Source organism: Dioscorea cayenensis, chromosome 14 (assembly GCF_009730915.1).
Source record: "Dioscorea cayenensis subsp. rotundata cultivar TDr96_F1 chromosome 14, TDr96_F1_v2_PseudoChromosome.rev07_lg8_w22 25.fasta, whole genome shotgun sequence".
Taxonomy (NCBI): domain Eukaryota; kingdom Viridiplantae; phylum Streptophyta; class Magnoliopsida; order Dioscoreales; family Dioscoreaceae; genus Dioscorea; species Dioscorea cayenensis.
The window spans coordinates 4,089,044-4,161,132 of NC_052484.1; the positions used below are offsets into that span (position 1 = coordinate 4,089,044).

A 72,089-nucleotide genomic window follows, 5' to 3' on the forward strand; every position below is an offset into this window, starting at 1 on the left:
TAAAACTTATTTATGAAAGCAATTACTTTATGCAAATCTATTTCGCCATCATATTTCTACTTTGGAAATTTCTCCAAGTCATTCTCACTCTAATTTAATAAATCAAAAACGAGTGTTGCAAAAATTACACATAAGATATTATTAAATTGACTAATTGGTAAAATAGTGGTCCTCCTATAATATTTATTATATTAGCATATCTTTGCATAGGAAAGATATTATCGGTATGTGCATCATAGTAAAATAAATTGGTTTTTCACATAATTATTCTTAGAGTTGGTTATCTCATTATATGAGAAACAAATTACTCAAATGTATTACCTTTCTCGTAACTTTTTTTTTTTTTTACACTATTGTAACTAAATCTAATACTTTTTTCATAAATCTAAGTTTCAAGTGTTAAACATACAAACACAATGTTTAGAGGAATCAATAATTATTTGACCTCTTGGTATTAGGTCTCTTATATATAAGCTCGCTCCATATTTATATCCATCTTTGACTTAACCTTTAAATGGTGTGTTTGTAACCTAGTGTATATATATATTTATATATATTTAGAAAATTTCTGTATGCGTTTAAGACCAAGCCTTTCTAACAAACACCTAAAATGATGTTTGGAAGTATCCCAACAGCTTTCTTAGTCTTTAATTAAGTAAATAAATGTTAATATTGATCATTAACATTAACAAACACTCATCATTAATTAAAAAAAATACAATATTTATTTTAAAATATTTATTTTAATTAAAATTAAACAAATAAAATATAATCAATTTCACAATGTGTTTTCTTAGAATAAGTGTAAATAATGGATAAGAGTGAAATAATTCAATACTGTTTTTAAGTGTTTAATGTTGAATTTAGCTTTAACATTACTCAAAATAAATTTATTTAATGAAACAAGAAATAAAAAGTATATATTTTATATATATAACAACTGCCCAATACCATAAGCATTTTATAAATTATTCTGACACCAGTAACCATCAGATATACATCACAAAGTGAAAGCATGTATTGAAGTCAAATAACAAGAAGTTTCAGAGGGTAGATCAGACTAAGAACTAACCTACTTGTTAAGTCTTTTGCTTACACAGGTGAATTTTACCGAACCTTTGGAAAAAAAAACACCACATGCAAATTAAAATGCAGGTGCATTTATGTCAAAACATGGGAGTGTATGCATGCATTATTTAATCATGAAAGCTGTGAGAATCACTGCAGTAAACCACTCTTCTTGCCCCATACAATGGCCAAAATATAAACAATGATGCAGCTTCCAACAGTACCCAATGCCACCTCCAAGAACTTGGGGTAAGGAGCAGTGAAGATGTCAATATGTATATTAATTCCGAAAACCCCGACGACCACGACCCCTGCCGTGATCACAAGAGTTGCTGTGCTGAGCATGACTCCCATTTGAAGAAGCTGGTTCTGTTTCTCATCAAGCATGATGTTGATGTAATCTTCAGTGTCATCGACATACTCTCGCAACTTCAAAAAAATTTCACAAGAAAAAAAGGTAAATTTTATCAGTCATTTTGTCCTGAAACAAATTTCTAACCAGAATTAAAAAAAAAAAAATGTTTCACATGATAAAAGTTTACAGTTTTTCAAGTCCATGGCTTTTGTTATAATGTAACTAGAATCATCACTCTGACTTCAGAAATTTTAAAGGCATTAAACTAATTACTAACTCCAGATAGTTTGTTCAAAAGCATCAGCAGCAGACTTTATACTTCATCTCTGATTTCAATGCAGAAAAACTTCCTCAATAATCCTATCTAAGAATTAAGTTACAGTGTTTTTTGCAGTTTATTTGAATCAGTATTGCATGAGTCAAGGTGTTACAGCCAGTTCATTTAATTAAGCTTCAGATCTTTCAAAATATTGACCTTGGATTCATAAATGATATGAAAAAACCAGAACTGACTATGTTACAATGCCTCCACTGTGCATTAGCCTGTAAGAACTGAGATTAGATAATGCACTGGAAGAACTCAACAATCCTAATCAACTGGTATGTTTGATGGAAAGATGAATTCCTCAAAACCTTGAAATTAGAAGTTGTCAAACATAATCTAAAAGCATGAGCAACGTTACAAGTTTCTAAAATTGTGTAAACAATAGGAAAAATGGTAAAAGAACAAGCATGCTACTGCTGCGAATGTCGTATGTTCTTCAAAATTAAATATACACTGTTTATACAAGATGTGAATCATAAAATCATTCACAAAACAAGCACACATGCTCAAGGCCATGAAGAAATCACATGACAATCTAAAAATCTTTTAATAAATTAAAAGGAAGAGGTTGCAGCAAACATACAGTTGATAGCTTATTTAAGGTTCCATCTATCTGAACAAAGTAAGCTTCTAATAGCATCTCCAGATCCTCAATGTTAGGCTTGTAACCACATAAGCTCTCATGGCTGCTCTCTGTGTCATCTTTGATATCTTCATCCCTATATATATATTCAAATATTGCAATCTAAGAAATTTTACAGCATGATATCAATTGCTCACAAGAACCAAAGCAACAAAATTTAAAGGAAGAGATGCAGATCCATAAAGCATATATGATCCTTTTTTTTAATCATATTTATCTCAGCAATTGAGTGATATGGCAAGAACAGCAGGCTTAAGAGCACTATATTGACTAAATAACATGAACTATGCTGGAAAAGAGCAGTTATAGAAGTACAAGATTTGCAATACTAAAGTGTAGTGGCATAACAAAAACTGAATATTGCAACAAGATATATACCTTTACTTACCCTGAACCATCTTCCTCATTAGATAATTGAAAAGTGCAGTTTAATTATTTTATTAAAAAAAAAGTCAAGGAAAAGCATTGACACCTCTGTAAAGGGAAATGTGAACATAAGTTACATAACTGCAATTACTTGAAATCACTTTCATGTTTGTACATTGCTGTGCAGAAAAAAGAATATGACTCCATCACAAACAAATAAATCATTTTATGCTGATCATGATATTCAGTTATTATAACATGGGAAAAAACATACATCAGACATGCCATCTTTTGTGCAATAAAAAAGAAAGAACTTCATATAACTTAACCCTCATTACTGAAAAAATTTTCCACAAGAGCCAAGGCCAATATGGCATTATATAAGGAGAAAAAACTCATGCAAGAAAACCTTTTAAGAAGCGCCAATAAAAAGTGAAATGACATTTGCCTTTTGTTTGTTAAATTGTTACTCACCTATCCTCGCTCACTTCGAGCACATCATTGTCTAACTCAACTCTTGATGAGGTTTCACCAACTGGTTGGGGAACAAGCTTGTCTGTCAAGTACATGTCATCCATATCCATGTCATCGTCTAGTAAATGTTCAAGTTCATCTCTCACCTATCACATATAAAAAGAACAACTAAGAGACATTAAATAAAACTAAATTTCAAACATAAAACCAGCGAATTGCAAGTTCATTTCCATTCAATTACAAAAAAAAAATGCAGTGAAGCCAGTAAGAACTCCCATTGACCAAATATGATGCAAGAAAATTGGAGTCTTTGCACAAATCCATTGATGTAAGCTCAATACTCATCTAGTTGAAATTATATAATTTATATAAAATTTTAAAGGAAAAGGCAGTAGTAAATTTATCACATCACAGTGTTGCAGCCGTCAAAACAAATGATCGATCACCTTCTGTACACGGCCTGAAATTGCAACCAAACGACTCTTTATTTGTCTAACACGCTCAAGGTTCAGTGTGCTGATTTTAGAAGTTAACTCATCTAAAGCTGGATATGCCTCTTGTTCTAATGTTAATGTCTGCAACAAGAACAAGTTGTAAGCTAAACTGAAACATAAAATTGTACCAACCATAATCTAATTGTAAAAAATCACATATTGTAATTTCAAAATGAAACATAAACATGCAACAGAGTGAGGCTTAATATAGTTCAGTTGCAAATGAGAGTATATATAGTTTAAAAGGGTTAAAAGGGTGGTAGATCATACTTCAAGATAAATTAATACTATATGAAATTGTAAGAAATTATAGTATCCATTTAAAATGTCCATGAAGAAAATATTAATATATCATACAACTACTTGAGGCTAATTTTGGTAGAATCAGAAAAAAGGAAAATGATATTTGGTTACCATTTTTATTCATCCCAGTTATATATGATAACCTAAAATTAGTGTTGGCAAAGCAGTTCCACTACAAAGATGGAGCAGTATTAATAAAACTAACAGGAATAACTAACTCATGTGGGTAAAAATTTTGTCAAAAAACTTATTCTGGCTTTAATCTCCAACCAAACAACTTAAGAAGGTTATAAAACCAAAGCCACAAAACTCACAAACTGAAAAGCAAAGTCACAAATTGAAGTATTCTACTTTACAATAAATTGTGTATCATGAAAATGATAAAAACATTTTAGATAACATGCAAACTATCAAAAGAAGGAATCCAATAATAATATGAAAGGTAAAGGTCATGGTAAAAAAAAATTAAAAAAATCTACCTCAGATTCAAGGCATCTGCAAGCAGATTCAAGACAGACTTCAAGTGCTCTGAACTCAAAAGGCAGTACTTTAGTGACACCATTTTTGCATAAGTCCAATGGAGGACTTGAGCTACCTTCTGCCATTTCAACATTTCCAGTTGTTGATGCTAGATACTGTTTAGGACTTCCACTTTGTTGTCCCCCCACACCACTCTGATTAGGAGATGAAACAATAGCCTTCATCCAATTCTCTCCATCCATATCACTGGACCCTGCAGCCTAGTAGAACATAGAAACTAAAAATTATCTATATATTTACTATATCAATACTTGTAAAAAAAAATAATTAAATGCTTTTATCATCAGTTTGGTGGAGATTGATCAAATTAACCCCATAGTGGTTTACTCAGGCCAAATGTAATCTGGTAGAAAATCTGAGTTAGTAATGAATCAGTTGTAAGCAAATTAGTTCACTGGAAGTTCAAATGAAGGCACATAACTTATATAATTTATATGTCAGTTCTCTAGGAGTAAGGCAAACATGTATCATGATCAAGGGCTAAATGATGGTCACCCACATTTGGATCTTTATCAATTGTTTCTTTCATAATACCTTATTAATCTTATTGAACAATCAAGTAAGTACTTTTGTCCCTCTGATCCATCATGAACGTTATTTAAACTTGCAAATTGTTGCAAGCTTAATTAAACATCAAAGATATAATTGTTTCTTTTGTAAGAACTGGAACATTGTCAACCCAAAACTCCCACACAAACTAGATTTTAGTAAAAAAGAATTGAAGCAGTTTAATGAAACCATCATGATAACACTGGGTAAATTTTTTTGATAGGGTACCAAAGCATGGGCCATTTTCATTTTGGTGTCTAGACTTCAATTTGAATAAAAATAGTTACTTAACTTTAATTTTGTTTCATTGGATGGCATCTAAAAGATTTTGGTTTATTTTTGATGATATAATGTTAGAAATTTCTGTCAGCATGTGAAATGAAATTACCAATTGGGTGAACAATGTGTTATACATATGTTGACAGAGAATTTCCGGCATTTATATCATAAAAAATAGGTTAGAATCTCTCTGATAACCACCCTCTAAAGCACAATTGAAGTTGAGTAACTATTTTAATTAAAATTAAAGTTTAGATCCCCATAATAAAAAAGGACCATAATTTGGAACCCTCCTAAAAAATCAACGCTGATAACACTTATACCTGAACTAGTACTCACAAAAATTATAATAAACTTTGCTGGTAAAATCACAAGATCCATGTACCAAATTTAAATTCTCGAGAATATTCATGAAATAAATAAAATAATAATATTGAATGATTATTAGTTCACATATAGATAAAAATGTTCATAATGCTAGTAAGTAGTAAAGAACAAAAGCTGGTTGGAACATGTAATCTTGGGTCCTTCCTAGTAAGTTCACATCTTATAGTTTTGGATCAAACATGGCTTACATAGCATGAAAACCAATGCAATTAGCAAAGGTGTCTAATTAGTGTACCACTTAACTAATTAGTGTGTTGAAAACTAACTAAAAGATTAGCATTTATTATTTTATTTTTTTATAAATATTAACACATATCAAATAAAAATCTTAGAGAGTAGAGGTTGGCCCTATTTTAAATTTAAAAATTTGAGTCTATTTTTCTATAATCTTGAGCCTCTGTGTTGGTTAGCCAACTAAAAACAACCCCAATAAACAAAGAGGGAGAATTAATTTTGTTCCTAAAAATCTCAAGCTTCAGGCTCCAAATTAAAAATTTTCAATCAAATTCTTTAAAAGAAAAAATAAAGAAAAAAACATTAAAATACTACTAGCACATATCAAATGAACATATTAGAGAGTAGAAGTTGACTGTATTTTAAAAGTTTCAGTCCATTTTTCTATAAGTTTGATCTTTTGTGTTGGTCAGCCGACTTAGCCAACTAAAAACAAACCCAATAAACAAAGAGGAAAAATTAATTTTGTCCTAAAAATCTGAAGCTTCACTTCCCCAGTTAATAATTTTCAACAAAATTGCTTTAAGGAAAATAAATAAAATAAAATAAAATAAAATTCATAAAAAAAAAATGTTATCTTACTCATTCAATAATAGAAAGATAGAGATGCAATTCATTGATAAAAGCACACTGTTCATGAAAATTACAGGTTGCACGTCCCAAATTAAAATTTTCATGCAGAACAATGACAAGAATAGAAGATTTCCAAACCTAGAAACATCTAATTTCATCTCATGTTGAACGCTAAACATTACAAAATAGAAAAAGCTAATTTCTTAAAAAAAAACATTATCTATTTCAAAACATAAATTCATAAATTAAAAAAATTAGGAAAAATGAACAAACAGTGTGTGTTCAAATTTGGGAAAAAAGAATTAAAAGATAAAAGGAAAATATACGCCAAACACAAAAAGAAAAATTTTTACAGATGTGTTTCATTTCTTCACTTTGAATTCTCAAAAATTGAACACAATTCTCTCAATGTTTTCTTCATCTTTTCCACTATTTCCCTTTGATCCAAACACACAGGCACAAAGAAAACAACATAAGAGAAATAAACAGGATTCATAGAGAGGGGCATGGACTGGTTAACTGGGCCCATCAGATCCGATTAATCCAAAGCTGGACCTAAAATCGGCCCGTGTTACAATGAGAAACCGCTGAGCAGGTCTGACCCGGTGGACTTGCTGAGTCCCGGCTAAGCCGGTCTAACATGACATGTTTTAATTTTTTTAAATTATTATTTAAATAAAATTTTATTCTAAAATTAAAATCTTCTTTTAAAAGTTGAAGTTTATGTTATTGATGGGATTCCAACCTAGCCATTGTGCATAACAAACCATCACATTTACCAATTAACCTACAATGTTTTAAATGCTTCTTCGGTAATATTGCCGTAGCTTTAGCCCAAATAAAACTTGTTGATCCCCATCCTACAACTATCTCTATAACATGTATTTTTATAATAATAATAATAAAAAAAATTTAATAATAAAATTTAAAAAAAAAAAAATCAACCCGTTTGGTCACAGGTTGGGAGGCTCCCTTGTAACCGAGCTGGTTATAGTGCGGACTGGTTACAAGTTACCATCCCGGTCCACCAGATCAGCTGAGCTGGCGGGTTATCCCGGATAGGTTTTAGTCCGGGCCGGGCCAAACCTAGCCCGTGCCCAATTTAGATAGAAATTCCACAATACCTGCTCCAACGGACGCTGGTGAGGACTGGAGGTCCGGGCCTGAAGTTCCTGAACGAAAGGAACCACCGAAGGTTCCTTGGAATTCGGTACCAAAACCTCATTAGCAGTGATAATAGCCTTGATATGCTCCAGATTGATCACGCCCTCTCTCTTCCCAGAATCGTTGACGGATACGAGAGCAGCGGATCAAGGACTCTGAGATCACGCGCTGGGAGCCCAGTCCGCCGCATGATCGAGTGCTTCCCGACCTCCTCCAGGTACGAGCCTCCGCTAGCCGCTACCACCAGCCACTCCCTGCTCGCCGTTCCCTTCCTCCTTGCCCCCAGCGCCGATATCCGGGGGTGCCCATCGTCCTCCACTGCCGCCGGCCCCCGGTTCGATGATCGCTTCATCGCGAGATCTCCGATTGGGTTTCTAGGGTTTCTGAGCTCCTCGCATTCCGAGGACTTGAACGAGATATGGAAACTCAAAAGAGACGATTGTTAACTGTTAGTACTTCGATGGTGCCCGGGTTTTTCATGAGTTTTTCTATGTAAACCATTTGAATCGACCTTGAAACCGACCAAACAAATAATTAAGAGACACGTCATACTACACTGGTTTGTTTTACAATGACTTACGTGGGTTAGATAGGATTGGTGAAATTATAAGTGGAGTTGTATATTTGGAAAGCGAGAGGTCAACTGATTGTGGGATAGTCTACGTGGCATTGACATCAGATAAACAAAGAACAGTTATATTTTAATTAATTTATTTGTTACGTAAAATTCCTTAAATACCCTTTGTAAACTTTTTTGAAAAATTAAAAAATTTTATTAGCCAAACCCATTGACATGAGCCCTTTGTTTGCAGGGTTCAACTCCCCTGTCACATAGATAAAATCATTTGGTATATATATATATATATATATATATTTTTTTGACACAGGACGATAAACGTCACGGTCCCCCCACTGGGAGAAGTCAAGGACAGGCGCCAGAGCATCGCTCCACAGCACCTTCACCCAAGCACAAAGCATCGCGTGGAGCAAGGCTCGAATACGCGACCTCCATGAAACTCTTGGGGACCCGGTACCACTAGGCCATTAGGCCGGTGGTCATTTGGTATATTTAAAAACCCACACACCCATTATTTGTCTATTTTATCAATATATATATATATATATATATGAGGCTGTGTTTTTCGTCTCAGCAGTTATATTTAAATTTAATAGTTACAAATCTCTGGTGAGATAAAAACCAACATATACCCCTAGCTACCCATTCTCTATAATTTTTTTATTTTTAGTTCATGAATTCTCTGTATATATTATTATTTAAAATTATATTTTTGTTTAATTTTAAAATAAATTAATTCTATGTCCCTATAATAGTGGGCAATTGGTCAATTGTTAATAGATGGTATTTTTAAAATCATTTTTTTATGTACTCGGGAAAATACATTTATTTATTTTTATGTTTTAATTTTTAAAACTATTTATAGAATAAAAAAAATAATGTACGAATTTGTTTAGAAAAATAATTAAATTCTAAATATAAATAATTAATATGGAGCAAGTCAAAGTTAAGGCCATTTGCGGAAATTCAGGGAGCAAAGTTAGATGTGTAATGATAATGACAGTAAAGCTTATTTATGAAAGCAATTACTTTAAGCAACTCTATTTTGCCGTCGTATATATATATGGGAAATGTCTCCATAGTCATTCTCACTCTAATCTAAATCTAAAACAAGTGTTTTAGAGTTATTTTTGTTATTTGGAAAAAAATTACACAAAAAATATTATTAAATTAACTAATTGGTAAAATAGTTGTCCACCTAAAATATTTATTAAATTAACATATCTATATTAACCACTGTAACCTTAAACTTTATTAGTATTCTTCTATATATATATATATATATATATAGTTAGTTAGTTAGTTATTGGTATTTTTGTTTTGAGTTTTTAAAAACCTAGAAATGTTTGATGACAATAGTTAAAGAATAAGCTAATGATTGCTATGTATAGGCAGTGGCGGAACCAAGGGGCGCAAGCGGGGGCTTCAGCCTCCCCCCGGCTCCGGTGAGGTTGCTTTCTGGCACAATGAAGTTAGGTTTTTTTAATATATATTAATGTTATATAATATTTTTTTTGTAAACAATTGTCATATAATGTCAATGTGTTTCGGTGGTTGGTGTGAATTTGATGACTAGAGTCCACCATGGGTTGCAATGTTGAGTTTTTATACTTTTATTAAAAACAAGTTTTTTATTTTCAAAAAATTTAACAAAAAAATTAAATTGATAATGAGACATTGAAATTTCATTTATTAATATTATTTATAACTTTTCAAATTTAAAAATTTATAAATAATATTAATAAAATTTATAAAAATAAATTAATAATTAAAAAATTAAGTTGATAATGGGTTGTAATGTTAAGGTTTTGATACTTTTACTAATTAAAAACAAGTTTTTTTTTATTTTCAAAAAGTTGCTAAAATTTAAAATTTTAATAAATTTAAGGGAAAAATTAAATTGATAATGAGGCATTGAAATTTTCAATAAAAATTTATGAATAATATGAATAAAATTTATAAAAATAATTTAATAATTTTAAAAAATTAAATTGATAATGGGTTGTAGTGTTAAGTTTTTAATACTTTTACTAATTAACAAGTTTTCTTATTTTCAAAAAATTGCCGAAATTTTAAATATTTTAAAAATTTAAGAAAAAATTAAGTTGATATTGTGGCATTCAAATTTCAAATTTTCAATAAAAGTTTCTAAATAATATTAATAAAATTTATAAAAATAATTTAATAATTTTAAAAAATTAAATCGATAATGTGGCATGGCAAATATAAATTAGTTGTTCAAATATAATAATATACATATTAAAGTGAATGACTGATTGTATAGTTGTTTGGTTGGAAATAGTTTTTTTTTAGTTAGATACATCATGACAACAATAACAGTTCAAATTATAGTTAATGTTCTTTTTTTACTATATGTATATTCAAATTGTAGTTATATTATTGAACTATTTTTACTGTAGATAATTATTTTATTTGATAATTTTTTTTACATTCTGGTTTTAGCCCCCCTACCGGTAAGTTCTGGTTTCGCCACTGTGTATAGGGGTGATGAGTACATTTTAATGTTATCACTACTGCACCATTAATTATTATTAAACATTGTTAATCACTGTTAACTAGTATTAAGGGGCCGTTTGGATCGCGGAATAAGAATAGAAATGAAAAGAATAGTAATGGTAATGGTAATGAATGGTAATGGGAATGAAAACTGTGTTTGATTAGTAAAAAATTTCATTGGGAATGGAAAAAAGAAAAATAAAGTATGTTTTAAAGTTACCATTTTGCCCTTAATTCAAATGAATGATATCGAAACATTACTCATTTTAAATTTTTTATTAGTGAAATATTTGAATATTATATATTTGTATTATTATCTTATATTAATTAAATAATTTATTTTTATTATGATTTAAATTACTTACTACAAATAACTATTATAAATATTTAGATATTATTGCCCATTTTAATAATTATAATTAAATATATACGTTAAATATTTTGTATTATTATTATTATTATTATTGTTGTTGTTTATTTTAAAAATTAGAATTAAATATATTTGTTAAATATGTTGTAATTAAATATTATAGGAGAAAGGCATTAATGTCTTTTCCCTTTAATTCCCATCCATTACCATCCTTTACTCCCAAATTTGGGGGTAATGGAGATTAGCCATCCATTAAGGTAGTGTTTGGTGCCCTGGATATCCCAGGATAGGGATGGGATATCAAGGGCTATAGCCCCATCCGGGTGTTTGGTTTTCGGGATAGGACTGGATGGGGATGTCCCCCATCCCTGAAAATGGGATGAGTGGCATCCCACCAATTAGTGACTGTAAGAGGTGCAAGTGTTGAATTTCGAGCCAATGTTCCTAAGAAACTGTTGAACTCATTCAAAGCCTTATCATCTGGTTCTATTGGCTGATTTAATTCATTCAAAAATATTGGCTTTTGGTTTTCCTCAGATCGTGTGTGAACTGCTTTCATTGCTGTTTGATCTCTCTTTTTCAGTGTAGAAGGACCTGCATTATATATAAAAGCATTATAATTGCATTGTATATACATAAACATGATTATATATTGAATTTAATAATTAACCCTACTAAGCTTGTAATTACATTCTCAGTTGCCACTGTTGCAACTATTGGTGGAGGTACCCCAATTTCCATGGTTGAATTTTGATTTATTTCTTGTTGATTTTCAGAATCTATATGATCTAGATCTTGTTGCTCAAGCCCAATCCTCATTTCTTGCTCCATTTGTACTTCATGTTCTTGATCATGATTTGTTTGTGTAGCTTCCTCTAATGCATGATCATGATTTTGTCATTGCAAATATGAAGCAATAGTCCCTGGTTTCAGAAATTTCTTTGTTTCCTTCATTGTAAATATTCAGAATTTCTTACTCACAAGATTTTTCTGCATCCATACATGTCAAAATCAAGTCAATCATGACAAAATATATATACTATAGCAAGTAATGTGTCAAAGAGTACTTAAAAAAATTTCCTGCACTAGTAAACATACCAAACCATATGACATATAATGTTGGTTGCATTCAAGACATTTGCTCTAAAAATTATCAACTCATCCCTAGTCACATGAAATTATTTTGGAAAAAAAAAATCACAAATATTATTAGCTTGAAAAGAACAAAATAAACTAAATATGCATTAGAATAAAAATGGAGACATGCAAGATAATAAAACAAAAAATTCCCAACATCATTTAATATCAACCATTACATTTACAAAAACTAGATATATGATAGAAATAAAAAAGCTTTTCTACTCATTATTATCCATCCAATCCCAATCAGTATCATCAATATCTGAATCCACTTCTATCTCTTCATTTTCTTGGACTTGTAACAAATGTGAAGTTATATCCATAGTTTCAACAGCTTGATCATCTCTTGCCCAATTTATAGATTCTGTATCATCATGTGATTCACCAATATCATGTGAATAGTCATCAATCTCACTCCAAAAAACTTGCTCAATATTTGGACAATTTTCCTCTTCAAGGCCATATAAATCTCTACGAACTTTTTTCATAACATAATGTAGCCCAACTTCAATAGGATCTTCAATATAGAACACTTGTTGCACTTGTGAAGCAATGACAAAAGGATCATCCAAGTAGCATAACTTGTTAAAATCTACACAAGTGAGCCCATAATCACCTTTCACAACCTGAAACCAAGCACATCTAAATAGCACAACATTGAACTTGCCCAATAATCAATTGCAATTATTTCATCTATTGCTCCATAGTAAGTAACATCTCCAACAATTGGATTTTGATCCCTAGAACTTGAAAAACTTGGAGTTAAAGCTTGCAAAGTGACTCCACTATTTTGAGTTTTGCATCTTGCATCACGTTTTTTAGTGTGAAAACGAAATCCATTGATGTAATACCCTTTTCTAATGATCCCAATTTTCGAAAAACATAGATATGTTTTCTAATATGTAATGCAATACAAGTACTAAGCAGAATTGTCTGCTTATAGTGAAACCACAAAAAAAGAAAAGCCAATAAGTATGGACTATGCACAAAACAATGAAAAAAATATGACATCAATGATCCAACACGAGATCAGTTCTATTATATAAAAAGAGCCTCATGCAAAAGAATGCCACATCATAGTAGAACTATAACTTTATGAAAGAAACATGAGTAAATTCTAGTTTACATCTAGGTCCATGCCACAAGGAAAACTAAAGAGAATGCATATTGAATTATAAATGCATCTACAGAGTGTCAAAGTTACCAATTAGGCCGTGGACAAGGAATGGAAAGAAGGCACATGGCTAAGCAACAGTAAATATGCGAGAACAGTAATGAAAAGTAAGTCAGTCCAAAGCAGCTTCCTAATGATATTTAAAGCTAAAAAACTATATAACACAGTTTAAAGGTGAAATGCATGAGATGAGAGTACTAAAAATATCAATCCTAATGGCCAAATGAACCATTCAGCATATTCTCAGTAAGCATCTGTGTGTAACTCCTCTGATAACATAATGCCCTCTAAATCAAATACTGAACTTTGCCAGAGTGCAGTTCAAATCCGGTCCAAATACAGCACACAAAGCAGCATGCCTGACAAAAATTTTCAGCCTTTTGGTCCTTCAGATATCAACTACTAATGTTCAATATGCATCATTTTGTCAATAAAGATTTTAAGAGATGATGGGTATTCTACAAGCCATTCCAAAGGCTAAGGTTATGCATTTGAATTATAGGAAATTGAGGAAATTGAGCCCACTGCAAGTTGGCATATCAGAGGTTTATTGACAAACAGCAAGGGATTAAATAATACAATTCTCTATATATATGGAAGTATACGCATGTTACTGAAACATTTTAAGTATTTGTATAAGTATATAAGACCATAAAATCAATCAATATAGAGAATCTATTATGATATCCTTTTCACCTATCATGTGTTCTTTTGCCTATATATATTGAGTTGATATATATGTAAAGTAGAGGTTCTATATATATGCTAGTGTGAATTGTGAAAGGTTGATCCTATGATTTGGTAACTAGCTAAGAAATGAATGCAGGGTGCTTCTTCACTACATCTGGGGGATTGCAGAGCTTTAAGCATCCATTGAACCTAGTGAAACCAATGCCTAGGGTTGATAGCAAAGGGTAAGTATGTGGTGCTAATTTCAAAGTTGATGCCTAAGCTAAGAAGGAATCCCCCATGCCCAGAGTTGGAAGTGCAGCAGATTGGTCCTCACAGTACTAGCATTTTATTCCCAATTATACCCTTGTCTCATCTATCTACTATTTATTTTATTTTATTTTATTTTATCAGACAATATATGTTGCAATCTGGCTATGTTTCCTTTCTAATCCTACAAAATGTTTGGTTGGAGGCTGTAGATGATAACCAAATCAGTTATCTTTGTTTGTAATAGAGACAAGAGAAATTATTAATAGCATGGTACTATATATGTATGAAATTACTGAAATAAAGCAAAAGAACATACGTATATAGATCATGATCATCATAATCAGCCCATTGCAAGTTGGCATATCAAAGATTAAACCAAGAGAGTAAAATAAAAAAGAAAGAAAAATATTTTCCATGTTCTTACAAACAAAACACATATAATGATAAAGCATGTTGCTCACGTTTATTAACTAGGGTGGTAACAGGAATGCGTTCACCCTCTCCTGCATTTTTACTGTCATGGACTAATGCAAGAACTATGTCATCCTCCACTTGTTTTTCACCAGGATAGACACAAGGCTTCTCCATGATACAAGAAATAAAATGATTAACAGTCATGTACATCAGATTGAATATAAAAAACACACACATATACCTCATCAGCTCCAAGGGATGCAAGTAGTTGTAGAGGAACAAATGATGCAATTAAAGAACTATAATTCACCTCCAATTCTGTACAAAGAACATTAAATTCAACACATCTCACAACTATTCAGCAATAAAAACATTAACAAAAGGAAAATTTTAATGCACAAGAAAACTAAACATCTCAAATAAAACAACCAAACAATCTCAATTTCACGAAAACCAATCTAACAATAAATCCTGAAAAGAAAAATCCCAGAAAAGAAGAGAAAAGCACACCAAATAGATGCCATACCAAAAGATAGAGAGCACGATCAACAACAAGAACCCCAGAATTGAAGCAAGGGATCAAATTTCACAGTGCAAGTCAAAGGGATGAATGCGATGGCCTCGGATCTGAGAAGAAGTTGATGATTTAAGCAACGAAAGAGAAGGAAATAGAGAGAGTGTAAGATTAGGGTTTGAAAAGAATGAATGAGTAATAGTACCTTTAGGAATTTCACGGATCTCTCCTTCGTTTGAATTACAAACATTCAAATCAGGATGGATTTGAGGATACAGAGAAGGGGACCGAGAATGCCCTTGTTGAAGACGGCGCGACAGGAGGAATCGGAGGCGGTGGAAAGGATGGAGATGACGATGTTGGTGAGATTGGGGAAAAGGGAATGCGTGGATGGTGGAGGAGGCGGATCGGGAAGAGAACATAAAATAAATTAATATAATTGCGTTATATTTCATTTATTAGAAAACTTAAAAGAAGCTTCCAATCAAATTAATATATAGATTTCATTTAAATAGATCACTAAATTTGAGAGTGATTTGTTTAATCTAATTTATTGTTGCGTGGATGATTTGGTTATTTTATCACTGATTTTCATCTTTTTATTTGCAAAAATACCCATGTAAAGCATCACAATTGTATATATGCCCATAGTTCTCTAATCTTTTTCTTTGTATATCACTACATATTTTTTTTAGCAGTTAACCTTGAGGTATTGTTTTGATCATTAAATAATTTTATACAAGTAACCCATTCCCCCTTATTCAAGTGTTTTTATTTTATTTTATTTTATTTTATGGTTAACTTTCATGTATATTATGAATCCACGATGATAATAATAATAATAATAATAATAATAATAATAATAATAATAATAAGTATTATAAAACAGGATGCTTGGGCAGAAATAACATAATTAAGCGATAAGAGATGATAATGATGGAATAAATATTAAGAGGTATGAAAAAAAATATTGACTTTGAATGGAGTCCTACAAGAGAAAAATAGATATAAATAATATTTATAAAAAAATATTTAATAATTGTAGGACTAAATTTTGTTTGGGCAAAATTTATTGAATATATATATAATATTTTTCTCCATGAATACATATGTGTACTCCATTATGTTTGATTATTAATTTTCTTAATAAACAAAAAAACCTTTTAAGAATTTTAATTATATAGTGCAACAAATAAAAATACAATTTTATTTCTAAAAATACATACATACATATATATATATATATATATTACAAAACTTATGCATTCTTGTTACATATGCAACGGTTTTTAAAACCGCTGCCTATCATAACCTATATGCAGCGGTTATAAACTGTTATGTTAGTGCAACCGCACTATTTAATTGGCATGATTTGACACATAGACCAAGTGACGTGGCAAACATGGTGACGTGGCATGGAGACTTAGAGTGCAAGGCAAACATCTTGAAGATCTTGGTGAAGATATTTTTAGTAAGTCTATAACATGGTGCTAAATATCTTGAAGATCATGATGAAGCTATCCTAAAGATCTTGGTGGAGTTATTTTTGGCAATGCATTACATTTGAAGACAAGATCATATCAAGACCATATTTAGATGATTTGATTGAAGACTAAATATGGTGGAGCTTAATTAAAGAAAGATTTATTCATGGTGTGAATGAAGATATGATTTGAAGAATCCTTAATTGAAGTCTATTGAAGGCAAGATTTGAGGACCAAACTTGGGTGAATTGAAGATCAAGTTTGGAGAATCTTTGAAGACCAAATTTAGGAGAATTTGGCAAGTTTCATGGAAGACGCACAAGGACGTGCGCCCCTTGCGAGGGGACTGTGTGATGAGGAGCTGAGGAGGTAGGCTAGTTGCCGGCAGTCGGGATCGGGAGATTTGGCTGCATCGACTCGGACTAAGCATGACCGGGAGGTTGATGGGTCATGAGGTCGTCCGCAACATAACCAGAACTCAGTCAAGTCAGCAGTCAGGGCCATGTTGCAATTCATGTTACAACAGGAGTTGCAACAGCTAATTTCGGCAGGTTTTTAAATTAGTAGCCGCGGAAATTCTAAAAGAGGTATGTGCTATATTTGGGACGTTGAGGCGTCTATATAAGCTACCTTGCTCGTAGATTGAATGGGGGACTCTTGGATAACTCTTGGAGGAGAGTTGGTGAGCACTAGACAATCTAGAGAGGGTAGTGTTATTCATTGTTGAGAGAGTGAGTGACAAGTATTTGTACTCATCTATTTTTTCTCTTTTAGTGGATTGTTTATCTCCGAGCTTGGCCCCCCAGACGTAGGCGAGTGGACGCCGAACTGGGTTACCAACGTTGTGTGTCTCCTTGTGTTTATGTGTCTCTTTCTTTGATGGTTTGTGTGAGTTTTCTTATGAGTGCTTGAATGCTATCTAATACCCACAAACCACACCGGAGGAACTAACATGTACTTTTTAAAACATTTGCAGCGGTTGTATAACCGCTGTATATCTATCTTAATATGCAGCGGTTTTTGCAACAAATTGAGTCAAATGTAATACTTATTTGGAAAATTGCTTACAACGATATAAAACCGCTGCAAAATTGCTACAATAGGTAGCCTATTGTAGCAGTTATATAACCGCTGCGAGATAACCGCTGCATAAGTGTTGTTATGTGGTAGTGTCTTTAGAACTTGAATCCTTTTTTAATTTGGGCATTTAGTATAACACTGATCTGGCTATTGTTAGATTTTATGGTAAAACTCTATTTGTTTGGTGACAATAAAAAAGCATATATTTGACATTGCTCATGGGCCGATTCTTCATTAAGGAAAAGTTGGGTGAGAACATTATAGAGTTACTTAAGATTAATTCGGAGGATTTACTAGCCAAAATTCTCACTAAAGTAGTTTTATTATATTGCATTTTTAAGGTAAGTTGAGCATGTGCAACATCGCACCAATTTGATGGGGAGTGTTGAGATGTAGAGCATTTGCTTTGATTATTTGCCTTATTGCTGAGATTACAAGATGTTTATTTCCCTTCTAAGAATTTAACAATATTAGAGTTAGGGCTGTTCAAAAAAACCGGTTAAACCGTAAACCGGACCGGACCGGTTTTTTTTGAACCGCCGGTCCGGTTCCAACCGGTTTTATTATTAACCGGTCCGGTCCGGTTTTGAAACCGGTTCCAGACCGGTCCGGTCCGGTTCCAGGTTTTGGAACCGCGGTCCAAACCGGACCGGACCGGTTTACCCTGTTTAGTTATTTTTACCTTAAACTCTCTCTCTCTATATATATATATATGTAAATTTTCTATTGCTAATGAAGCTGATTGTTTGTTTTTAACTCTATATATTAAATGACCATTCTATTAATTTAATTTTAATTCATAAAAACCGGGATCGAACCGGATTGGACCAAATTGGTCCAAAACGGTCCAAACCAGACCGGACCGGTCCAAAACGGTTTGGACCGGTCCGGTTTTCTCTGTTATTTGGTCCGGTCCGGTTCCAATAATAAAGAAACCGTTTAACCGGTCCGGTCCGGTTTTGGACCGGTCCGGTCCGGTTTTGGACCGTGCACAGCCCTAATTAGAGTTTGGTTTGTTTGCAATGTGCCTAGTTAAAATAGACTAGTAATTATAAAAGGAGTTATTAGAGTAATTAATAATGCTCTATTAGTTATTTTGGAAAACATAAATTTATATAAGTCTAGGTTTATTAATGCTCCATATAATATGTTTATTTAAAAGGAAAAAGAAGCACTCAACTGGAGTTGTTGTTGTTATTGATATTATTGTTGTTATTTGACATTGTGGACAAGCCACCCCAAACACACATTTATTATTATTATGCTTCAATCATGAATTAGGAGGGAAACAAACACTCAATGTTTGTCACGCCCCGACCCGCAGGCCCACCACGTGACAACCGCCGTGACGATCCCGAGGAGAGACACACACCACTCAACCCTCCAGTCATCACAAGGCTCACAAACTCCTGCTAAACAACACCACAATAACAAGGATACTAAGAGCAAGACTTTCACTCAAAAAGTCAATCGTAAAGTGAAAGATATACAAATTACAGTTACAGAGTTAAGAGCACTAGTGGATCCACTGCAATCATACAATGCGACCTGTTTAACAGTAAATAAACAACCTGACTTGGGATACAAATTTCCGAGCACTACGCCTCGCTATGACAACCCAAACCACTAAAACCTGGAAGGGAGGAGGGGGTGAGTAACCATAGTCACTCAGTGAATGGATTAGCACAAATCTAAAAGGATATCAAAACAAATCAATGAAATACAATAAACACATTTTACAATAACATAAATGAACCTGAACGTTTCACATTTGCCACACCATGAAAGTGCAAGATAATAAACCTTGGTATATAAAAATCAAAACATAGGTTCTCACGAGCATAGACAAAACATTAACATGTATAAAACAAATGCCTGTATAAGTTGCCAAAATGAGTAAAAGAACCAACTTAAACAAATAAAATTCTCGATCAAATAAGCAATGGCCTAAAAACACTCTCCCCAACATTAGCCGCCGTCGCGACTAAGTTGAGAGCCGTCAAGGTTTTTGTACCCTTGACGTTGGCCCACCGGCCCCGTGTGGTGACCCCGGGATCCCGATGTATCATCCAATCAGGGCTCTACGCTCCCACCTGATCTGGACAAATCAACACTCAGGTCCACCACGCCACCTCTAAAGGCTGGCCCGTGGGGACCCACTACTGCAGTAGTCGGGCCTTAGCTCGTCGTCACCATCCAAACCACCATGCAGATGTAGCAATAATATAATCTGTATAAATCATACCACAGGGTCCTTATCCAGGATAAGCATTCACATATCGGAAATAAACCATATTTCCACAAATCCAAAGCCAAAGCATAGCAATACATATAAACTTTCAAATAATATTATGATCTCGATGTGCAAATACATTCAAAAACATTGTTGTCCAAATGCCAAGAATAACACAATAACATGCGAAGCTCTTCAAGTTGATTGAAACATTGCTTTAGACAATAAAACCAGCTAATATCAAATACACTGTAATATTCACAATCCAGAAGAACATGCCATTTAGAAATAAAAACCCTTTTGTTTTCATAACTATCAATATCAAAAGCATACTTATACAAGTGAAAGGTTTTACAAACCATTACTAAAAGTAGAAGCCAATAGTGTAGAAAAGAAATATTAAGTTTTGAAATATAATAAAAAGTCGTCAGAACAAACATGGTTTTTGGTCTAGTTAAACCTCAAGTTACTTAGGATCATTCCAGCTTTCTCTTTCTTTAGCTCACTAATTTTTCCTCAAGTACAAGACTAATTCCCAAAGTCTAGTCAACCCCAACATCTAAGTCCTTTAAAAGTCATGAAAATGTGTTCATCTCATCACCTATAATCTCACGTGCCAATATATATATATATTGATAAAATCCTTCTTTACACATCATCAGTATTTACTTTAACAAGTCTTTACTATTCAACCATTTCTTATACTCAATCATATCTTAGATTCTTATCATAGTGCCATCACCTCAACTATAATAATCCCATTGTCAAAATACTCACAAGTTAACTATCTCCTCTTAGGAGTATTAAATCAAACTATTATTAGAAATTCACAAAAATATTCAGTTCTTGCAATTTAACACTTGTCATATATATATATATATACTATTCATCAACAACATTCTAAAGAAATTCCATTTAAAATAATAATCATAATCATTGACATCTACCCGATATATATATATACCACAATATGATCAACTACAATTAAGCACCCTACACTATACTCACAAGAACAAACCTCACCAATTTCAACATAAGTGTAATTATATACCTTAGCATTCAAGGTTTCATCAAGTTCCATGTACCATATTTATCACGTTATGCCTCAAAACTTTAGAAATTATACATCACTAGGGAGATTAAATCATCCATTGAACATACATAATTAATTTCACTTATAACACATAAGCTTAATGAACTCGTTGTAATAATCAACAATTTCCATTCATCCACCAAACATGTATGTCCTTAGTAAGCGTTCTCATGATTTTTCAGAGAGTAAACCACAAGTCATTCCAAATAAAACATAGTTTCTAGCGGTCATCTATACTTTCTTCTCATCCATGAAATAGTGATTTAAAACACGATAAAGCCATGGAAATCATTTCAGAAAACAATTAAAATATTTTCGATATTCAATTAGAATTGTGCATTCAACATAACCCACTCACAGAACATGTTGCCTCGTATGTAGACGAGCACACTGATTGGTGGTTTCCTTCCCCTTGGAGGGTGCTTCGCCACCTAGGTACAAGCAGGGAATCCAAATACTAATGAACATAAGAATGATATCTAAAAGAAAATGCATCCAAATACATTATACATGTCTAATACGAAACCTTAGGGTTTTAGGGCAAAACATTGTCATTTTGGATCCAAACGATCTCAGAATGGAGTAAAACTAGTTCCAATGAGTTCAGTGTAAGAAGAGCTTCAATGTGGACCAAATAAATACCAGAAAAGACTCAAAATTTTCGGTGCTACAGTAGCTCCGAAATTGCTACAGTAACTCCAAAATTGCTGCAATAACCCCAAACCTTATACTATGGTTTTCTCCCAATTTACAACTCTAAATCAAAAATTTTCTTCTACAACATTCTCATACATGCATTATAAATCATTGGCTTCAATTTAAGCCTATGAATCATCATATTCATGGAGAAATTGAAATTTTTATACATTTCTAAAAACAAGAAAATACGGGTGAAATACAAAACAAAAACATTGGATATAAGGCTTACCGGATTCGGGAGTGAGAAAGGAATAAGTTTGGTATTGAAGTTCGCCAGAAATTCTCGCCGGAAAGATTTTTTTTTTCTAGGTTTATGCTCGGCCGAACAAGAAGCAAAAGAAAGTTCCAGGCTTTTCTCATTCATTGTTGCACACAGTGGGGGACCCACAACCCCAAAAGATCGGCCTGATAGGGTGGGGTTGCCCCCCACATATATGCACATGGACTCCCCCTCAATTAGGCGATGTGGGACTAAACCAGGTTTGTAACATTGCTCCCCCGATCAGACCCGACGTCCTCGTCGGATCAGGTACGCTTAACTCAACGACACTTCACTCAGCAGCGCTTCACCTGCGGGCACTTCACTCGAGTTTGTCCCCTGGTCGAACCCTCCCTCGGTCGCCCCCCACTGGTCGAACCCTCCGCTTGTCGCCCTCACCCGGGCTCCCCACACCACCTGCTCTCAACGAAAGCACCAATGTTGCACACAGTGGGGGACCCACAACCCCAAAAGACCGGCCTGATAGGGTGGGGTTGCCCCCCACATATATGCACATGGACTCCCCCTCAATTAGGCGATGTGGGACTAAACCAGGTTTGCAACATTCATTCATTCATTTCATTTTTTTTAAATAGGAAATGACCTAATTGCCCTCTTAATAGAAAAATTATATAAAATGGATCCAAATGACGGAATTGCCCCTGATTTTTCACATAAAAGCTACTATGCAGACATGCAAAAATGCCACTACTACTAAATGACCATTTTACCCTAATGCAAGCACATAACTAAATGAAGATCCTAGGTCCAAATTTGGACCGGATACAATAATGTTCCTCATGGAAGTCAAATGCGTTAACCACTCGACTATTGCCATAGTGGCATGGGAGACTATTGCCGCGGTGACACTGGAATTAATCATATGCGCTCTTCTTAAAATTTATATTTTTCCAACTTCTAACTTGTTCTAACACTAGCAATGAATATGTTTAATAAGTTGATAACAGTTTTAAATAAAGTGGCATTATAAAATGATGTTAAGGAAAGCCTATATTTTGTATAATTTAAACTGCAGTATTTTAAAAAAAATCAGGAAAAGTCTCAAATTTAATAAATGAAGTAAATATGAAAAATAATTTAAAATTTATACTTTATAATTTTTTATAAATAAACACAATGATTTTGAACACCTCATTTTACCATTCTCTAATAAAATTGCTTAAAAACAATAAACATGTTATTAACTAAAGAGTGAGAGAATTTTTTTATTAAAAATTTGCAATTATTGATGGTGCATTATGACAAGTTTAAGAAGCAAGTGCTGCCATACATGAATTTAAGATATATGTTGGTTATAAAATAAAATTTAATTATATATATAACTATAAATTTTTTTAATAATTGTCTTTATGGTGTTTGAGTTGGTTGCGACATCACCGATGAGTTAATTTCTCTAACAAGATTTTGAATTTTTACCACTTTACACGTCACAAGAGAGATTTAACCATTTGAACCAAGTGACTTTGGTTTTTTTAATAACTTTGTCTTCTACTATTAAGAATTAACATTGAATTTATTTATTAATTTTAAAAAATTTTAAAACAAACAGAGAATAACTGAATAAGCCAAACTGGAGATCCCAATTTTCGAAAGTTTTTGGAATTATTAGAAAGTACAAACAAATGTTCAGAAGAATCTTTATATTTGGATTGTAAGTTTGAAAATAATAACTTTGGAGGGGTTTATATATAAAACTTAAGGATTATATGGCTCTTTCTTTTGTCTGGAAAAAAATCCTTTGTGCACAACAACAAAAAATACAAAACGCCAAACCAATCATTGTCTTTATTCACTTGTTTTTTTAATATAAGAATAATAAAATTAAATTGAAGTTAAATTAGTTTTTAGTCCTTGTTAATTTGCAATCTAATCATCTATTAGTCACCCTAACATATTTTTTTCACTTTGAGTACTTTAATTTTTGGAACTAATTTTCTTTCTTTCATATATTTTGTTTTAATTTTAAACTCTTTTTAAATGTCAAAATTGTTACTTCTTTTCTGAAGCAACTTTCCACTTATGCGGAAAGATGTTATATCAATATACTTTTATTTAATAAAAATAACATTTATATTTAATATATATTATGTATTTATAAACACTAACATAGAATTCTCATGGTTTCCAAGTAATTTCTCAATATATATATGGTAAGTATTAGGTGTTTGATATAACTGTTAGATTATTATTTAATGGTTATTATTGTACAAGGTTGTGCATACTTACTATTATTTATTGTATATAATTACTATTTAACATTATTCAACAAAAAATAACGATAACCATTGGATATAAATTCAATGAAACTATAGAACACCTCTAAAAACTATGCCCTCGTGTGTATATATATATATATATATATATATTCGGTTTCTTAATCATTAGCATCCTAAAATTCAAATTACTTCAGAATGAGATTATTGAGAGCCTATTATGAGATGGTAAACTTCTTCCAACATAGATTTTCTGGATTCACAAAAATTTGAATTTGAATCAATTGCTTAAAATGCTCTAACCCTCTACCACTAGGACTAACCATTGTTGGTATATATATATATATAATTACATAGCTGTCATAATAATTTCTCCAACCTACAAAACAAATATACATAAGGACCCACGCACGTTGAAATTCTCCAATGCCTCCCAAAATAGAAATTATTATTGAAATGTTAGAATCCATACTTTAAACTATGTGGTTTTATAAATATATAGAAGAATACAAATATAAACATTAGACCTACACAGGTGGAAATTCTCCAATGCCCCCTAACTAAAACTACTAGTCATGTTCTTGTCCTTCTTCTTTTAATAAAAAAAGAAAACAAATGGTTCAACTCTATGTTTGGGTTACAGTGATTTTGTCCTTATAAAGGGCTCATTTTCTAATGAGTCAAACAAATTGTAAATTTAAGGTCCTTAAAAAGAATTCAAAAGAATAACAACAAAAGAATCTATAAAAAGACAAGCAAAGTACAAACAATGTTCTTCTTTAAAACTATTTATAAGTGTGTATGTATTTATGTATGTTTTGTTGACAAGACTAATAAAAGCATACACTTGATAACAAACAACATGGAGACACATATGACATGGCATTACTTTAACAAGAGCAAACAAAGACACATGCTTGATTTTGGTGTCCCTCATTTGAAGGACCATCACTAGAAAACATTTTAATCTGTTATTTCCAACTGAGTGGGATTCCAATCAGATAAGGATAATGTATTATTTATTTATTTCTTCAAATGAGTCCAATTTTAATTTTTTATAAATATTATTTTTAGATTTGTTTGAAAAAAAAAAAAATTTAAACAATGACTATATATACAAACCCAAAAAAGAGAATGAATTGGAACTTATTTCTTAATATATATTATTATACAAAATTATTATTAATAAAATAAATATATATAGTGAGTTTCAGAACAATTAGGGGATGTTTTTAAATTTTTTTAAAATATATTAATTTTTTCAAAAAAGTGGATAAATGACCCAAAATATATTAAAAAAGGAAAAAAGAAATAACATGTATAAGGACTTGCAATACAAATACATAAAGAGTTGGAATACATGTCCAAATACATAACACAATAATAAAGAATTGGAGTACATGAATAAAATATGTAACAATGTGAAAAACATGAATTTCCATTTATAATTTTTATATTTAAAAATAATTTTAATATCTATTTATATACACACCCAAGAATGGAGATTATTCCATCTCTTACTATAAAACCTTTATTTTCATATTTTTTTTAATTTTTAAATCATTGGAAAATATAATTTCATAAAATTTACTAACTCACATAAGGCTAGTACTAGTATGGGTTTATATATTTATATATATATCGGACACTTAATAAAAAATTATTTCTCACATAAACACAAACTTATTTATATAAAATTTTTGGCTTTAAACATGTATTCTAGCAATTACAGCTTTTGCAAGGGTACAAATGCAATTATAATACTTTTTAGGTGTGCTTGTCATTAAAAGCTAAAATGGTCTTTTCATCTTTTACCATCAAAAGGCCTGAAATGAAAAAGTTACCAAAAGCAGACAGCATAAAACTTTAAAGGTAAAATTACTTGAATACCCTTATTAAAAGTAGATAATTACTAATATACCACTGGTTGAAATTTACTTTTAAATACTATAGAAAAAACCATATTTAATTAAAAGAGAATGAAGTATAGTTTTTTTTTAAAATAAAATAAAATTTTATAGGTGACCAAATATGGTTTTTACAGGGGCTTATTAGCAAACCGAATGAAAAACTATAATCACTAACATTTTTCCAAAGAAGAACATGAACAAAATCTCAATCAAAACAATGAAATTATGATGAAAAACAGCAAACTAGATTACTTTGCAATTAAAACTGCATACAAATAAAGTACATGAGACGAGATTATCTCATTAAACATCGGTACAAATACGAGAAAAGACGATGAAAATAACCATGATCATCTTCATCACTAAACATTGCTAAAAACCAGTGTAAATCACAACAAAACAAGGTAAGATTGCCTTTGGATTGAACACAGAGAGTTCATCAAGGTTCGAGTAAACTCCGGCGACATTAGCAACAGAATCACACTCCTCTGTATTGTCTTGATTCTTTATCACCCTCCCGGCAATGACTCGACATACTAACATGACTCTTTTATCATCAATCGACGAAATTCGAGCAATGTCATGAGCTCTACCACTTGTTGCCATTGTTGTAATCATGCCAAGTTCATCGGTCTTAAACCCGTCCCTTATAATGCCACAAACACTACAATGCGGGATTGAATCGCATAAGTTTGTCGAGCCATTCAAACCTAGAGAACACTTCATTGTTGTGCAATGAAACCTCAAGAGCTCATTTCCATCGGCAATGCATCTCGGATGTTTTTTAGCAAGTTTGTTAGCTTTGCTCTTAATGGAGTCTCGATAGTCTTCGAATTTCGATATTGTTTTCGGTGTGTTTTGGACTTTGAGGATTCTTTCTATTTTGCATACTGGAGTTTCTTTCTTGAGCCAGCTTGATTGGAAGATGATTTCGACGATGTTTCTGCTTGTATCTTCAGGACCCAATTCTGATACTGTAAGTCAAGATTCATAGAAACAATAAATCAAATTGTGGAGCTTTTTTCAGTTTATTTGACAAGTTAATTCAACTACATGTTCATTGAATTAAATGGACATTACAAATCAAATGAAACATAATTTGATTTTTCAAACAAATGCAACAGCATTGGACACCACATATTTGGAAGAAGTAACACTTTAGAAAAACAGCATTTCGTTTTCAACATCAAAACATAGAATTAAGAAAAAAAAATAAGCAATTAATATGAAAACAGAACATGTCCATTGAATCAAATGGATGTTTGAATTAAGCATACAAATCAAGTAAAACATAATTTGATTTTAAAACAAATGAAAAACCATTGAACAACACAGATTTGGAAGGTAAAAAAACAACATTTTTCAACATTAAAAACATAGAATTAAGCCAAAAAAGACAAGAACATCTGCAAAGATGAATGAATCAGTGAAAAAAAAAAAAAATAGAATACCTGCATGTCTAACAGCCTGATGAAGCTCCAAACTCTCAGATTTCATGAAGATCTCACCACAATCAGGGAAAGGACAAACAACAGACCTCAAAGATGGAACCTTTGACATCCCATTCAAAGGATCAACAACCATATGACATTCATAGCACCCAGAAAACCTCCCCAAATGCATCCCTTTGAAAGAACCACCAATTGAAGAACAAGAATTAAAAGAAGGAGCCACAACAACTCCATTAATCTCAGTCAAAGGAGCAGCCTTCATTGCCACCCTCTTCTTAGCAGCAGAAGCAGCATCAACTTGAGCTCTTGCAATCCTTTGAGTTTGAGTCCCCATTGAGTTTTCTTTGAAGCTACAAAGGGAACCAGAACACTTCATTCTCCTGCACCTCTTCTTGTTCTTGTTATTGTTCTTGTTGTTGGTGTTGTTGTTGTTTGGATTGGATTGATGGTGGTGTTTACAGCTGAAGAAGCTTCTGAGGGTGATCTTTGGAGGTGGAGATGGGTTCTGTGATTCAAGGTGAGATTTTTTCCTGGTTTTTTGTTGGGGTTTCTTCATTTGAGGTCTTGGTTTCTTGGATTCAGCCATTGGAGATGGAGGGGAAGCTTGAGCTTTGGTAGTAGAAGGGAAGGTGGCAGGGTGGTTTCTTTTTTAGATGAAGTCATGGGCTTTTATTTATTTATTTATTTATTATTTTGTAAAATTTCACAGTATGGCTTTTTTTCTTTCTTTTTTTTTTCATTGTTACTTGGACCCAGTGATTCCAAATAAATTAATGTTTTTGGAAATTTACATATATGCCCTTGTATTACATTGCATGAGATGTTATTATCTGTATATTCATCCTTGGAATATTTGGTTTTGTAGAAAGCTCTTTAAAGTTTCTTCACTAGATCACTAGTCAAAATTGTTGAAGGTCTAATTTAGCCAAAATTGTGAAATAGGAGAGGTTATTGTGAATTTTGTCACAAGGAGGAGTTGGGTATTTTTGGAAAAAAAGAAATGGCAATGAAAACTAATGTCAAATATACAAAGTATAAGGGTGTTTTTAGAAATTTTTGACACCAAAAGCCTCCCACTGTGGGTTATAATCACCATTGGCTAATTTTCATAATTTGAAAATGATGGAAATGATATTCATATAAGAAACCTACTAATCTAAATAAAAAATAAATGAATAAAATACAAAAAAGCTAGACTGCTCTTTATGTATATATATTTTTTCTCTAATATATACCATTTATAAGTTTGCAAAGACAGTTAACCTTGTAAAAAGTAATATAGATATATATACACACACACGCGCACATGCAAGTTATTGCAAAAATATATTATATATGTATAAGTTTAGAACTTTATGTGGGGTATATTTATATATAAATTAAGGTATCAAAACTAAAGGGTTTAAATAATAGATATTCTTTCTATTTATCACTTTTGAAACAACAAAATTGCTTACCATCCTCTCTCTCTCTCTCTCTCTCTCTTAAATAGATCATAATTTATTTTCAACCATATTTTATTGCTATTGAGATATTCTTTGCATTTTAAGCTGAATTATAATATATGAAAAAAAAAAATACCAAATTGCTCTAAAGATTCACTAATTTTGAGAAGAAAGCAACCGAAGAAACCTATAAATGTAATTATAGGAAAGATTACCTGAACGTCCCAGTTAATTTTTTCAAGGACTACCAAGTCCTTGAAAATTTTTCACTACCCTAAAAGTTTTTTTTCCCCAAATTATACCAAGCAATACTTATTATTACAAAATTATTATTATTATTATTTTATTTTCTCTAACAAATTCACCATGGTCAAAAAAGTTGTTCTTCTCTAATATGCTTACTCCAACCCGGTCTTGATGAGAGTTAATTGAGCTCACTAAGATGACCCAACTTTGATATTAGTCTTGGCCTCAGCTTGAGCTCATTGAAGGGAGCTCGCCATGAAGCCATCTAGTTGCCATGAGCTTGCACCAAGCTTGCTGAGAGATAAAATGTTAAATTCAAATACAAGGATAAAATAGTAATTTAAAATATATTTAATTAAATTTTAAAAAAATTAAATGAGTATGATTTTGAAATCAAAAGGTTGATTAGGTAGTTGAAAAAAATTAAAAGGTTTATGGGGATGTTGAGACTTGGGAATGGTGATAGTCCTTTTATGCATAATATATGGAACATATATTTAGCTTTTATATAAGAGTAGATACTATATAATTATAAACAATAAGTTTAAACCCAAAATAATCCACCTATTTTTCTTTTTCTTTCTTTTTTTAATCCTGCACTTGAAATTCAGTATTTCAAGTTTTTCTATTTTTTTTTCAATAAAAAAAAAAGATCAAATCTAAAATCTAACGAGAGTTAATTTTGTTGTTTAATTTTACTGACTTGACTTTTATTTAACATTTTTATAAAGTAGATACTATATAATTATAATATATATATATATATATATAGAGAGAGAGAGAGAGAGAGAGAGAGAGAGAGAGAGAGAGAGAGGTTGTATTATTAGAGTAGACTAATTTTACACGAAGATGGAATGAAGAAGGAAATGATGAGTTTTAATCAAGAAGGAGAAATGGCAATGGGTGGTATTATATATATATATATATATATATATATGAAGCTTTTTAGATAACATGATTTGTGTGTGGTCTTCATTGAAGTTGGGCTTTATATATTTGAGGTACTATTCAAAACAGGGTTAATTATTTGATGGTAAGACTTAGGCCAATGGGATCCACACCCTTCATCAAATTCAAATCCTTCATGCAGGTGCAATCATAGTATCATGCAAATATGTGGAAAAATTATTGCTTTTAAATATCTCAAGAATTGTTCATTTTGGATATATATATATATTGTTATTAAGAGAAAATTTTCATCTTAGAATAATTTTTTTGAGTATTAAAGTTATTTTTTTATTTATTTTGTTTTTTTATTTTTTTGTTTTTTGAGATAGGACAACAAGAACTAACCCTAAATGGCGTATACGGGTGGGGAATTACCACACATCTTCATCCTCTTCAAATTTGGCAGCACATTCAAGGGGAATCAAACTCACATCTCTCCCAAACGAGGGATCCAGTGTACCACTGGCCTACAAGTCCTTTTTGAAACAGGGTGATAAACACCAACCCTCGGGGCGTACGCTTAAAGTTATTTTCAACGCGGGTATTTTGGGGCAATGTTTATTTTTATTTTTTAATCTTAAAAATATTTAACATAGTTTTTTTTTTCTAATTTTTAGTTTTTGTTTACTCTAATATTGATCACATGATTTTTATTTTTTTTAGAAGAATAATATTAAAAATAGCAAAAAGATGGATTTTTTTTAGACAAGGTGAACAAGTCACAGCCAAGAGATGTGCGCATAGGGTAGCTCTCTTAGGGAATCTGACTCTATTAACGAGGAGCACATTTAATCACTGCACACTCTCACCCTTCCCCCTGTGGGGCAATTGAACATGCATCTCATCTCATGCGAAGAGATCTTATACCGCTAGACTAAATGTTCTTTAAATAAAAGGTATTAAGGAGTTCTTTTACAAAATATTTAAGGGTGAAATGGTCATTGCACCTTATTTTATTTCATTTTTTACCATTCAAAACATTTAATATATTTTTTAATTTTATATTGTTTTCAGTCTGACAATACTCACTAAAATTCTGTCATATTAGAGTGGTATCTTTGTGTTAAAAATAAAAAGATAAAAATTTAAACAAACAATGTGTCTAATTAAATGATATATTGATTAACATTGGTCAAAAAAACAAAAAGGAACAAAATAATACTCACATTATTTATACATTCATATATTATATATTTTCATCTGCTCCCTCAATTTTTTAAGTTGGAATCTCATATTAGTAATTTTAGTTAAAAAATGTTCTTTTTAATTTATCCAAAGTTTCTCTCTCTAAGTAAACATTTATTTATTTTTAGGGAAAATTACTGTTCACCCATCGTCATTTTCAAGACTTCCCAAAAACCCCCTCCAACTTTTGCACACCCCGGACAACCCTCCGTTATATTTTACATTCTCTTTAACCCCCCGCCGGTAAGTTGAAGTGGGTCCATGATATGAAATTCCTTTTTTGCCCTTGCAAAAGGAGAGAAAAATGGCGCCCAATCATATCATGTCCGAACTTTATGCATAGTTTTCCAATTTTGTTTGCCTCCTACTTGCTTTTTCTCAAACAAAGTTTAGAAGGCTCATATCTTGTTCTTCTTGTTCTTGTTCTTGTTCTTCTTTTTTTTCTTCTCATTTGGTGTACTCAATTTTAGCTCTTCCGATTAAATTATGGAGAGTTTTTGTGCTATTGCTAGATACAACGGGGATGGTCTAGTGCTAATGTTCACGGCGCTGACTTCTTGGGAATGAGTGTTAACTGAAATATGTGCGCGATGGGGTCTCGATATTTCTCGTGTCAGGGTGAAGTTTATCACGCCCGATGGACATAAAACGGTTTGTCTCATGCGTCACGTGCACTCCATCATCAAATGTATTGTTGTTGATCTTGTTGTTGAGACAGATGATGTGGCATCATATCCTACTGAAACCGAGTTCTGCTCGTTGTAAGTTTCTTCTCGTTTATGTTTATATAGTTGTAGAAGCTAATTATTGTTTAATTATCCATGTCTATGTTTAAATTTATCAAGTTTCCATTTAAACAATATTATCTCCGTTTAACTTATTAACTTATTGTTTAACTTCTCACGTCAAATACAGTGTCGTCAATAAGGAGACCAATGATGTGGCATCGTATCCTACTAGAAATAACGGTTTTTTCCACGTCACCTTCGGTGTTGTCGACAACGAGACCGATGCCTGTGACGAGAAGGCAACCTGGGCGTCCTAGACGAAAGAGGATCGAGTCGTAAGCGTCCGAGGACGGTGAGTTGCGTTGTAGCCATTGCCACGCTTCTGGTCCGCAAGTTGCGTTGTAGCCATTGCCACGCTTCCGGTCACAATCGCAGATCGTGCAATGAATCTGTTGCCGAGTAGGCATTGTGTATATACTTCTTAGTATTGTTTAAATACATCTGTTACCGTTTAAATATTGGCTTCTCTATTTAAATTTGATTTTTTATCGTTTAAACTATATTTTTATTCGCTTAAAATATACAACGTGATGGTGCCAGCGGTTCCCCAAGCGTAATTAATGCACGCTCGGTTACCCAAGCGTTTCCACTCCCGTCGCACATAAAAATCGGAAGCCGAAGCGGCAGCAGGCTGTTGGATTTCGCAGTATAAATGGGAAGGAAGAACCATTTCGTTGAACATACTCTACTGGCGCAACCACTCCTCTTCCTCTTCTTCTTGTGTGATGGTCATCCTGTCGAGTCGAACATTTGGTGTTCACGACATTCGCTCCATTCAAACCACATTTTTTAGATCATAAACTTTTTACAGGATGTGTCATGATTGTTTTCCTCTTGTCATCCGTAAACAACCTGTAGGTGAAAACTTTCTTTTTCTTGCCCAAGGCAAAATGCTCGCCTTCTTGCTCTACGGGTAAGCAATGACGGAAGTGCATTTCGCCTTGGGTCAAGAAAAGAAGGTTTCACTTACAAGTTGATTGCGGATGATTATCAGAAGAAGGTTCATCACATATCCTTTAAAAAGAACTTGATCTATAAAAAAAATGTGGTTTGACTGGAGCGAGTGTCGTGGACACCCTATTCAAAGGTATACTTGGACGATTCCGAGATCCGTGATGGTTACGTTGTCCATTAAACGGAGAGTTTGAATCTTAAACAGAGAATTTTTGTATTGTCTTACATTCTATTTTTATCAGAGATTTGTATTTTAAGTAAAGGTCATTGTAATTACACTGATATTTAATAATAAAATGAATGTTGTATTGTATTGTATTAAATGTATTTTTATCAGAGATTTGTATTTTAAGTACATTTCATTGTAATTACGTTGATACTTTATAAGAAAATGTTAAACTAAGAAAATGAAATTTAAACAGAGCAAAATAAAGTTAAAGGGAATGAATGTTATCAGAGATTTGTATTTTAAGTAAGTTGATATTGAATAAGAAAATGAATGTTGTATTGCCTTAACTGAACATTCTATTTTTATCAGAGATTTGTATTTTAGGTACATTACATTGTAATTAAGTTGATATAATACAATAAGAAAATGTTAAACAGAGAAAAATCAAGTTAAAGGGAGAAACTGATACTTAAACGGTATTTTAAACAGAAACTTTGTTCTTTTAAATAGAGACTTTGTTATTTTAAATAGAGAGTTTCAATACCTTAGACTGGGAGTTGATGAAATGCAAAATGCTTCAGCGGGAATTCTTCAGCGGGAAATATAAGTTGTTAAACGGTAAACTCTCAATTCTTAAACATTGATATCATTTGTTAAACAGAGACCTATATTATTAAACAAAGATACAAATAGCTAAACGGAGACAATAAAACTTAAACGGTAAAAGCTCATTATTTAAACGGAGACCTCATTTTTACAACTGCAACCATATCAACTGAAAGGGTAAACGTAGATTATAAACATTACACAAATCACAACAATCAAAAAACCATTTCGATCGTGTACACAGACGAAAATGTAAAACAAAACAAAAACCATAGCAAAGAGATCTCCCTGCAGACTAACAAAACCCCAGCCGATAAATCCTCATGCAGGCTTCAATGTCTTCTAAGAAAAACAATATCACAAAACAAAACCGAAAAATGTCTTTTCGTAACATAATAGTTAACAAAAAACTATAATCAATACATTAGATTGCAAAGTGATGAAATGCCGAATACTTGCGCGGGACTTCTCCTTTGAGACGCCGGTGGAAAGGGAAGAGTTGGAGACGCGAGTTGAGAGAAGACAAATGGCTGGGGACGCGAGTTGAGAGAAGACAAGTAGCTGTAGTCCTAAGAAAAACCCACCCACTTCCTCTCACACCACCGCCGAAATGGGTGCAGCCACGACTTCCCGTGCAAGGGTATTTTCGTCCATAAAATTTAAAAAACACTCCGTTTAATGCCGTTACGTACTTTGGGGGTTTGAAAATCATGGAGTGTAAAAGGAAGGGGTTTTTGGGGATTGCAAAACTATGGGTTTTTTTTTGGCAATATGGCAAAGTTTGGGGATTTTTTTTTGGCAATTCTACCTTATTTTTATCACTTTATATGTTAACTTTCTAATTCCTCACTATTGATTTCTTTTTAATTAAGTACTACTTTATCTTATTAATATAAACAAAATTACTTACGTCTCCTTCTAAATTGGTTGATTACTAATATACCTTCGTAAGAATTTATAATATATATATATATATATTTATATTTATGGTTGAAAATCAATATATAATTTTTTTAATATATATTGATTTTTTTTTCAAATAAATAAAGAGAAGCAAGTAAAGAATAGTCTAGGATTCTTTTAATAAAATTTTAAGTTTACTTTTAACATAAAGGGTATAAAAATGCTTTGTGAAACATAAACATGAATATTATTTTTATAGGTGTATATAAGTAATTTATCTAGGGATGCAAGTGAGGCGGTGATCCACCTCGACGAGATGGAGATTCCACAAAATAGCCCCCCGCGATGCGGCAAATGAGCGAAAACCCTTCCCCACCTAGCATGGAGGGGTGGACATACTCTCCTTACCCCACGGGATTCCCAGCCCACTCACCGTGGGGAATTCCAACAACAAAAATAAATCATATATTTTTTTTAATTTATATTTATTTAAAATAAAATTCAACAAGAATATAATATTATATTAACCAAATATTTGGTTTTTTGAAAAAATATTTTTTTTGGACTTTTTTAGTAAATATAACTTCCTGGTTCAATGGAACTTTAATTTTAAACAATTGAGTTTAAATACAATCTTAACAAATTTTTTTTTAAAATTTATATATATATATATATATATATACCTTGTAACCCAAGCTTGTGTTAGGCGGGGCAAGGTTTCCATGACCTCACGAGATCTCCGTGGGGGAGTGAGTGGGGAGAATTTTTTCCCCACAAAAAATTTTGAGGTGGAGAATTCCTGCCCGGTGAGAAGGGGGTAGGGACAAGGATCCCATTCCCCAGGCCGCCCCGCCTCACTTGGATCTCTAATTATTTATCATTTTGGAGAGGCATGCAAAAGTGAATATTAAGAAATCTCTTTTATTTGTTTATTATATTTATTTATTAATTTTCATGTCTTATATATGTGTATATATAAATAATATAACATGTCTTAATAGAACCCAATGTCCTAATAGAACCCAAACCCTAATTTAATTCAAATATATATTAATCAAGGATATATTTAGAATTAAAATTTAAACGTCCCAATCTTAATTAATTCTGGATTTTTCCTTTTAAAATAAATTATTTGATTGTCCTGGACTAGAATACAAATTTTGAGGCAAACAAAAAAAAAACTGCAAATTACAAAATTGCCTTTGAGAACATATCTCGAGGCAAAATGCAAATTACAAAATTTTCCCTAAGAACATATCTCGAGGCAAAAATGGAAATTACAAGATTGCCCTTGAGAACACCTATCTTAAGGCAATTTCAAATCTCTGGATAGCCCAAATACACATCTCGAGGCGATCCTAAATTTCATATCGCCTAAGTATAGATCTTGAGGCAACCTGAGAAAGTGCAAATATCGAGGCACCCGAACACATATCCCGAGGCAAACCGGATTTTATTTAATTAAATTTTGAAATTTTAAATTTGATTTTGAAAATTTAAATTTTGAATTTGATGTTATCTTTAAATCTCTTGACTTGGTCCGCGAAGAGGGTGACGATTTTACAGGAAGCGTTTGGATTGTGAAGATAAGGTTAAAGAAATCTTTTAAAAAGGTGGAATGAGAGGGACGAACAAAAAAAAAAGGTCTTTCTCTCCTCTCCAAAAAATATATATAAATATAAAAAAAGAGAATCGCTTGTTGTTGCCTTGCTGCCATTGCTGCTTGTCAAGGATGAAGCCGTGACCATAATCGCTGTCAACTGAAAAGAAGAAGAAGATGTGGGGGAGGACGAACGGAGGAAGGGGATTTTTGGAGAAGAAGAAGGAGGAGAAAGCCAGAGGGAAAAAAATCGGTCAGGAAAAAAAAAGAAGAATGAAGAAGAAAAAAAAGAAAGAAATTAGGGAGAGAATTGGAGAGAAGAAAAAAAAAAGAAAAAAAAACAAGACGAGAGAAAAAAAACCAGCTAGAAGAGGAGGTGAAGAGAGAAGAAGAGCAAAGTGCCGATAGCTCCTCTCTGTACCTACATATATATATATATATATCTATAAAAAAATAAAAATAAATAAATAAAAAAGGGAACTTGCTGCCTGCTGTCGCTTACTGTCCGCCCGCCATCGTAGCCATCACTGTTGTTGTTGTTGCCAACATTGCATGATATCGTTGCTGCCTGTTGACGTTACTGCTGCTGCTATGTCACCGTCACCGTTTCTGCTGCTGTTGGTGTCACCTTCACCACTGCCGTCATCGTCGCTGCCATCACTACTGCCTTAAAACCAGCACTGCTTGCTTTTGTCTACCGACATCGCTGCCGACGTTGCTGCCGCCGTTGATGCAACTGCTATTGCTGCTGCTGTTGCTACTTACCATGTTCGCTATTGAGGTCGCTATCGTTGCTGACATCGCCGTGTTGTAAGCCAAAACCAAAGCCAGCCCTTCACTGAGGTTGATGCTGGAGAGGAATGGAGACTAGTGAGGAAACTTACACAAGTCTTTGAAGACACCTGAAGGACTGAATGACGAAGAAATAACGAAGAAGATGATGCCAGTCCGCCATTACTGGCAGGGAAGGAAAGGTGTTGCTAACTGTGCTAAAAAAAAAAAGAAAGGACGAAGAAGCTCGTTTACCTCCATCTCGGCATTATGCCTCGCATCGTTGCCGTTCTTCACATTTGCTCAAGACCCTGCCATCCTCTTAGCTAATCTCCTTCTCTTTCATGAAGGCCTAGCTTCGATCTCTTCTCAGCTGCCAATGGGGACGCCGAAGACATCCAGGGAGCCATGCCCTGATTGTATCATCAAGGACCTTCACAACTCCCCCAATGGTGTGCATCTCAACGGGGGAGTTCAAGCTGTGCGTATAAACGCTCCTCGCGTCAGTGGTAGCTTTGCCATCTGGGGTGGTCTCTTCTCCGCCTTCGATTGTAGCATGGTTTATGTGGTGGATTCCTGTAGATGCGTTAGGGGCTTGGCACAGCCTCCCGATCAGCGCTCTTTGGTGGTGTGCTCCTTGCCATAATCGAGGGAACTAGAATCATGCTCAACTGCGACCTCAGTGTACCGCAGAATATCCCTCCGGTGGAGGATCCTGCATCTATTGGGTTTCCTGGGGCTTATGTACCGCAGGGCCTGCCTTCTCCATCAACAATAGATGAACCTAGCGCTGCATCATCATCTTCCTGGTTAAAGATTGGTCTGGAAGCGGGAAAACTGAGATCTTGAAGAGTTTCGATTCTCCTAGCGCTCCTATACCAAACTTCAAGTTCAAATAGAATAAACAAATGATAGGTAACTTCCATGCTGATACTATCGATGAAGACGAGGTCCTCGCTCATTTCCTCGAATTAGAGATCCTCTCCAATGCCCCGCTGTCACAGGACGATGGAGAGAAGAAGGCTGCGGAGTCAATTGAATCAAAGCGGCCATTGAAGAAGCCCTGGGATGAGGAGATAGAGGGGTACAGTAGCAGGTGGCCTCCAAGCCCAATTGAAAATGGCATCTTCGGCGAAATACTTCCTGAGCTTTACCATCACATCCTTAAATTCCTCTCATCTGAGAATTTGATTGCTTGCTCTCGTGTTTGCCGATTCATGAATTTTGTGACGTCCGATGAATGCCTCTAGCGACATTCGTATTGCATGAGGCGGGAACTTTCTGGTTGGGTTGGAAAGTTGTGATCTTGTGCTTAGAAGAAGCTCTATATTTAGTGTGATCAAGAGGACATGATTGAATTTGTTAGAAATACCCCATCTGAAGTCAGGGAATACTATACACACATGCAAGCAATAAATAGAAGCCAAGCACCAGAGTTTTTTTTTAGACAGCTGCATACCATCTTTGCTCTAGAAATGCATGTTCTCTCAAATTGGAGATTTTTTTCCTCTGCGACAAGACTGGGCGTGTGCATATTTGTGATGATGTTTGCTGAGAAGTCTGGGGAGTAACAACAAGCGGGTGTGACAGATGAGCTTATCTACTTGGTTACAACTGTGCCGATGAGAAAGAGCTAAAGAGAGCCCTGAGGTTCTGTTGGTATATCTTGAACTTTGCAATCATCACTGGTATCCATCAGATTGATCTGCAACGTCTAATTTTCCTTGTATGTTATGGCATGGGTGTTGCATGCCTTGGAGCTGGCTCATTGGTTCTTAGTGGATTGTCTAATAACCACTCTTGTTATATTACCAGTATTTTCCAGCAAATTTTTTAAAAAAATATAGTACACAAAATGTAAAACATTTTCCTGCCTTGATTCATCTAGTCCTATTGAGAAAAGCATGCATACGTGCATGACATAAAAAAATAATAATTAAAAAAAATGAGAAGCATGCATATGTGCATGGCAAAAATAAAATAATAATAAAAAATTTGTAGGTCAAGACCAAAAGGGGGCTATCAAAATTGGAAATCATGCAGAAATGGAATTCGAACTTGATGAAAGCCACAACATATACCACAACATGATAATTATAACAAATTGCTCCTTATGTTCTCGGCAAAGGAAAGCTTGTAGGCAGCTTACAAAATCTTCAACATGATGCTTAAGAGAGAAAAAAAATTTCAGATAATGAGGTAAAGCAACACTGCTCAAGGACGGAGAATATAATTTGGCTTTTGTGATGCATATATGCATTTTTATTTAGTTCAAATCTCTTATTCATAAACATGGCCAGCCATGCTTGCTCTTTGTACCGTGCCTAAAAAAAGTTGCTTCAAAATAATTAAAGAACATGGGGCACCGCCATTGTCCATGCATGCATATATAGGAGAATTGAGAAAGTGATGTTGTACGGCATAAAAATATATATATATATATACACAAGCAAGGCACTGAACATGATGGTCAACACCCAAGAACAACCATTAACAAGCATGCATGCTGATGAACACAAACCTAAAATACTCGTATATGCATAGTTGCTGTTGAATACAATCAAGGTTGCATGAGATTAATATGGTGGGCCATATTAGTATGGTGTGTTAAAAAAATATGAAAATGATGAAAAGCATGCTATATTCTCATGACATGCATTAAAAAAAAAAAAGAAAGAAATAAAAATAATAATAAAAGGCATTGGCCTACCATTAAAACAAATGAATGATGAGAAGCATGCACATGATAAAAAAAATAATAAATAAAATAAAAAATAAAAAAAATAAAAAAAAAATGAGAAGAAAGCATGCTATATACTCACATGCCCTCTAAAATAAATAAATAAATAGAACCCACTATGATAAGTGTGGATTAAAATAAGTAAACAAAAAAAATCTGGAAATGATATGCGAGCAAGCGGATAGCATAGAAATATGCACGGTATAAATGGAGAAGACTTATCTTGATGCAACTAAAAATAATAATAAATGCTAATCTCAAAGCAACGATAAGGGTGCTTATCTCGAGGTAGTGGCTAAATTTATCTCAAAGAAGCAATGAGATATATATTTTAAAACGACAGCAAAGCATGCAACACAGTGATAAGGCACAGGCAGTAGTGGCTTATTTATTTCAAAACGGCAACAAAAATTATAAAAAAATAAATAATAAATAAATTTTAAGGCGGTCATGAAATATTTATTTCAAGACGTCAATGAGGCACACAACGCGGTGACGAGGCATATATAGCGGTTATGTTCAAATATATATATGATGTGATAAAAACATATATATGGATGTCTAAAATCCAATGCCAAAGTAGCCAAGTCAAGACTCAAAATATGAAAAGAGTCAATACTTAAAAAATCTATAAAAAATCGACAATTGAGCTCAGCGGTCTCAAGACATCAAAAGTCAAAGACCCAAAGAGTTTCACAAGTCAATATTTAAAAATCCATATAAATCGACAATTGAACTTAACAGTCTCAAGACGTCAGAAGTCGAAGACCCAAAGAGTTTCACAAGTCAAGAAGGAAGCCTCACAAGCATGACAGCCGAAGCTTATGGAAAGTCAAACCAAGTTTGTGATTCATCAACAAGAGAATCCACAGCTTGAAATCCAAATCAAATCTAAGATGCAAAAATCAAATGTCCAAGTTTCAAAAAAATCAACAAATGAGTTCAACAACCTCAAAATTAAAGTGTTGAAGAGTTCATAAATTGCATAAAAGTTTCACAAGCCTAAAGGCCGAAACTTATAAAAAAATCAAATCAAGTTCCAAATCAAATCCAAGATGCAAGTTCAAATGTCCAAGTTCCAAGTTTCAAAAAAATTGACAAATGAGCTCAACAACCTCAAGACTAAAGTGTTGAAGAGTTCATAAGTTGTAAAAAGGCTTCACAAGCGTGAAAGCCGAAGTTTATAAAAAATCAAATCAAGTTCCAAATCAAATCCAAGATGCAAATTCAAATATCCAAGTCATAACTTCACAAGTTTCTAAATCATGTTCAAGATGCATATTTCAACTATCAAACGAAGACCAAAAGTCAACAAAAGTCAAAGTGCGCTTTTCGGCGAAATAGTCAGAAGAAAATGAAATGCTCCAATCATTGTTGCCTCAAGATGATTAAATTCCAAACTTCTTGTATTTTCAATGAAGTCTATGAATTTATGTTTATTGAAATGAATAAAATTTATTTGTCGCAATTTGTTTCCTTGTTTCACACTTATTTTCTTAATTGGAGGTTCCTGTGACAATGTCCAGGGTAATTAACATTAAGAGCTTGCCCCTAATGGAAGTCATGAACCCATAATCTCTTGAAGTCATAAAAAAAAAATTAAATTTGATTTGTGATACATTATTTTTTGGGGCTTTTGCAGGTGTACCCCTAAAAAATTTTAAAATTGCATATTTTCCCCTGAATAAAAGTTAATTGCATACATACCCTTGAATAATATACATAATTACGTATATACCCTTAGGGTTCAAATTAGTTGAATATCATCCATTAATAAACAACAAATATATAAAATTACCATTATACCATTGCATATATACCCTTGAAAAGTTTTTTTAAGTTGTACAAGGGTTATTTTGGACCTTTTGTATATCTTAATTTAAGTTATAACCATAGTTAATTAAGTTTGATTACCGGAATCTAACAGTAGGGGCATATCCGCAATTAACTATATTTTTCAGTGGTATATATACAATTATATTTTTTCAGAGGTAAATATGCAATTATAGAACTTTTGAGGGGTTTATAACTAATTCTCCCTTATTTTCTATCCGGTTTAATCCTAATTAAAGGTCGGGTGAGAAAGAAATGAGCCCACAATATATAGTATTTATAATATAGAAATTCCCACCAACATGATTGTTAATTAAATGCATCCTATGCATCACTAGAGGGGGGCACGGGCCGACTTTTGGCCCGGCCCGTCCAAACCCGCCGGTTCAGCTGAACCGTGGGCCGGGCCAGTAACCCGTAACTGTTCCGCACTGTAGCGGGCCCGGTTACTAGTTAAAGAATTTCAAACCCGTGACCCGGCGGGTTAACCCGCCGGGTCCAACGGGTCAGTCAACCCGCCGGGTTGAACCGGTCAACTCGGCGGGTTGATTTTCATTTTTTAAAATTTCAAACTTTTTATTTTTATTAAAAAATTGTTGGTTATTGTGTTGTTATTGGAGATACAAAACATCAACCACTTGTGCTATAACTTAATTTGGTACTTTTAAAGGGAAAAGTATATATATATATATATATAGGTAGAATGTTGACTCTATTTGCACATTTTCCATTTGTTTAAGCTCATATAAATATCAATTTCAATGTTTTAAATACTAGTACTTGATGAAACTCACACTATATTTATTTTGATTAATTATAAAATATATTTTGGTGTTCTATGTTGAAAAACCTTCCGTCTAATAATTTTTTATTTAATAACAACATAATGAGTACAACGATAATAAATTTTAGAATTCAAAACTAAATTTATGAACAAAAATCAATCTCAATTGTAATGGATAGATAAATAGATGACAATTTTGATCTAAATAAAAAGAGAAAAAAATTATAAATAAACCCCATTTAATTTTTGCAGCAAGTTAACTACTAGACCCTTTAGTCTTTTTTTGAAAAATAATAAAACTATAAATCTCTAACAATTTTTATTTTTCAATTTTTCTTATAATCTATGTGTATGCTCCTCTTGATCCAATTATTTTATATTTCATATTATTTTATTTACTTTAATTGTTATTAACATAGAGAAAATATTCATCATTCAATATTAAAATCTATTGTTTTTAAATTTATTAATCATCTCCATTATTGAAATTATTTAAACAAAATATAATTTATATCAAATTATTTATAAAAAATATAATTATATAAAACGACATAATTTTATTGATGTGATGTACTATAAAATGATCCTAAAAAAAATTAAAATTTAGTTCCATATCAAATAATATTGGTTTTAAAAATATTGGCAACAACATTTAATAATGAACATTTAACAAAATAAATTAGCAACTTTAAAAATTTTTAATAATGCAATTTTTTTGAAATTATCTTAAATATTTTTTTAATAATTATTGAATTTTATAAAAAAAGGGGGAAAACGTGGTTGGCAAGGGTTGGAATTTTGAATTTTAAAACCACTACTTTTGCCAACCCACCTATAAATAATTTGTGAGAATGGTTTCTTTACAAAAATATATAATTAATACATAAATCTTAAGTTATTGACATTTAGTCCCAATCTAATAATTGCCTATAAAAGGAGTGATGGTCATCCTAACCATTCTATTTGAGTTTTATTTATTTTAAATTATTTTTAAATTATATTTCATAATTTAATTTTTTAAAGTAAAAAATTAAAACAAAACCCGACGGGCCGACCTGGAACCGGCAGGTTTCGGCCCGACCCGCCGGTTTGGGGGAGTGGCCGGGTCTGGGTCATGTTCCGGGTGGCCCGGAACTGCCGGGTTCGCCGGGTCAACCCAGTCCGTCGGTCCGGCACTGTTGGCCGGGCCGGTTCCGGGTCGGTCTTTGGCAGACCCGGACCCGTCGGGTCGGGTCCGGTTAACCGGCCCGTGCCCCCCCTCTATGCATCAAAATATTTTTCCCAATTTATCTTCTCATCACGAGTCAAAGATTTATTTATTTATTTTAACAAAGTGGATGAGTCACATTAAAATATGGACATACATGGAGTTAATAGCTCATCCATGTCATGAAACAAAAATTGTGATAAATTTCATTGGATTACACTAATTTGTCTTAATTGTATATATTACGAGATGTAAAAATGAAGAATGATCTTTATGTTTAATTCAATTTAAAAATTTAACTTGATAATATAAGAAACCCGAACTCAATTGTTATAATAATATTAACCAAGATTTTTAGAACCGAACTAGACTTTGACCCAAAAATGGCCGTACCTAGAGATTGAGGGGTTCAACAAAGTTAAACCGAGGTCAACTAATTGTATTAAAAATAATTTATGTTTTAATTATATATATGATAAAAATGAAAATATTGAAGAAAAAAACTAAAAATATGGCTTTTAAGCTTTAAATAAGTATATTATATAGTAATTATTTAAGCCTATCAAATTTAAGTACACTAAGTAACATAAACATAAACATCCTTAAATATCCACAAATTAAAAAATAAATATGAAACATAACTAAGAAAATGATGTTTTTTTAAAAATATAAGGCATGTTAAGTGGAGCATGAATTTTTATCTTTTATTATAAAATAAACTTAAATTTATATAAAAGGTAAAAATACTTGCATGCTTTCATCGAGACCTCTAGTTAACTGTCTTGATGAATTAAAAAAAAAAAAAATGCAAACTCAGACTAAGGACCTAGCCAGATCATCAGTTTACTGGTCTAATAGGGTGAGCCACCGGTTGAATCTCGAATTTCACCAAATCCTAGTTTTGTAGTCAGGCTTGATGTTATGAATTTATTGAGTAATTGATGCTCAACGATTATAATTTGCAACTCAATATGCTAAACTCCACTCTCCAAGCAAATAAACACTAATATATGGAGTATCTCATCAGCAAACCAATAGATCTTATCAACAACCCAACCGATCTCATCAACAACCCAACAGAACAGCAAGTAACTCCAACAACAATTAACAACTAATGAAAATAAGGTTTCAAATATCTATAGATCTGCTCAAACAAACAAAAAGATATATAACAATAAGGTTTCAGAGACACCCGCCAAACCCCTCTGCTCTTACACACAAGCCTCAACACTCTTCTCTTCTTTGATACTTTTTTCGCTCTCTTATCTTTTCCTTTAATAGACCTTTGCCTTGGTATTAGCTCTTGATAATCCATCCATGGAATATATATCCCAATGAGTCATTACACTTAACCGATTTTAAGACTAGTTCTGGGTTAACTAGGTCAGACTGGTCAATTCGGTCCAAGTCTGAAAACGGCGCAATTAATTACTCTAATAATATTTGTATAGTATAAGTAGTTAACAAAGAAATCTACAAGGATATACTGGTAATTTCAATTTATTTTCAAATAGTATATATATTGATGTGTTTTTTGAATACACACACACATCAAAATAGGCCATATATATATTTTTTTTAGCCTAGTAGTTTTTAATAAAATATCAAGTTAACTAGCCAAAAGCAAGTTGAAACACATCATCCCCATAATTAGAAGGAATATTTGCATTTTGAGTTCCCTTATCTCAAAATCACGTAATTTATCGGTGTTGATTGCTTTTGTCAGAAAATCTGCTAGGTTGTTCTTTGTGTAAATTTTTTGCATATCCACTATTCCTTCTTTCACTTTCTCTCGGACGAAGTGGTATTGGATTATGATATGTTTTATCTTTGAATGAAATGCTGGATTTCTTGCAAAATTCAAAGCACTCTGGTTTTCACAATATAGAGAAATGTTTTCTCGCTTGTGCCCGAGTTCTTCCAGCATCATCTTTAACCACATTGCTTCTTTACTAGCTTGTGTAGCTGCTAGGTATTCTATTTATGAAGATAACATCCTTGCTGGTTACAACCTTGTGGGCAGTGGGATCCGATAAATAGTATCCCTTAACTGCATCAACATAACCTAAGAATATATATTTTCTCAATTTTGGATCCAGCTTTGTAGTTTTTAGGGTATTATACATTACACAGACAAGACTTTCAAATATATAAAGATTTGAATAGTCAACTGGCTTACCAGCCCACATTGCCATTGGTGTCTTTAACTCGATTGCAATTGATGGAGCCCGATTTACCACATAACAGGTGGTGTTGACTGTTTCCTCCCAAAACTTATTGTCTAGGTCTGCAACTCCCACCATAGCTCTTGTTCTTTCCAATAGAGTCCTATTTATCCGCTATGCCACTCCATTTTGTTGAGGAGTGTATGTTGTAGTGAATTGTCTTTTGATGCCTTCTTGCTTATAGAATTCATCAAATTCTTTACCAGTGTATTCTCCTCCATTATCAGTCCTCAAGCACTTGATCTTCTCGCTAGATTCAAGTTCCACCCGCGCTTTGTAAAATTTGAAGACTTGAAAAAACCCAACATCTCATGGAATAGTTATCAATGAATAACACAAAGTAATTTGCTCCTCCTAGGGATGTAATTGGTGCTTGCCACACATTAGAGTGAGTCAATTCTAGAATTTTTTTGCTTCTAGAATTAGATGTGTTGAACTTTAGTCAATGCTGCTTGCTCACAATGCAATGCTCACAAAAGGGTAGTGTTGCCTTTGTGAGACATTGAAGTAGATTTCTTTCAGTAAGAATCTTCATTCCATGCTCCGACATGTGCCCAAGTTTCCTGTGTCATGTCATTGTGCATCTTTTAATTGGACTATTTGTGACATTTGAAACTTCTCTTTTTTACAAAGTTTCTCCCTACAGCATGTATAAATTTGCAACTATCTTATCTCCCTTCATACATACAAGCGCTTTTTGAAATATCTTCATCACCTTGGTCTGGACTTTGATTTTGTAACCAAGATCATCAAGTTGTCAAATGGACAACAAATTCTTAGTCAGCCCCTCCACATGTTGGACTTCTTGTATAGTCCGTGTTGTTTCATCATACATCTTTAGCTTGATAGTGTTAATACCAATGATCTTCAGAGCATGATCTGTGCAGCTGTACACAGAACCATTAAAGATAGGTTGCCGCTGAGTCTAGAAGCCAAACATCAGCAAACCTTTTTCCTGTGTTTGTTGCTATTTCACATACCATGGCATTTCCATCTTCTGAAGTGTTTGCAATATTTCCTTGATGATTGGAATCCTTTTTATTTAAATTCAAACAATCTTTCTTCAAGTGAACTTTCTTGCCACAGTGATTTCTGCTCCCACTAGGGCCACATTCTATTGGTTTTCCTCTTGTCACCACTAAGGTTATGCTTCGGTGGGAGGGTTTGGGAGGGTTTGGGAGGCTTCATAAAGTAAGGGGTTCTTTGAACCCATGCTTGGGGGGAGGGTTCATAAAGTAAGGGTTCTTTGAACCCATTCTTGGGGAGAGGGTTTAGAAGGGTTTGTAAGGGTTGGAAGGGTTTTGGGGGGTTGAAAACCTCCCATTTCCCTCCATTCATCAACCCACCAAAATGGTGGGTTGGGGAGGGTTAACTATTTTTTTGGACGGATTTACCCTTCTAAGATTTCTATAATTACAAACTTTGCCCTTTTTATTAGGTTTGATTCACTATTATCTATGCTTCCCATTGCTCAGCTGGCGATCTTTCTCGGCCGCCAACCTCACCATTCGCAATGAGAGGTGATTTTCCCATCTTTTTGTTATTTTCTCAGCCCCTTATTTTGGGTATTGAGCTTTTGTTTGCATAGCAGTCAACTTGTTTGTATGAAGGTTTGAATTTGAATGCCTGGATTCAGTACTTCAACTGATTGGTGTTTGTTAAATAAGATCTCTATTTGTTACAAATAATACAGTTTTTCTTCTTCTTTTCATGTATTTGGTTGTGTAGATTTTGAGATAATTTAAATTAAAATTCTCATTAAATCAAGAATACAATCTATTGGTATCCAAAGGTACTTTTCAAAAGACAAGAGTGCTCTTCAGCTTTGCACGTTTGTCTCCTACAAGCATCACACATTTATGTTGTTGATTTTTATTAACATTTACTTTCTATTTTAGACATATTAGGAGAATTTCAAATTTATATTTAAAAGGGGTATAATTTATATAAAAAGAGCTTGGATATGCAGTATCACTAGAAATTTCAAATTTTATTATAATATATAATTATTTTTTTATATGGTTAATTTCTCCTCCAATTCAATGAAGCATGTATAATATGTTTATCCTTAACCATTTTCAAAATCTCTTCTAGAAATGATTTTTATATGTAAATGATATGATGTGGCTATGATTTTATTATCTATTTATTCTCTGTGTGAACTTATCCACAAAATAGACATAACATGCAACTATTTTTTATTTACTAATTTTAATCATAAATGTTAACATGGTTGCATCATCACAGATATTTTTATTAAAGCCTTAAGTTAATATAATCTTGAATTTTTTTTAATACGTTCGAGGTAAACTCTGCCTCAAATTCAAAATCTTTGTGTGTATATATATATGTGTGTACACACCCCTTCTTTATGCTGTATTATTTAATTCCTAATTAAATAATTAATTCATCAATGGGTAGTTAGCATAGATAAAAATAATTGCAAAACTATAAGGTTTCCCACATCCTGGAGAAATATGAAGTTTGGTTTTTTTATTGAATGGGAATGCATTTATTTGTTGGATATAATGACCATGTATGCTAAAGTTCGGAGTTTTTTTATTTAATGGGAATGCATTTATTTGCTGGTATAATACATGATAAAGTTTGGTTTTTTTATTCAATGAGAATGCATTTATTTGTTGGATATAATTTATGATAAAGTTTGGCTTTTATATTCAAATTTCTGCACTTTTGCTTGCTTTTAGGATTGTCATTGAAATTACGCTTGATCTTGAAGCATCAAGAGCTTGAGAGTTAGTTACTTCAAGTTTGATTCTCTTAATTATTATTATTATTATTATTATTATTATTATTATTATTATTCATGCTTTTGTTCGATACCATTTTAGATATCATTTTAGATGTGTTCAATATCATTTTAGATTTCATAATAGATAAATTATATGTGATTATGATTAATATTTGACTCAAACATGTAATATATGAGAAGTTTTACCTGGTATATGTGAATGACTATACTTTCTTGTTACTTATCTTTGGAGAATGTGTTATTTTTGTCTGAATCTTTAAGAACATGTTTAATTTAATCGATAGTCTATTTGATTATGTTTTTGAAAATATTGAACAATTTATGTATAGATGGCAGACGAAAGAGAACGGTTGGTAAAAATTCTGTTGGTTAAATTTATATTGGATAATTCCTTTTTAAAACTGTAACGATTGCATCACTTAGCAGCAGCTTAGGTAGTTATCGTTGTGATTGGTTGGATAATGTGCTACATCAATGATCTTGAACATATGTCCAGTCAAATCACCCGTGAAGCTAGGCTTCACGGAGACCAAGCAAGAAATGAGTTAATGTCACATTCGCTTTCAAGCGACTTATGTTACAACATGATAAGAATGACCCCTACAGCTTTTCTTGGATTATGTGATATGTTAGTCAGAGAGGGTGGTCTTAGGCCAACTTTATATGTATCAGTTAAGGAGCAAGTTGCCAAGATACTATACTTTTAGGACACAATGTCTCCCACCGTAAGCTAGCTTTTTTCTTCCGTCGTTCTCGTGAAACGATCTTTCAGCATTTCCATAATATCTTACAAGCTATCGTGGAATTAAAGGATAAATTTCTAATACAACCAGATGGCTCACACATCCCTTCTGAAATATTCAACACCAATAGATTCTATCCATATTTCAAGGTAATAACACGTCCATTAAATTGCAAATTACAAATTTATAAATTTATTACCACAATGTGTATGTTTGAAGTGGATAAAAAAATTTATTAGCAGGATTGTGTTGGTGCCATTGATGGAACATATATCCGTGTAAAAGTTTCTAGTGTTGACGCCCCTAGGTATGGTGGAAGAAAAGAATATCCAACACAAAATGTATTGGTTGCATGCACATTTTATTTAAAATTTACTTATGTGTTACCTTGGTGGGAAAGTACAGCGTCTGATTCACGAATTATGAAAAATGCATTAACTAGGGTCGCTCCTCTTACAATCCCAGAAGGTAATTGTTAATACATTGTAATACTATATAACATATCATAAACATATATACACACAAAATAATATTGAAGTTTATTTTATGCAATAGGTAAATATTACCTTATTGATACTGGGTTTATGTTGAGGAGTGGGCTTATTACACCATATAGAGGGGAGATGTATCACTTGAAGGAATATTCAAGAAATCCACCACGGAATGCACGTGAATTGTTCAATCTCCAGCATCCATCTTTAAGGAATGCTATTGAACGAGCATTTGGCGTCATCAAAAAATGTTTCCCTATAATAAGAAGCTCGACAGAGCCCCATTATGGGTTAGAAACACAGAAGAAGATTATTTTTGCTTGTTGTATTTTGCATAAATACTTAATGGGTGTAGACCCAGATGATGCAATACTTGCACAAGTTGATAGTGAACTTGAGCGTCAACCACATGAAGAAAATCATCATCGTGTGGAAAATAATGAGGAACCCTTTCAAGGAGAGATTATTAGAGATGTTATAGCGGCCGATATGTGGCCTAATTATGTTGAGTGACATATATTAAGTGTCTTCTACTAGTATGTGTTGTATGGGTTTTTGTAATATGTATTTGTCGGAACAATTTATGTGATCAACCATTTTATGTATTGATGTGATGTACGTGTTATGTGATCAACCATTTAATGTAACGAACAATTTCGCATGTAGTACACTTTTGAAGTACTAATTTTGCTTGGTTCCAAACACTATTTGGTACACTTGTTAGTGATTTATTTGTGCTTATTAATGATGTAGTTCATTTTTGAAGTACTAATTTTATGTAATGATGTTTTCAAGTACTCATTTTTTTCTTGTGTTGTTGATGTAGTTACTAAAATATGTCAAAGAGAAAAACAACTCATGATGAAAATACCAAATTGGTATGGAATGCTACTATGGATGATGCTTTGAGTTCGAGGCTTACTTGCATCAACAAATAGTGGGGAATAGAGTAGGAGGAACATTTACAACACATGCATTAGAGAATATAGTTACTGAATTGAAGAATAAATTTCCAGATAAGCCAATTGACAAGGAAAAAGCACAAAACCGGATGAAAAATATAAAAAAAAAAATACCTGATGTTATGACATTTTGAAGAATGGAATGAGTGGATTCGCTTGGAATCCAACTACAGAAACTTAGGATGCAGAACCTGAAGTATGGCATCACCTAATTGAGGTTAATTTTTTTTTCTAATTTTTTATGTACATGAGATACAAAATTATATTCATGGATGTTATGTTTCTAATATTGTTTTATATATACAGAGCAAACTAGAGGCCAGTGAGTGAATGAACAAAAGTGTTCGAAATTATAAGAAGCTCATTTAACTATATGGAAAGGATAGAGCAACTGGGCAACAAGCTGAAACTGCATCGGAAATGAGACGGAGAAGGGCTCATAATCAAGCCTCATCGATGCCTACACAAAATGAGTAAGATACAATTGATGAAATTGACTTTATGGTTACACAAAATATGGCGAATTTGGAAAATTTGGATGAAAATGAAAATGTGGATGTGCAACCCAATGAGATTGAAGATGAAGCCTCACCGATGCCTACAAATCAACAATCACGCTTTGAAGGTCAAAGTGCTTCCAAGTCTAAGAAAGTCAAAGTCCTCGATATTAATGAGAATCTTAGCAAATTGGGAGTGGCCGTTGAATCAATCGCTGCTTCTATTGTTCAATCAACCACCGCATTGGTTGACGCATCTCATTTGAGCATGAATATTATAAAGGAATGTTTATCAAACCCAAATCCGTACAAAGATTATGATGTATGGGGCATGCTTTCCAATTTAGGACTCTCACAACCAATTCTAACCGATTCTTATCTATTACTTGCAAAAGATGTGCCATTGTTGGAAGCTTTGATTAAATGCCCGAGTCACCATCGAAAGAGTTTATTGTTGAGGTCGATGGGCCATGATCATGAACCACAAAATTAAAATGGAAAGTTAGTATTACTTACCAACATGAAATAATTTTTGGTGTATTAATGTAAGATATAGTTACTAAAATCGTAATCTCATTCTTCCTATTTTTGTAGGGATTGGTGGATGATTGTCACAAATGGTGGTTCAACATTGAATGATTTTGAAGAATATTTTGTATTTTGATCTATCTTGCCAAATCAACATTGACTTGACTTTATTTTGATGAACAATGTGATTTGATTTCATGCAAGGGAACAATGTGTTATGTTTTATTTAGATGTTGGAGCAATGTATATGTTGCTTAATTTGAGAACAATGTGTTGTGGTTTATTTAGATGTTGGAGCAATGTATATGTTGCTTAATTTGAGAGCAATGTGTTATGGTTTATTTAGATGTTAAAGCAATGTGTCATGCAAGGGAACAATGTTGTGGTTTATTTTGATGAACAATTTTATGTTACAATGTTGGAGGAATGCGTATGCTGCTTAATTTGAGAAACTATGTGTATTATGCGTGGTTTATTTAGATGAAATATTATGTATTTTGGTGGTTTTATGAATTTTTTGTACTCATTTGTGGAGTATTTTGGTGCTATAGAAATTTTATTATGTATTTTTATGCTATAGTAATTTTTACAACATTTTTTGAATTTTTTTAAAATTTTGATAAAATTTTATATTGGAATAACAAAGGCCCAAACCAAAAATTTTAATTAGTTGTCCAAAAACATAATTAAAAAATAATCCAAATGCTTATGTTTTTCGTGTTTGAATTGGAGCAATATAAGGGTATTTTGGTAATAATAAGACAACCTTACTTTCCTTTACTTCCAAACCAAACACAAAATGGTGACAACCTTACTTTACTTTCCCTCCCCCCAAGCAAAGTATTTATGCAACCCTTCCTTTTCCTTCCCTTCCCTTCCTTTCCATTACTTTATGAACCCACTCCTCACTCCATCCAAGCAAAGTGTAAGGTCTCCCCTTATTGTGAATTTGCCAACCTGTCTTCTTTGTTCTTGTATTGACTCTCTTTCTGCAGAATAGCAGTTGCAATGTGGTTGAAGACTATAATGTTCGTGGAGACATTATTTGTTAAGTTGATGACGAATTGATCATGAAAATCCGGTAGACTTTGGAGTGGAACTTCTGCACTTTCACCTAACTCTATTTCATGCCCTAGTGATGTGAGTTGGAAAAAATAGAGTACATAGTGTGTTCAGGTGCTCCGTCACTGAAGTATATTCCATCATACTCATAGTGTAGAGTTTCCTCTTAAGAAAAATCTTGTTGTGGAGTGACTTGGTCTCATACATCTTTGTGAGATGATCCTAGATCTCTTTCGCCGTCTTCTTCTTTGCTATGCTTGCTAGAACTCCATTAGCAAGCGCCAAATGAAGATTTGCAATGCCATTACCATCGATCTCATTCCACTCGTCATTTTTAACCTCAACTGGCCTTTCATTAATAGCCGCTAAGCAATTATCTTTCCTCAGGATAGCCTTCATCTTTAGCTTCCACAGTGAGAAATTACTTCCATTGAATTTTTCAAACTCATACTTTGCTGTCATTACTTCTGTCACAGACTGCTTCAAGGGAAGTAACCAGCTCCTACAAAGGGTGAATAATAATTTAACTTATTTTCTTATATGGAGGATCCACTATTAGTGTCAGCCATAGAGTATACGATAAGTCGATATATATACACACCCTAAGTCTGGCTCTGCTACCACTTGTTGTTAAATTTTAGAACTAGATAGAGCAAGGTCACAGCAAAAATACTTGAAAAATAACAACAATAAAGATAAGGGACACATATTTTACGTGAAAAATCCCCAATATAAATTACGGTAAAAACCACTTGGAAGATAGAAGAATTTCACTATAGTAAAATTAGGAGCTACAAGCTTTCTATTAACAAGGAGAACAACAAGTTCTTCTCTATTGTAATAGAAGCAACACAAACTCTCTAATTTTTCTTCTCACTATTTTTCTCACTTTCTCTCTCACCCTCACTCACTTCTTTGAATGGTGCAATGAAAGCTGCATGCTCTTGCTTTTTTATAGGCAAGAGTTTGATGTGATTAAGGGTTAATTAACCCACCTAATCTCACCCCACCAAATAAAAGTAATGCAGCGATTTTTGATAAACAAAAACATCACATGCATGCAGCCTATCATCAGAATATTTTAACAATCTTGTCCAACCTCCATATTCCATATTTTTATATGGTACATTTATCTATAATGTTATCTTGTTTCCTCAATGAAAATATGATTTATCCATTTTATTTACAAAAATAATTATTGTAACTAATGCTGCGCATTTAAATATTATCACTTTTTTTATTAGGATCACAAAAATAAAATATATAGAAGTAACCAATACAATACATTTAAATATTTAATTCAATAAATTTAATTATTTAATTAAGTATAGTTTTAGCTAATGTATATTATCTCAATGTTTATTTTGGTATTATATTTTTATGTATGGTTTTCATCTAAAATTTCACAATTAATATGAAATTAATTATGAAAGTGATGGGTGGTCACCTTGGACGATAGCGGATTTCCTAACCCCGTCTGTTTTTTGAAATATTTGGATATAATGAGATAATTGCATCTTCAATTGCATATCTCTCCCTTTTACTAAAGATTATTATTAAAATCAATCACATGCATCTTTTTTGGACATAAGAACTCCTAGAAGTGAAAGCAAATTGGAACACTTCATCCCTACAATCAAAGTCTAAACTTTTTGGGTTTTCTATGTCATCGTGTTACGTCACTTACATCCCTAATGAACTATGCAACACTCTAGATTTTTGTCCATCCTTTGTATTCCCTATTTTTATATTGTTCTTATCGCTAACATTTTCCTTTTCTTGTTTTCTCAATCAAAATAAGGTTTATCTATTTTGTTAATTTAAAAAATAATGACGGTAACTATTACCATGCATTTAAATATTATAATTTCTTTTTATCAGGGTCACGTAGAGAACTAATATCACACATTTAAATATTTCTTTTAGGTCTTATATTTTTAAAATATTTAATGAAATTAACTTATAACTCCAAACATACAGTTGTTTTATCTAATTTTTTCATAATTGATATAAAATTTAGTATGAAAAGTGATGGGTGATTACTTTGGAGAGTTAAAGGATTTTCTAACCCTAGCTATTTTTGAAATATTTGGCTTAAACGTAATAATTACATCTTCAATTATATCTCTCTTCCATTATTATTAAAAATCAATTATATGTTTCTTTTTTGGATCTAAGCAACTCTAAAAAGCAAAAAAGGCTTCTCAAACAATAAATTTTAACAAAAAATCTACTAAAAATATAATTTTATATATTAGATAAACTAATTTGTCAAAAACCAAAAGGCAAAACACATATTTTAAAAAATATATATATACTACATAAAGTAATTTATAAAATATCAATAGATTAAATAATATTTTTTTTGTAAATATTTAAAAAATATATTATATTTTGAACTATAAGTATTAATTTGTAAAAAAATTAATATTTTTATAATATATATATATATATATATAGAGAGAGAGAGAGAGAGAGGGGGGTTCTTTTCAGCAAGTTAGAACATATACATTATTATCACAATCAAATAAAGTATCAAAGTTTTTAGGTTCCTTTAACTCAAAATTGTGGACCCACCTCTCTTAAGTAAGGGAAAAAAAAAACTGTTGCTTTTATGAAAGAAAAAGAAAACAGTTGCTTTTATTTTCCCATTCTTTAACCCGTGAAATCCCTCTATCTTCTTTACTAAAACCATGGGCCTTCTCTTCCATTTGTTTCTTCACCCAACCGGAACTCCCTATTCTTTAGCCTCACCGTCGACCTCACCATTAGCCATGCCATCACCTTGGGTTTGGAGTTTCATAAGGTGATCCGGCGGCCAAAAACTTCATCTATCTTCCTATGCGTCTCCCTTGTTTGGTGAGTTGATGGAAATCATGAACTTTTTCCCTTGCATGCTGTGGAGCTAGGAGTGGCCTCAAGGGCTTGTTGTTGGCCAAATTTTCGCCATCTAACCTTGTAAGCTTTTTTTTTTGGAGAATTGTTCTTGTTCTTGTCAATTAGGTTGCCAAGTTTGTGGGTAAAATGAGATGATGCTAGCTTATTATATTTTTTTAGCCCAACTGGTTAGTTCTTCTTTGCTTTGATGGTAAAGGATATTAGTTTCTATTGATAGCATGTGCCTTATTTGTCTATGTGATTAATTGCTTAGTTTTAATTATGCCCACAAGGTGTTTGTTGAAACGTCATTTCCCTTTAAACATGATTTTTTGGCTATTGTATGGCTAAGTTATTTTGTAATTAGATGTTTAGTGTTAGATAGAGTAGAAAGTGAGTCTTTGAGTTTTGTATGGGCTTTGATCCATGTTTTGGGTATTGTTAAATTATTGTATTGAGCTATTTTGATTATGTTTTTAGGGTTGTTCAAGAATGATTGATCTTGTGTTCGAATGGAATTTAGATTTTGGGGATCTCCAGGTAAGTAAACCACATATAAATACACGTATATGTATATGCATTTCGACTCTTGAAAATTACCAATTTTATTTTGTTCACTTATTTATTTTGTTAATGATATTTTTTTTGTTTAACCATTGAGTTAGTTTTTAGTTAATATTTAGTAACTTTCTCACTATTTGGATTTATTTTAGTTATTTAATCATTTAATTTTAAATTCTAGTTTATTTAATAGATATTTAAATTGATTATTCAAATGGTTATTTAATAGTTGTTAATTTTGGTTTGAACACTGTGTGATGTGTGTGAGCTTCTATCAAAAGATTTTATTTAACTTTTATCAAATCTTCAATTAGTTATGCTGGCTTTTGTGAGCTTTAATGAAAAATTCATTTTATTTAATTTTTATCAGAATTCCAGTTACTATATTTCCCTCTATTATAGAAACTAATGAATTATTTTCATATACTTGTTAAATATTAATTATTGTTTTACTAAATGTGTTATTGTTGATATAATTGGAATTATTTTTGTTAGAAAACAGGATCGCTGAATTTCAATATTATTGCGTTGACGATAATTTTGGACTCGACATATTTTTGCTATAGAAACTCATAATCTCCAATTAACTGTGCAATAACCCTGTCACTGGGGGTTAAACACTAACCATGCCGACACGTACTTCTGACATAGAAACTATAGTTTCGCACCGTTCCGTCGGTGAAGAATAATGGCTTCTGATATTCTGGCTCGGGTCACCGAGGGTAAACATGTAAGCTCTGGAATCTGACTCGTGTCATCGAGTTTAAATAAATGAGTCTGATGTTTTGTTTTGGCATAGTTGTTTGGGGGACTTATATGCTCGTTATTTTGGTAAATTAAATCTATTTTGAATTATTTCTGTTTTTTGGGTTTTATTTTGATATTTATTTCACAACGTTATACTTTTGTATGTTTTGGAATCTTTGAACTTTTTGTGATCCCTATATTTTTAGTGGTTGTTTACTGGGCTCCCAAACTCATTAAGTTGTTCTTAATTCTTTTCAGATCAAAAGAAAGTTCGGGGTTGTAGTTTAGCAAGCTGTCAAGTATTTTCTCCTCCAGTGTATTTGAGTTGTTTTTTCTACCTTGTCGTAGTCCTTGAAGTTGTATTTGAAAGTTGATGTATTTTGTTATCTGTAATTCATGACTTTGTTAGATTGTTTTGCTTGAAGCAGGTTTTTAGGCTTTGCATGCCTAAGGGGTTTCTGCCCTGTGGGTTCGCGGTCGTTTGTCCGCCGCCGGGCCTGGTTCGGGACATGACAAAACCACTGCACTGATTAAGCATCTTGGCAACTCTCTTCAAATGCTTAGGAAGGAAGAAGCACACACTCTTTTTTGTCTCTTAAGTGTCATCTTATCCTGAGTTGTTTCATCCTCTTATGTCGTTACATTTGCTTTCGTCCTCATTATGTCTATCTTATGTTTTCTCTACTTTTTAGTTGTACTTCTGACTATAAGATTATCTTATTTTTTTAATGAAAACATGGTTTATCTATTTATTCATTTAATTTTAAAAATAATGAGAGTACCAAACCTATCAAATTTGTTCATATCAACATCTTATAAATTGTTTTAAAAATTAAAGCTATTTCATATTTTTTAATAATTATGCATTTTCAGTTACATATTTTGAAAGTACAAATAGTAAAATAAATGAAAAAAAATAAATACATATAGTAGAGTTGAACCGTTGACTTTCCGTATAGAAGTAAAATAACTTATTATTAATTATTACAATAGTGACAATAATGAGGTTATTCTCCAAATTTTTAAAATTTTTATTTTGTGCAAAATCATAAAAAGCACCGGTGAACAAAGAAAAGAGTGTGTGCGTGGATAAGGTTGTGTGGCATGATGGTGTGTTGCAATGGTTACTCTTGTAACATGTGGAGATCATAATATCCAAAAAATTTTGCTTTAAAAAAAAAAAAAAAAGATGGGCATGAATCCATGATGGCTCAAGAGACACGCACTTGTTTACACAATTACATGTGAAGAAGAAAAAGAAACAGAAAAAGGTCCATGTAATCATTCAAAACATTGCATGTGACCTTTGCACCGAAAAAAGAAAGAAAAAAAGAAAGTCTTCTTTCTTGGAAGCTTCTTTTGCATGCTTGTTCCTTTTTCCTTTTTTTCCAATCATTTTGTTTACTTTTTTTTATAATTATTTACACATCTTTTTACATATGAAAAATTTTTTTCTAGAATTTTTAATTTATTTTTATATTTTTCTCTTAGTTTAGGAAAGAGCTCTGATAGCTGAATATATTCTCTTAGTTGAAGTAAAAACTATAACCCTGTGAGTATTTTCAATTTTTATTGATAATTCCTGGAAATATTGAAATCCATAAAAAAAAAAAATTAATTTTTTCAAAATATTAAGTATAATAGAGGAATTTAAAGAAAATATGATCCAATTGACAAAGAACAAAGAGATAAGTCAATCAATCAAAATAAAAAGCACAATTTATAAATTAAAAAATACTTCTCAAAATTATACAACTAATGTGTACTTTATCCTTGATCATATTTTGTAATGATTATTAATAGTTTACGTGAGTCCTGACCCATCCAATAATATATGAACAAGCCACATATTAAAACCATAAAAAAACAAGTAATTAATACTATTATATTTGTGCTCTTATTTTTCATAAATTAAAATTTAAACTTATTTTTTAAAATAAGAATATAAATACTTTACACAAAAGATATAGTGCCAATTGATTAAAAGATCCTTCGAAAATCATGACTCATTTGTATATGGATAAACAATAAATGAGTGGACGTGTCACCACAAGAATGATTGGAAAAGGAAAAGCATGGACAAATTAGATTTAATTATGCAATGCTCACATGATACTCATAAAGGATTACTTGTACAAAAGAATGATCTGCAAATTCGTGATAAATTTCAAAAGGATATGCAAGCCTATCTAATTTCTTTTATATCCTAAACATTTTTTTCTTCTTTAAAATATACCTTATAAATCCTTTTTATGAAAAAAATACTATAAATCAGTGTGACGATCATGCATAGCCAAGCGAACTTGTGTGCGCCTGGACGTGCTCATCCAGTCACGTTTGAGATGGCCAGAATCTCAACGAGCTTGGATAGATGAGTGAGCTCACTATTTTTTTTTTCTTTTAAGATAAATGTGCGATAAACATTCCCCATTTAAGAAAAATTAGGGACGTGCATATACATGAAGTGTAAGTATAAACTCAACAAAAACCTATGTCATTACTTTGCTTAAGATTTGGGGTTCAATTTGGGGTTCTCTCCGAAATGAACACTTTACGTAAGTGATCTCTAACTAATTAGTTAAAAGGATGTTAGTTGAGCTCTGTAGTAAAAAGAAAAAAAAAATAAAACTATAAAAACATAATTTGTTAACGATTTTAATCAAATATAAAATATAATGGATTAAAAGTAAAAATTTTAAAATACGAGTATTGTTAAGGTATTAGAAAAATTAAAGATAGCCAACGACCTCATGATCTATTAGTATAATTCCCCGTATATTGTGTGGGGTGTTTGTATCCTGTTAAGGAAGCGCAAGGGAGGGGGAGGAGATGAATATTAGATTGTGCTGTCAAATGACACCACAAAACATTTGAAATTTTATTATAATATATATATTGGGACCGTAGTAAGTTGACCCCGTTAAATTTAAAAATATGACGGTCAAACATAAAATTATTGGATGAGATGTATTTATGATTTGTTAGTGGGTGGTTTTTAATTAGTCACAGGGTCTTTGAAGTGTTAAATAATTTTATTATTATCTTAATTTATTTTTTTTTAAATAATTTATTAAAAAATAGTGTTTAAGTGAATTAAATCTTTCAAGTGTAAATTGAAATCACTTCATTATTCATATTGTATTTAAATAATAAATTATTAAAAAAAAAAGAGATTGTAAGTAAAGTGAATTGTAACTTTTTGGAGTTGGACTTAGGGTGTAATATAAAAATCTTATTATTGATATTTACTATTTTTACATTATTTTTTAAAACTTCTTACTATTCCAATAACTTCCATTAATTCAGTGAAGATTTGAATAGCTAATAAGGTGATTCTGATTCTGATAAAGTTATCATCTAAGTGGACCAAGTTTTGCGAGAGTCTAGCTATATATATTGAAAGAGATGTATTCAATGATATTAATAATGAAACAATCATACCACAGTTTCAAAATATAAAAACTTGTTGGAACAATTATAAAAAGTAAAAATTTAATAAATATTTTTTTTTATTTATTTTTTCACACTATTTTAACTATGATTGTTTATTTGCATTACAAATGACTCCACTTAATGAGTTTTTTGGATCCACTACTGAGGAATCGGGTTAATTTACACTTGCGTACGTCCATAACGTAGCTTATCCATTATATATATATAATTAAAGATATGATTTGGGTATAAGAAATTTCGGAAGGCATTTACTAAGTTCTTTCTTGTTATGTTTATAAATTTATAAATTTATATATCATGAATTATACATAAAAACTTAAAGTGAAAGCAGCGCTAAAGGAGCCTAATTCATTCCATTGCTACATGCTGTTTGGCCCTAAAAGAGTTTCCACTAGATCACTTCACCAAATTTAAGTAAAGTCTAAACAATGCAAAATACATTTAAGAATCTTAATTTTTTTTTAAAAAATATGAATTAAAGTAGAAACTTAGCAAGGGTGTACATGTAGAACATATTTTTGTAAGGTTTTATAAAAGTTTAAAACCGCCCAAAAGAGAGCATATTGTTAATTTTTTTACTTTTAAAGTAAAAACATATTCATTTTAACTTTCAAAATTCAGGCATTTGTTAAATTGAGAAATTTATTAGTTTTCACTTTTGACCCTTTTAAGCTGATGTAGTGTGGATGTGCTACACATATGTTATATTTTCATGAATTATATCATTTACAAGAGTCAAAACAAAAATAATTTATCTAGGGCACACAAAACATATGTTTTCTTGAAGGACCCAATCAACAATCAACCTGGTTTAAAATCCTCTTTATATATATTTTGAAAAAATTTATTAGTTTTAACGTTTTTTAACTTAATGCGACATTGATGTGCCACACACATTTATTTTCATAATTTATATCAATCCGAATATTCAACACATACAAATATATATATATATATATATAGTTTTCACTTCTTTAAACTGATGTAACATTGATGTGTGACGCACATGTTATATTTTTATGGTTTATATCAATTAGAAGAGTTACCACTAACACACAAAAATTATTGGTTTTGGCCTTTTTTTGGGGAAGGAGCATGGCGAACCCATTAGAGATCCCAGAGACGTGCACAAACCTCGGTGGAACAAGTAAAGACGGAACCACGCTCACGTGGGCGTTGGAACCACCCATACACAATTACTATTCACAACTCCCGGGAAATGCTGCTCAGTGAGAATCGAACTCTCACCACTCAGTGAGAGCTCTATCGGCAACTCATGTACCAATAGACCCAAAGGTCGTTGGCTGATTTTGGCCTCTTTAAGTTGACGTAACATTGATGTAGCACACACATGTGACTTTCTCATGGTTTATCGTAGTTAGAAGAGTCAACACACATATACACAAAATATATATATCTTTTTTTAACTGATGCAACATTGATGTGAGAAAAATATGCTACATTTTCATGATTTATATCAATTAGAAGAATTATCACACACAAAATTTTATTAGTTTTGGACTCTTTAAGTTGATGTAACATTGATGTGTCACACGCATATTACATTTTCATGGATTTATATTAATTAGAAGCGTCAACACTCATACAAAAAATAAAATAAAATAAATAAATAAATAAGCAAAAATAAATAGTATTAACTTCTTTAAACTCATGCAACATTAGTGTGCGACACTCATGCTACATTTTTATGGTTTATATCCATTAGAAGAGTCAACACACAAAAAAAATTAATTAATTTTGATCTTTTTAAGCCGACACAACATTGATGTGCCACACACATGTTACATTTTCATAAGTTTATATCAATTAGAAGTGTTAACGCATAAAAAAAATTTATTAATTTTGGGCTTTTTAAACTGATGCGACATTGATGTGCCACACACATATGTTACATTTTCATAAATTTATATAAGTTTTTTTTTTGAAGTAGGGTGACAAGCGCCAACCCTCAGGGGCGTATACAGGCAAAGAAATTACCACAACATCCTCACCCTCTTAAAATTAAAAAAAAAACACAGTTAGGGAGAATCGAACCATTGGGCTACAAACCCCGTTGGTATGGATTTATATAAGTTAGAAGAGTCAATGCACACAAACCAAAAGTCTAAACCTCAAATAAAACACAAATTTATTTGAAGGATTAAAACAAATAATCTTTGAACCCACCCCCCCTCTCCCTCAAAGGTTGATGTAGCAGTGATGAACCATACACATGTTAGTATTGTCATAAGCTCATATCAGTTTGAAGGGTATTAAAAAAAAAGTCTAAACCTCAAATAAAACGCAAATTTATTTGAAGGATTAAAACAAATAATCTTTGAACCCCCCCAAAGTTGACGTAGCAGTGATGAACCATACACATGTTAGTATTGTCATAAGGTCATATCAGTTTGAAAGGTATTAAAAAAAAAAAAGAGAAAAAAATGACTAGGGTCCAACATAATCCAACATAGTTTAAAAATCTTAAGGTCAAATAAAACATGTATTTACTTGAAAGACTAGAACAAACAATGAGCACCACTTTAAAAATCTGAATTATATATAATGAGAAATTTGTTAGTTTTGATCTCTTTAAATGGCCGTAGTATTAATGTGTCACATGCATGTTACATTAGCATGAGTTCATATTGTTTAGAAGCATTAAAACAAAAAAAAAAAATTATCTTAAAAGCAAACATGACATTTATTCACTTAAAGAACCGAAATAAACAATCAACGCATGTGCCACACACTTGTTACATAATCATAAGTTTATATCATTTAAAAGGGTCAAAACAAAAAAAAATTTGTCTAGGGACCATATAAAACATGTATTTATTTGAAGGACCAAAACAAACAATTAACTTACTTTAAAAACCCACTCTTGATATATATATATATATATATATCTAAATTGAGAAATTTGTTAGTTTTAACCTTTTTTAAGCTGTGCCACACACATGTTACCTTATCATGAGTTTGCACGAGTTAAAAGAATCAAGACAAAAACAATTATCTAGGGACCAAACTGAACATGTATTTAATAATGAAAGGACCAAAACAAGCAATTAACCCAGTTTAAAAAACCACTTTGATCCTGAGACATTACATTTATATATATGTGAAGAAACCATGACATTTAACACTGATTACATGATTACATCCAAATGACAAAAGAAGCCCACATAAAACTAGTAAAGCATGTGCACAAATCCTCACAGTTTGTGTTGTGGAAAAACAAATAGAAATATGCAAAAATAAAAAATGAAAATGCACAAGAACACAGGAATTTAACGTGGTTCGGCTTTCAATCAAGCCTACATCCACGGAGTAGCAAGAAAACCCTTTTAATATTCAATGACGAGCAATACACACATACAAAGGGGGAAAAACAAGGAAAAGTTTCATATAACCCCCTAAGTTATTCCAAAATTGGCCAATGGGTTCACAAATAAGTAAAATGACAAATCAACCCATATAAAATAGTATAGGGTTGAAAATGCAAAACGAGTCATCCAACTTAAGCCCCAAATCAACAATCTCCACCTTGGCGAGATTTGCAAGCCACATCACAAACCATCTCATCATCGACATCCACCTTAGTATGAAATCTCACACCAATCTCAGAAGTTCCTTGCTGCATCTCCAACAATTCAAGCAATCACAATGTTGACCAAATTCAAGCAATGATTGAACTTGGCACCACCAATGACCTTAGTCATCATATCAGCAGGATTATCCCTTGTATGAATTTTCTGAAGCAAAATAACTCCACCATTCACGATATCACGAACAAAATGAAAACGAACATCTATATGTTTAGTCCGAGCATGGTGACCCTGGTTCTTTGCTAAGTGAATAGCACTCTGGCTATCACTAAATACCTCCACCTGTTTTTGGTTAAACCCCAAGTCTGCAATCAGTCCATGTATCCAAATGGCCTCCTTCAAAGCTTCTGCTGTTGCCATATACTCTGCTTCTGTAGTAGATAATGCTACAGTAGACTGCAATGTAGACTTCCAACTGATAGGCCCACTAGCCAAAGTAAACAAATACCCTGTAGTAGACCTCCTATTGTCCAGATCACCAGCAAAATCTGAATCCACATAGCCAATGAGAAATCTGTCATCATTCTCATGATTTCTCTCAAATTTCAGATCAACCTCCATAGTGCCTTTAATGTACCTCAATACCCACTTTGCAGCTTCCCAGTGTTTTTTTCTTGGATCATGCATATATCTACACACCATACTAACAGCTTGGGAAATATCAGGTCTTGTACATACCATAGCATACATAAGACATCCAATTAAACTAGCATAAGGTACCTTCTTCATATAATCTCTTTCGACATCAGATTTTGGGGATTGATCAGCACTCAATTTAAAATGAGGAGCAAGACGAGTACTAACTGGTTTAGTGTGTTCATCCATGCTAAACCGCTGTACTATCTTCTTCAAGTATTGGTTTTGACTCAGATGCACTGTGCCCTTTACCTTGTCTCTACTAATCTCCATGCCCAATATCTTCTTGGCCTCTCCTAATTCCTTCATTTCAAATTCTGAGTTCAACTGGTTCTTCAACTTATCAACCTCAGCAATATTTCTTGCAACAATTAACATGTCATCCACATATAACAATAAGTAAATGAAAGTCCCATCCAACAACTTCTTAAAGTAAACACAAGGATCATAAAGACTTCTTGTGAATTTATGAACATTCATAAATTGATCAAACCTCTTGTACCATTGCCTTGGAGACTGTTTCAAACCATATAATGACCTGTTCAACCTGCAAACCAAGTCTTCCCTGCCAACTGCCTTAAAACCTTCTGGTTGTGACATGTAAATCTCCTCTTCCAAGTCCCCATGCAGAAATGCAGTCTTCACATCAAATTGTACCAAATTCAAGTCAAACTGAGCAACCAAAGCCAAAAGAATCCGAATAGATGAATGCTTTACTACTTGAGAAAAAACTTCATTGAAGTCAAGTCCTTCTCTCTATGCATAACCTTTGGCCACCAATCTTGCCTTGAACCTCACACTATCTTTTCCACGAGTACCTTCCTTTTTTTGCATACACCCATTTTGCAACCAATCTCTTTTTCTTCCCTTTGGTAGCTTCACAAGCTCCCAAGTGTTATTCTTCTGAAGAGATTGCATTTCTTCATCCATAGCCTTATTCCAATCCATTTTTTCTGAACTTCTAATGGCTTCTTTATAGGTGGTTGGAATGTCATCTTCTAAAAGCAGCAACGCATAAGCAACCATGTCGACAGAATCGGGGTGGCTTTTCGATTTCTCTCCTTGTCCTAGTTGCGACTATACTATTATCATGTCTTTGTTTAGGTTCATCTTGAGAACCTCCATCAATATTATCTGTAAAATCATTTTGTAGGTGTAGGGGCTTGCATTCATCCGAGAACTAGTCTGCATTATGCTCAAACTCCACATGTTGCACATTCTCGCTTTGCACAATTTTTCTTACTAGGTTGTATTTCACTTTTTGAGAAATCGCCTTCATCAAATGTAACATCTCCGCTTAATATCAACTTCTTCAACTCTTGGGCACCATAACTCTGTATCCTTTGACACCACTCTGCAAAGACCCAAAAATACACCTTTCTTTGCTCTCGGATCAAGTTTACTTTCTGTGACATGAAAGTAAGCAGTACAACCAAAAATATACAAAGAATCATAATCGATGAGTGAGGTTTTTCCAGGTCCACACCTCATAAGGTGTTTTACCTTCAAGTGCAGCTGATGGTAATCTATTGATGAGGTGGCATGCATATGCAATTGCCTCTGCCTAAAACATCTTGCCCAAAGCAGCGTTGGACAACATACACCTCACCTTTTCCAACAAGGTCCTGTTCATCCTCTATGCTACCCCATTTTGTTGTGGATTTCCCCTCACTGTGAAATGCCTCATAATACCTTCATCTTCACAAAATTTTTGGAAAGAATTAGACTTGTACTCACCTCCGATGTCAGACCTCAAGCACTTTATTTTTCCTTCCAGTCTGATTCTCAACCATTTTCTTCCAAACCAAAAAAGTGTTGAAAACCTCATCTTTAGTCTTCATTGTGTAGACCCAAACTCTTCTGAAAAATTCATCTACAAATGTAACAAACAAAAACTTTTCTCCTAAAGATGCAACCTGTGTTGGCCCCCAAACATCTTTATGCACATAATCAAGAATTCCTTGATCGATGTCTTGAGGGTTCCAAATTTCACCTTGGTCTGATTTTTCCCAATACACAATGCTCACAAAAAAATCAATCTTGCATGTCTTTGCACCCTTTTAACAAGCCTTGCTTGACCCGAGTCCCTTGTAGTGCCTTCTCACCCGGCATGTCCAAGCCTCATATGCCACAACCTAGAAGTATCAGAAACACCTTCACTCTGCTTGGCAATAATCGTACAGCTCCACCTACAATTGTTTTTCCTTGTAGAAAATACAAATTCTTCATCGGCTCCTCTCATCACAACCATAGCACCCTTGGACACTTTCAGCTCACCTGTCTCCATTGTGACTTTGAAACCTCTAGATTCCAAAGCACCCAAAGATATAAGATTTTTCTTCAGATCTGGTACATACCAAACATTTCTCAACTCCCTGATAGTTCCATCATGAAGTTTCAAACAGAATGAGCCTACTTCTTTCTTTTCACATGCATAATCATTTCCCATGAGGATCTGTCCCATTATCGAGATAACTCCAAAGCGGTAAAATGATCCTTATTCGGACACATATGGTATGAGCAACGAGAATCCATGATCCAACTATTTGAAATACTATCGAAGTGGATACCAAAAGCAAACTCGAGTCATCATCCCCACAGGGTCACATTAGCATTCTCGGTTTTCTTCTCTTTTTCCCTTCTCCTTTTTGCTTCAATTTTGGACAGTCTTTCTTCCAATGGCCTTTATTATGGCAGAATGAACACTCATCTTTTGCTGGAATTTTTCTACCATCTGCTGAAGTTTCTCTCAAAGCTCCTCTAGACTTAGACCGAAACTTGTTCTTCTTATCTGATTGTCGTTGCTCTGTTCGTCCCCTTACTGCTAATGCTTCTGAATTCTCAAACTGGGCCTGCTTATCTCTCCTACGAAACTCATTATTCATCAAAGCATCAGAAACATCCTTAAATGTTATTGAATCTTTACCATAAATTAGTGTGGTGGCAAAATGATCAAACGAATCAGGTAATGAACTCAATAACAATAAGGCTTTATCTTCATCTTCAACTTCTTCATCCAGATTTAACAAATCAACAATCAATTTATTGAAAGAGTGAATATGCTCCATCATTGGCGTATCTTCTTTGTATGAAAAACGGAAAACTTGCCTTTTCAAATACAAACGATTTTGAATGCTCTTCATCATGTATTTATCTTCCAGTGTCTGCCACAAATCCTTCGCCATAGTCTCTTTCATCACGAAATACTTCACCTCCTTTGCAAGACAGAGACGAATGGTGCTACACGCCAATCTATTCATCTTCACCCACTCATTCTGTTCCATATCATCCGGTTTATCTTCTAGGGTTACATCTAACCCTTGTTGCACAAGAACATCCACCACTTCACACTGCCACATCCCAAAATTCGTGTTCCCATCGAATTTTTCAATTTCAAATTTTGCATTTGAAACAGCCATCCGTGCCGTGCGAGATCCAATTGCTACCTGTGTTCCAGATCTGGGCATTCTCTCACAGGATCGAATCTCTCTGATACCACTTTGTTGTGGAAAAACAAATAGAAATATGCAAAAATAAAAAAATGAAAATGCACAAGAACACAGGAATTTAACATGGTTCGGCTTTCAATCAAGCCTATATCCACGGAGCAGCAAGAAAACCCTCTTAATATTCAATGACGAGCAATACACACATACAAAGGGGGAAAAACAAGAAAAAGTTTCATATAACCCCCTAAGTTATTCCAAAATTGGCCAATGGGTTCACAAATAAGTAAAATGACAAATCAACCCATATAAAATAGTATAGGGTTGAAAATGCAAAACGAGTCATCCAACTTAAGCCCCAAATCAACAGTTTGTTCATCAAACAGCTTTCATTCTACACTGAAATCAGTTCACCAATAAGTAACTATAGTACACAAATAACTTAATGTATGCATTTTAACACATTCCATAAAAGATAAACATCACAGAGCATAACTACGACAAAAGAAGTGCGCATAACCTGGTAAAGCATGAGCCAGAATCCTCACACTCTGCTCATCAAACAGCTTTCATTCTATGCCGAAACCAATACATTAGGAAATATACATAGAACACTAGTAACTTAGTGTATGCATCAAAACACATGCAATTAAAGATAACACAACAATGAGCGTAAATAGCATTTGTTTCCAATTATTTTTTCGCTGTCGCTTATTAGAGTCTTAAAATGTGACTCCCCTTCATACCTTAACAATCTCTTCGTGTCGTATGTACTGGATTAGTTTCTGATTATTTATGTAGCTGAATCTTTCCAATGATTTCACCCTTCGGAACTAAAGCCAAGTTTTCTCAAGTCATTCCTCGTTAAGCTGAATACAATATTAAACAGAAATCACAATGATATTTGAAAAGAAATGTTAGCAACTCAAAGGAATTTGATGATTACAATGTACGACACTCACCAGGATTTACTCCGAGAACAGTTCAACCGGTTTTAGCTTGAGTATTATGAAGATAACGCAAAATTTATGAAGATAACGCAAAACGAACAATATTATGATCAAAGAACTAATATAAATACCTTGTGTCGATACCAAGCTTCATCGCATTACCCTCTGAACAAATCTTGCACAGCAAATATTACATAGCGTGCGTTACGGCGAGGCTTCAAGCCAGCTTCTTCCAGCTTCCTTTTGACTCACTCTTCTAATCATCTCTCTTAACTTAGCCGAACCATCCCACAAACCCAAACTAGCACAAACATTCGAAAGGGTTACATAATGCGATGTATCATGGATTGGATCTTGAAGCAGTTCTTTTGAAACAAGTTTGCTGAGATCAGCATTCTGATGGATTGCACATGCAGCGAGCAAAGAGTTCAGAATTGTTTCATTGGCTTCACAAGGCATGTCACCAATCAATTTCTTTGCCTCTTCGAACCTTCCATCTCGGCTTAAAATATCCACCATGCAAAAATAATGCTCCGAAGTAGGAGCTAAACCATGTGTATCGTTCATTTGTTTGAAAAATGCACATGCCTCGCCAACCATACCAGCATGTCTACAAGCAGAAAGAACTCCAAGAAAAGTAATCTCATTCGGCTTCTCCCCTGATTCCAACATCTTTTCAAAAAGATTAATTGCTCCCATGGCTCTTCCATTGTTCCCACAACCGATGATCATTCCTGTCCAGATAACAGCATCCTTCTTAGTAACAGACTCAAAAACTGCAAGACCATCATCAATATCCCCACATTTTGAGTACATGTCAATGAGAGATGCAACAATGACATTCTCCGTATCAACCCCGCTCTTAATGCAGAGAGTATGAGCTTGTTTTCCACTTTGAATAGCTGATAAAACAGAACATGCTTTCACAATGCTGGAAACAACATAGTGGTCTAATCCAACACTTGAACTAATCATGTCTCTGAACAGAGAAAATGCTAATCCATGAGATCCTTGTTGAACACAACCAGTGATTAGTCCTGACCAAGCTATTGCATCCTTACTTGGAAGCCCAGCAAAAACCTTTCGTGCATCATCTAATCTGCAACATTTGGTGTATAGATCTACAAGAACACTTCCCACAATGGAATCAAAATGACAACCGTTTGTGACTATCAAACTGTGAACTTGCATTCCGATCTTCAAATTCTGCAGGTTAATACAAACCTTTAAAGCACTAGAGAGAGTATATGCATCCATCCCAACGGCCAATTTATAAATTTCCAAAATCAGATCAAGAGCAGCCCTTTCATTCTGGTTGCAAACATATCCTGAAAGCATTGAATTGAAGAGCGGCACTCTGTCCCAAAGAGGACATTGACGTGAGTATTGATCAAACAACTCTCTTGCTTCATTAATTCGGCCACACTTCGCATACATGTCAACAAGTGCTGGCCCTGTATAATGGCATGACTCGAAACCATATTTGACAATGTAACTATGAATTTGCATTCCCAACTGTTCAAGTCTTAGGCTACCACATGTGTTCAAAGCACACGGAAAAGTGAAATGATCTAGCTTAAAACCAAGCTTATGCATCAAACAAACATACTCTGAAGCCTTTGGACTCTCTATCTGTGCAAATCCAGCAATGAGACAGTTAAATGACACGCCATCATGTTGAGGAGCTCGACAAAATAGTTCCTCCGCTTCAACCATGTTACCTTCTTTGCAATACCCAGCAATCATCGTGTTCCATGAAGTAAAGTTTCCCGGAAAAATCTCATCAAACACTCTCGCAGCTTCCTCGACACTTCCACATTTAACATACATATCAAGGACAGAGTTCATCAGAACGGTATCAAACAACAACCCAGCTCTCGAAACAAGCTCATGGATCCACCGGCCGTATTCAATATCTCTCAGCAAACTACACGCCTTCAATGCTGCAGAAAACGTAAACCCATTGGGTTCCTCCAAGCCAAACTCCAGCATTTGATCAAAGACTCTCAGTGCCTCAAAAGGCTCTCCAGCATAAATATGTGCTGAAATCAAAGCAGTCCAAGAAACAACATTCCTCTCAGGCATTTCAACAAACATCTTCCGAGCATCATCAAGCAACTCAATCTCAGAGTACATGGACATCAAATTGTTAGCAATGAAGGTACTACCACAAATCCCAAGCTTGATCAGCTGAGAATGGAGTGATTTTCCATGATTGACAGCTCCAACTCGCCGGAATCCTCTCAAAACTCTCACAATTGATTCAAAATTAAGAGGCCGTGAAAAGAGACGAGCCATCTCTCGCATTTACCTCTTGCTCTCTATTTTTTTCTCTATATAAACTTTTCAACGGTCGAATATATTTGAATTTCAGTTGGGAAGGAAAGCCCGGGAATTGGGTTGGTAGTTATAGACATATGTTTTGCATGGAGATGAAATACATTGTTGAAAATTGAGAAAAGGCAACATGTTTGGGATTTTAATATGGAGATGGAAGTCAATAGAA

General features: G+C 33.0%; 4 protein-coding genes and 1 pseudogene across 5 annotated transcripts in view; 2 read left to right on the forward strand and 3 right to left on the reverse strand.

The window, feature by feature from the left end:
* Positions 1–995: 995 nt before the first annotated feature.
* LOC120275665 (magnesium transporter MRS2-F-like) lies at positions 996–8,153 on the reverse strand. Its single transcript, XM_039282324.1, is given in 7 exon segments — positions 996–1,497; positions 2,332–2,467; positions 3,232–3,377; positions 3,678–3,806; positions 4,508–4,768; positions 7,715–7,857; positions 7,860–8,153. Coding segments are annotated over 7 exon segments (1,341 nt in total). The 5' UTR covers positions 8,107–8,153; the 3' UTR covers positions 996–1,218.
* An 18,500-nt stretch (positions 8,154–26,653) lies between these two features.
* On the reverse strand, positions 26,654–28,479 carry LOC120275277. The gene is made up of 2 exons (XM_039281809.1): positions 27,846–28,479; positions 26,654–27,368 (listed from the first exon to the last, which is right to left on the reverse strand). The coding sequence occupies exons 1-2, from the start codon at positions 28,429–28,431 to the stop codon at positions 26,767–26,769; spliced, it is 1,188 nt and encodes a 395-aa protein (XP_039137743.1). The 5' UTR covers positions 28,432–28,479; the 3' UTR covers positions 26,654–26,766.
* Positions 28,480–37,034: 8,555 nt separating this feature from the next.
* Positions 37,035–38,369, forward strand: LOC120275278 (annotated as a pseudogene).
* On the forward strand, positions 38,369–38,710 carry LOC120276035 (F-box protein SKIP31-like). The gene has a single exon (XM_039282781.1). It carries the CDS (start codon positions 38,369–38,371, stop codon positions 38,708–38,710), a length of 342 nt encoding a protein of 113 aa, XP_039138715.1.
* Positions 38,711–69,170: 30,460 nt separating this feature from the next.
* Positions 69,171–72,089, reverse strand: part of LOC120275352 (pentatricopeptide repeat-containing protein At4g08210-like) — a 2,937-nt gene continuing 18 nt past the window's right edge. The window contains exons 1-2 of one of the 2 annotated variants that reach the window (XM_039281894.1): positions 69,715–72,089; positions 69,171–69,502 (exon numbers count right to left, since the gene is read on the reverse strand). The exon at positions 69,715–72,089 is cut by the window's right edge and continues 18 nt beyond it. In XM_039281894.1, coding sequence (XP_039137828.1) covers positions 69,788–71,890 — 2,103 coding nt within the window. In that variant the 5' untranslated portion in view covers positions 71,891–72,089 and the 3' untranslated portion in view covers positions 69,171–69,502; positions 69,715–69,787. Of the gene's footprint in view, positions 69,503–69,595 lie in introns of both variants that reach the window. The other variant, XM_039281895.1, reaches the window with a different exon arrangement.

Excerpts from the sequence above, each read along its gene's own strand:
- LOC120275277 (XM_039281809.1), bottom strand. The coding sequence starts at position 28,431 with ATGGCTGAATCCAAGAAACCAAGACCTCAAATGAAGAAACCCCAACAA. Across the intron at positions 27,369-27,845 it reads TCAGGCTGTTAGACATGCAG|TATCAGAATTGGGTCCTGAA; the intron begins GTATTCTATTTT and ends CTTGACTTACAG.
- LOC120276035 (XM_039282781.1), top strand. The coding sequence starts at position 38,369 with ATGATAGGTAACTTCCATGCTGATACTATCGATGAAGACGAGGTCCTC.